This window comes from Coregonus clupeaformis, chromosome 36 (genome assembly GCF_020615455.1).
Source record: "Coregonus clupeaformis isolate EN_2021a chromosome 36, ASM2061545v1, whole genome shotgun sequence".
Classification (NCBI taxonomy): domain Eukaryota; kingdom Metazoa; phylum Chordata; class Actinopteri; order Salmoniformes; family Salmonidae; genus Coregonus; species Coregonus clupeaformis.
This window is the reverse complement of record NC_059227.1, coordinates 26,860,912-26,932,610: the sequence shown is the minus strand read 5'-3', so window position 1 is coordinate 26,932,610 and position 71,699 is coordinate 26,860,912. Positions and strand designations below refer to the sequence as shown.

Sequence of the window (71,699 nt, the reverse complement as noted above, 5' to 3'; positions counted from 1 at the left end):
AAAAAAATGTAAAATGTAGCTAATTGAATGTACTCAAAAGAGAATATCAACTGTCGATTAAATTTTTATTCCTATCCCCACCCTATACTGGAATCTTTTCACCAATTGATTGATATACTCTGACATTTGCAAGTGGAAGTCAACAACCAGCTTCCCTTTCCTGTACATAGTGCCTTTATGTCAAACTCAACCTAAAACTGTAGTAACTACAAGAAGGGCCCACTGCTGAGTAACTTTACACATATGTAGGGTTGACTGCCTGTTGCCGTTCCTATGACTATGACACACAGGCACCGATGACGTGGACGTCGATTAAGGCAGCCCCACGCACCTCTCTGATTCAGAGGGGTTGGCTTAAATGCGGAAGACACATTTTGGTTTAATGCATTCAGCTGTACAACTGACTAGGTATCCCCTTTCCCTTCCCTTCCCACACACCTTATCGCTGTTGTCGGGTCCCTCGATGGAAACCTCCTCGATCTCTTCTCCGATGCTCACCTCGCTCTTGGAGATATCTGATCGATGGCTGGTGGTGGTAAACAAGAAACACACAGAGAAGGGAAACCCTTTAGATTGATATCTCTCAAGTCACAGATAGGGCATGAAACTGAATGAGCACCGAGCAGCATCTAAAAATAGCTAGTGAGATCTAGGGAAGATACAGGACAATGTCCTACATTACCTGTTAAAGTCATCGTCATAGTCGTCATCTGGCAAAACAAAGAGGGGTATATCAGGATGATACTCTATATATACACAAAAGTATGTGGACACACTTTCAAATTAGTGGATTTGGCTATTTCAGCCACACCCGTTGCTGACAGGTGTATAAAATTGAGCACACAGACATGCAATCTCCATAGACAAACATTGGCAGTAGAATGAGCTCAGTGACTTTCAACATGGCACCGTCATAGGATTCCACCTTTCCAACAAGTAAGCTCGTCAAATTTCTGCCCTGCTAGAGCTACCCTGGTCAACTGTAAGTGCTGTTATTGTGAAGTGGAAACGTCTAGGAGAAACAACGGTTCAGCCGCGAAGTGTTAGGCCACACAAGCTCACAGAACGGGACCGCTGAGTGCTGAAGTGCGTAAAAATCGTATCTCCTCAGTTGTAACACTCACTAACAAGTTCCAAACTGCCTCTGGAAGCAACGTCAGCACAACAACTGTTCGTCGGGAGCTTCATGAAATGGGTTTCCATGGCTGAGCAGCTGCACACAAGCCTAAGATCACCATATGCAATGCCAAGCGTCGGCTGGAGTGGTGTAAAGCTCGCCGCCATTGGACTCTGGAGCAGTGGAAACACTTTCTCTGCCAGGACAATGCTACCTGCCCCAAGTTTGGTTGAGGAGGAATAATGGTCTGGGGCTGTTTTTCCATGGTCGGGCTAGGCCCCTTAGTTCCAGTGAAGGGACATAACGCTACAGCGTACAATGATATTCTAGACGATTCTGTGCTTTCAACTTTGTGGCAACAGTTTGGGGAAGGCCCTTTCCTGTTTTAGTATGACAATGCCCCGTGCACAAAGAGAGGTCCATACAGAAATGGTTTGTCGAGATCGGTGTGGAAGAACTTGACTGGCTCCATTGAACACCTTTGGGATGAATTGGAACGCCAACTGCGAACCAGGCCTAATTGCCCAACTTCAGTGCCCGACCTCACTAATGCACTTGTAGCTGAATGGAAGCAAGTCCCCACAGCAATGTTCCAACATCTAGTGGAAAGCCTTCCAAGAATAGTGGAGGCTGTTATAGCAGCAAAGGGGGGACCAACTCCATATTCAAAACAGTATAATCTAAAATAAAGAAATAAAAAACATGGAATTGGGTTAATATCATACCCTGCGCGGAAGATCCGGTTTTATCATTCATCATTTTCAAGTCTTTGAACCCTTTATCTTTGTTAGAAGTACCTAAAAAAAAAGCATTCAAGAGATTATTCAAGAAGTAAAGAAGAAAACATATTTCAAATCCAGCCCTATGAAAAAAAGTTGTATTTAATTTTGTCTCTTTTCTCTCTTGTAACTTTAAAAGAAACAAATTGCCCATCAATGTGGATAATTTATCATCTTGAAGAAAGTCCCCTCCCCTGCCCTTCTTCCACAGAGAGCGCGGCAGAGAGCTGCTGCACTTTTCCTGCATGCACAAGCTACCTTCCGGCACCGGTGAGTTTGAAATGAATACTGCCAATAGTAGGTTACTTTAGAGTTGCTAGCATGTGTTGTCTCACAGTCAGGGACAGGGAAGGGGGCAACTGCAGTTCGACTTTGTCAGTAGCAGAACACATTTAAAATCAAGTAAAGACTAGTTAGCTTGTTTTGACAGCATAGCCTAGCTCACTAGCTGGTTTATCTAGACTACATTTGCGATGATCAGCTGGTATAGCCCATCCCAGTAGTTGTTTTAGCAAAGATACTTTGAACAAACTCCCTTTCATCTGTGGTTCTAACATGCTTAGACTGCATTGTGTGATGAGTGTGTGTGCAGAAAATAAGGCCTATGTTAAAAAAGAATGTTTTGGGCTACAGGAGCAGTAGAAGTCTATGACTGGAATTAAGGTTGATTTATTCATGTAATTAAAACCTCTTGAATCCCACGATCACACCGGCGTGATTTAGTGCTTCTAACCCTTTAAACATAGCACACACCCACACCACTGCTCTCACCGTTTCTGCTGCCTGAGAGGTCTCTGTGATGGGCTTCTCCTGAGTGGAACCCCCCACCTGCAGCACTCCTCTGGGGGGCTGGGTCCGAATCTGCTGCTCTCCTGGGGGATAAACAAGAAAAGTCCTCAGTCTGGAGGCCAAACACATTCAACTCACATTCATTGACTAAGGCAGAGGAGACAGGCATGTCATATAAGATATACTAAGAAGGAGTGTGGCACTACATAAGAGAGAGAGAGAGAGAGAGACAGACACAGAGACAGAGACAGAGAGAGAGAGAGAGAGAGAGAGCAATGAGATGCCTGCCGTGAAAGAGAGGCCTGCAGCTCACCTGTGCTCCAAGCAGCTCAGTTTATTACCATAGTCAGAAAAGAGCTCGTCCCCATCACCCTCTGTGTCACTACCCAGAGCAGACAGGCTGAGCCCAGAGAGAGGAGAGACAGACAGGACAAACACAGGAGCATAATGAAGGAAATACACTCACACAACACACACATGGAAAAAAAACACGCACACACATGCAAAGAAAATGAAAGTGTTAAAGTACAAGACCATGAACACCATATTAGTATAGGTTATTATTTATAGGTCATTGCCAACGTTACAAACGTTAATTGTTGGTTTCGAGGCAGCAAGCAAATGGTCAGATTTGTCATGGCTTATCACTCAGATGAGTGCAACTGACTTAGCTAATTGCGGAGTGATACACCAGCATCATGCACACTCACTCATTGAGGCTAGTGCCCCTCCTCATTGGGTTAAAGGAGCGCCCTGAGAGGCTCTCCTCCCTCAGAGAGCGGACGAAGCTGCTTGGGGACGGAGGGAAGGAGACACACACAGATAAACAGAAAAGAAGAAGGGAAGGGGATAGAGAACAACGCTGGGCAGACAGAGGAGGAGAAACCCCAAGGGAAAAACAAAGACACGTGACAGCAGAGCAGAGACAGACAGCACAGTGCTCCTATGTGGAACCAAACTACCCACCACCCCGCCCACACACGCTGGTCCATGTTTCTAAGGCACTTTAGTCATCTTAACAAACACCTCCTTTGTACTTTCAATATGAGTACACAATACTAAAGCTAACAAGGATATCTATTTGCGATTACCTGCTATAAATAGAACAGGATCGTGTTCATTAGGCACCAACAAACTACGTGGAATTGTTCAATAAGAAACCCGTGTTTTGGTTTTCCATTGCAAAATGTTTTGTTATGGTGTGCCCTAAAATAACACAGCCCTGTATTTCAAAACTATTATGAATCACTGTAATTAGCCTAGCTCATTGAGTTTACAGTGAGGACATACTTACTCTTTCTGACTGTTTCTCTTTTCAGAGAGACTGGCCCCTGAATGACTCTTAGCCGGGGGAAGGCTACTACTTCCATACGCAGCATGACAGAGAGCGAGAGAACATAGTGAGCAGGGCGGCGACTCCTCTTCACACAATACTTCATCATGTTGGGTTCTATCTTGAAATAGATTTACTTCTACTACTATATTAGAGGAATTTTGTGTATGGAAAGTTACTGTGAGAGAAAAGGGGAACAGAATGTACACTACATGACCAAAAGTATGTGGACACCTGCTCGAACATCTCATTCCAAAATTATGGGCATTAATATCGGGTCGGTCCCCCCTTTGGTGCTATAACAGCCTCCACTCTTCTGGGAAGGCTTTCCGCTAGATGTTAGAACATTGCTGTGGGGACTTGCTTCCATTCAGCCACAACAGCATTAGTGAGGTCGGGCACTGATGTTGGGCGATTAGGCCTGGCTCACAGTCAGCGTTCCAATTCATCCCTAAGGGGTTTGATGGGGTTGAGGTCAGGGCTCTGTGGAGGCCAGTTCAATCCTGCCACACCGATCTCGACAAACCATTTCTGTATGGACCTTGCTTTGTGCACGGGGGCATTGTCATGCTGAAACAGGAAAGGGCCTTCCCCAAACTGTTGCTACAAAGTTGGAAGCACAGAATAGTCTAGAATGTCATTGTATGCTGTAGCACAGTGTTGTGTTCGAGACCACCTAAAATGAGACCGATTCAAGACCAAGACCAGAGCAAATAGAGTCAGAGTCAAGACCAAGACCGGGAGGGGGACAAGGGGTCCAAGACCAAAAGAATGCCAGTCCAATTCAAGACCATGATTGTAACTGTCAAATCACAACCATAAGAGTTGAAAATGTACAGTATTTCTGTGTTAATATTTCAGAAAAACATATGGATTCTTTAGACATTCAGAATAGTGAAAAAATGCATACGGAGGGCAAATAGAGCCACTCTACAAATTATTACTAACCCAAACACAGTGGGGAACAATGGGCCTTATACGCCTTCAGAGAAGGGCTAAGGATTTATAAAATAATGATTATTATAATAACGATAATTACATGATTTTCAATGATGTTCCGACTTTAAGTCAGAACATCATTGAAAATCATGTAATTATCGTTGTAATAATAATTATTATTTTATAAATCCTTAGCCCTTCAGTTTTTGTTGGAAAGGAAAGGGTTAACACTGAAGACTTTGCTGGTCTCTGGGGAGATAAATCTAGCTAGCTAAGTCAGCCATTGGCTAGGCCATCAGAAGATAGATAAAGACATCTGCTATTCAACTGAATCAACCAATCACATTTTGGCTTAATGGTTGGGACCAGTTTACAAAAACGTATGGAAACATCTGCCTTCTTGAAGGCCAACAGGTCACTGCGCAATAGCGAGCAGTAGTTTAAACCCTTTACAATGAAGATCTGTGAAGTTATTTGGATTTTTACTAATTATCTTTGAAAGACAGGGTCCTGAAAAAGGGACGTTTCTTTTTTTGCCGAGTTTAGTAACCAAAAAAAAGTGTTAAACAAATCAAAATATATTTTATATTTGAGATTGTTCAAATAGCCACCATTTGCCTTGATGACAGCTTTGCATACTCTTGGCATTCTCTCAACCAGCTTCATGAGGTAGTCACCTGGAATACATTTCAATTAACAGGTCTGCCTTCTTAAAAAGTTAATCTGTGGAATTTCTTTCCTTCTTAATGCATTTGAGCCAATCAGTTGTGTTGTGACAAGGTAGGGAGGGTATTTAAAAGAGCTCTATTTGGTAAAAGACCAAGTCCATATTATGGCAAGAACTGCTCAAATAAGCAAAGAGAAACGACAGTCCATCATTACTTTAAGACATGAAGGTCAGTCAATACGGAACTTTTCAATAACTTTGATGCAGTCACAAAAACCATCAAGCACTATGATGAAACTGGCTCTCATGAGTACCGCCACAGGAATGGAAGATCCAGAGTTACTTCTGCTGCAGAGGATAAGTTCATTAGAGTTACCAGCCTCAGAAATTACAGCCCAAATAAATGCTTCACAGAGTTCAGGTAACAGACACATAATAATAATAATATGCCATTTAGCAGACGCTTTTATCCAAAGCGACTTACAGTCATGCGTGCATACATTTTTGTGTATGGGTGGTCCCGGGGATCGAACCCACTACCTTGGCGTTACAAGTGCCGTGCTCTACCAGCTGAGCTACAGAGGACCACATCTCAACATCAACTGTTCAGAGGAGACTGTGTGAATCAGGCCTTCATGGACAAATTGCTGCAAAGAAACCACTACTAAAGGACACCAATAATAAGAAGAGACTTGCTTGGGCCAAGCAACACAAGCAATGGACATTAGACCGGTGGAAATGTGTCCTTTGGTCTGGAGTCCAAATTGGAGAGTTTTTGGTTCCAACCGCCGTGTCTTTGTGAGACGTGGTGTGGGTGAACAGATGATCTCTGCATGTGTATTTCCCACCGTAAAGCATGGAGGAGGAGGTGTTATGGTGTGGAGGTGCTTTACTGGTGACACTGTCTGTGATTTACTTAGAATTCAAGGCACACTTAACCATCATCAAGGAAAAGGGAGGCTAATCTCTAATATAAAATATATTTTGATCTGTTTAACACTTTTTTGGTTACTACATGATTCCATATGTGTTATTCCATAGTTTTGATGTCTTCACTATTACTCTACAATGTAGAAAATAGTAAAAATAAAGAAAATCCGTTGAATGAGTAGGTGTTCTAAAACGTTTGACCGGTAGTGTATACTAAGGCATTTGTGAAAATTCTATAGTAATATATAGTGGGAAATCGGCAATGCGTTTGTGCAATTAATAGACACTGCAGTAAATAAAACCGAATAAAAACATCTGTCTTGTCCAGGACCAGAGTCTACACAGAACGGTGGGCTATAGCCAATTAGAGCTACAGTATCCCTTTATACAAACAAGCCATTTGCCACACGGGCCTGCCATCATTCACTTTGAACTGGACTGTGTGTTTACAGGCAGTTGCAACAGCGCGACTTTAGATCATTAGAACTCAATCGCCAAAAGCCACAAAATACACCTGAATGGATTTCTGCAAATATGTAAACACCACGGGAGTCCTCTTACATTTGGGAACTTTACAGTCCTATTGATCAAACAACAGTTAAAAGATATGTATGTCATAGAGAGAGCCTTCTCCAACTCTTTTATCAACCCCTGTCCTCACCAGCCATATATTTTCTGTTGTTTAGGCAGAGGGTCATCAAAGAACGAGTCGTCCTCGTCTGCGTCCTCCTCCACCTCCAGGTCCAGCCCCTTCTTCAGGCTCACCGTGGGGCCATTGTCATTGTCCCCGGACGCCTCGCTGTGCATCGACGTCACGTGACCCTGCCCTTTGCCCTGAAGAGAGCCAAAGCGCAGGCTGGTGTCACTGTGGCTGTGACTGACCTCCACGCCCTGTGTGGCACATGTAGGAACAGGACAATAAAAATAACAAAAACACATGTTTAAAGCTGCTTCTGTGTATTTGAGTGGGTTAGCTAGCATTTAGTTGCAAATGGTTAGACGATTAAAGCGACAGGGAGAGTTAGTAGTGGCACTGAAATATTAGCTATAGGAAAGATATTTTGAGAACTATCCGGCACAAGTAAAGGTAAAGGCCATTTTAGAGGTCTGCCCTTGCTAATGGCTTAGCTACGTTAGTCGCACCTACTCTATGAACCATTAAGACAGTGAAGTGAGCAATTAGTAAATGGTACGGACATGCCTTTGAAATGAGAACTTCCCCTGGATGAATTGGTATGAGCCTACCCACTGGGCACAGATGTCAAATTAAAGTCTATTCCACGTTGGTTCCACGTCATTTAATTGAAATGACGTGGAAACAACGTTTATTCAACCAGTGTGTGCCCAGTGGGTACTCTACACCTGGGTTGTGTTCATTACAGCAAACCAAACGAAAATGAGTGTTCCTTATTAGTCCAGCTAGTCCCTCTGTTTCAGTACACTCTCTTCCGTTTGGTGCCTAATGAGCACAACCCTGTTCCCGCCTTGCGGTTTACCTTGGCGTTAGCCTTCTCCGCCTGTGCACTGTGTTTATGTCCTTTAAACCTGGGGATCTGTGCATGAGAACACAGCTATCAGCCTCCTCACACACTCACAGCCTCACTAACATGATGGATACTGGGTAGGCCCTAAAGGAGGCTACATTTAGGGAGAATCAAATACAGTTTAGTCTACTGACCTCTTCATCCTTTCGAAAGAAAGCGTAAAAACAGAGGCTTTGTTTTAACAATCAACATTCTCTCAAATATCCACGTAATTTATACCCAATGCTCACATCCTGCAATTACAAAACTAGGTCTCTTGTTATGTTATTTTAAGGCAAATTCCATAGAAATGTATTGATTCACAAGAAAGCTGTTTTGACATAACAGTTCACACAAACAGGCATTAAAAGGAATGCAATATTAACTTTGAACAAAGTAAGAAAATAGTTATCCTATGAGAAACAACAGCCATTTTATATAGAGCACTAAAACATGCACTGCACCATAGTTTGAGAAGAGCCAATGTACCTTACTAGCCGGTGAAGTGTTTATCTTCTCCTCAATAAATCGACTGGGATTGTAAATGATATCACTGGTGTCATGGGTGACCTGGAAGGGAAGGACACATTTGACATTGTGTTGTTTCACAGAAAGAAATCTATGATTCAATCTAAAAAGGAACTTCAAAAGAGTAAAGGTGTCTTACCACACTTCGACACTGACTGAAGAAGCGCTTGTACAAGCCCAGAAACTCCTGGAAGTCTATAGCTACAGAGACAGAGATATGAGACAAAGCATTAGAGCAGATGACGACATTTTCCTCAGATTTGTGTTGCCATGCTTGTAACTATAGCAACCACACATTTCAGTTCGCTGCAGCTACTGAGTGGAACGAGCTGCAAGAAACAATCAAACTGGACAGTTTAAATCTCCATCTCTTCATTCAAAGACTCAATCATGGACACTCTTACTGACAGTTGTGGCTGCGTCGCATGATGTATTGTTGTCTCTACCTTCTTGCCTTTGTGCTGTTGTCTGTGCCCATTAATGTTTGCACCATGTTGTGCTGTTGCCATGTTGTGTTGCTACCATGTTGTTGTCATGTGGTGTTGCTACCATGTTGTGTTGTCATGTGTTGCTGCCATGCTATGTTGTTATCTTAGGTCTCTCTTTATGTAGTGTTGTGGTGTCTCTTGTCGTGATGTGTGTTTTGTCCTATATTTTTAATCCAAGCCCCCGTCCCCACAGGAGGCCTTTTGGTAGGCCGTCATTGTAAATAAGAATTTGTTATTAACTGACTTGCCTAGTTAAATAAAGGTTAAATAAAATACAATTAAGAATGTCAATTCCTTTCAGTCTACAGAACACTTACATTTACTGGAGGCTTTGTCTCCAGCTCTATGTTCATCAGTGACAAACTTCTCCAGCATGTTCCTGTTATTGGACACACAGACAACAACTTGTTAAGGAAACTTGATGAGCTGTTGATTCACGTCACAAATAGCATTGTCGTATCAGCTCTGCAGTCTGGGCAGGTTTCCCAGACACAGATTAAGTCTATTCCTGAATGACAAAGCACTTTCAATAGAAATGCATGCTTTTTAGTTCAGGAGTGGGCTTTCCGGTGTCCAGGGAACCAGCCCTTAGTGTTTTGTCATTTTGCTTGAATGACATGGCCCAAACATACTTGTTGAAGTTGGGAAAAACATCTCCAAACACAACTTTCAAATCCTCTTTGCGTATCCCACCAGTGCTGGCCTATGAAGCAGAAAAATGAAACACCGTAAAAGGCAGGATCTTGGAAGAATCTTGGACATTGAAACACCTCCACAAGGCAATCAATAGCAATGGAGAATAAGAGCGTCTGCTAAATGACTTAAATGTAAATGAGAACTTATGAGGATGACCAAAATGAGCACATCTACATTTTAAGAGATGGCTTCAAAATATTTGTACTTAAAATGATCACCTTGTCATAACTGTCAAACTTCTTCCGGGCGTCTGCTATTTGCCTGGGGGTTAGTTCCTACAAAGAGAAAAAGGAAGAACATTGATATCAGACCAAGCAATCTCTCTACATTTGAAGTCGCATCCTCTTGGGATCAATACACGCGATAAAAACAAACATGAAATTGTAAGCTTGATGATATTCAAATCAAAATATTTTGTTATACGCTAGTTCTTCATGTGCACCTTTGAGGCCTACAGTTATCAGTATGAATGGGTGAATAGGATAGCTACGCGAGCTCATTCTGCTGATTTGAGCAGAGCATGAAACATGACTGTAAGAAAGTAGGACAAACTTGTTATGTCAGAGTCTCGCTGATCAACAGGAAAACCATTTTCTCTCTCAATCGTCTGGGTACATTTACACTAATGGCAAGGTGCCTTCTTTTGACCCAGATAATATTCGAATTTGGTAGTCATGGCAAAATGACAACTATGAGTAATACAGTTTATTTTCTGGCAGCTCAGGTCCATTGACAAAATACTTAAATGTTGTTGTATGAAGGATTACATCTCAGTGTGGTCATGTTGTAGGCTATGTATAATACCTGATTTTGAAACAGTCATTCATAATATTCTATGTAGATGTAAATGTACCCTAGTGAGTGAGAAGGAAGGCGAATGAAGATCATGAGAATTACTACCTTGGGGATGTTTGTGGCTTTGTGCCCCTTACATCAGAAAACAGCAGGCCAGAGCAGGGAAAGCAGCAGAGCAGGGAAAGCAGTCCATTATAATCACAAGTTGGTCACTCCATTCAGAAGGCCATTCAAGAGCACAATCAAATCAGGTAGGCTTCTGCGCAGGGGTGATGTTGTGGATGTTTGTATGTTGTCATTTGTATGTGTATGTTTTGGATTGTAAAATAAAAACATAGTATTTATTATATATATACACAGTTGAAGTCGGAAGTTTACATACACTTAGGTTGGAGTCATTAAAACTCGTTTTTCAACCACTCCACAAATTTCTTGTTAACAAACTATAGTTTTGGCAAGTAGGTTAGGACATCTACTTTGTGCATGACACAAACAATTTTTCCAACAATTGTTTACAGAGAGATTATTTCACTTATAATTCACTGTATCACAATTCCAGTGGGTCAGAAGTTTACATACACTAAGTTGACTGTGCCTTTAAAAAGCTTGGAAAATTCCAGAAAATGATGTCATGGCTTTAGAAGCTTCTGATAGGCTAATTGACATAATTTGTGTCAATTGGAGGTGTTCCTGTGGATGTATTTCAAGGCCTTCCTTCAAACTCAGTGCCTCTTTGCTTGACATCATGGGAAAATCTAAATAAATCAGCCAAGACCTCAGAAAAAGAATTGTAGACCTCCACAAGTCTGGTTCATCCTTGGGAGCAATTTCCAAACGCCTGAAGGTACCACGTTCATCTGTACAAACAATAGTACGCAAGTATAAACACCATGGGACCACGCAGCTGTCATACCGCTCAGGAAGGAGACGCGTTCTGTCTCCTAGAGATTAACGTACTTTGGTGCGAAAAGTGCAAATCAATCCCAGAACAACAGCAAAGGACCTTGTGAAGATACTGGAGGAAACAGGTACAAAAGTATCTATGTCCACAGTAAAACGAGTCCTATATCGACATAACCTGAAAGGCCGCTCAGCAAGGAAGAAGCCACTGGTCCAAAACCGCCATAAAAAAGCCAGACTACGGTTTGCAACTACACATGGGGACAAAGATCGTACTGTTTGGAGAAATGTCCTCTGGTCTGATGAAACAAAAATAGAACTGTTTGGCCATAATGACCATCGTTATGTTTGGAGGAAAAAGGGGAATGCTTGCAAGCCGAAGAACACCATCCCAACCGTGAAGCACGGGGGTGGCAGCATCATGCTGTGGGGGTGCTTTGCTGCAGGAGGGACTGGTGCACTTCACAAAATAGATGGCATCATGAGGAAGGAACATTATGTGGATATATTGAAGCAACATCTCAAGACATCAGTCAGGAAGTTAAAGCTTGGTCGCAAATGGGTCTTCCAAATGGAAATGACCCCAAGCATTCTTCCAAAGTTGTGGCAAAATGGCTTAAGGACAACAAAGTCAAGATATTGGAGTGGCCATCACAATGCCCTGACCTCAATCCTATAGAACATTTGTGGGCAGAACTGAAAAAGCGTGTGCAAGCAAGGAGGCCTACAAACCTGACTCAGTTACACCAGCTCTGTCAGGAGGAATGGGCCAAAATTCACCCAACTTATTGTGGGAAGCTTGTGGAAGGCTACCCGAAACATTTGACCCAAGTTAAACAATTTAAAGGCAATGCTACCAAATACAAATTGAGTGTATGTAAACTTCTGACCCACTGGGAATGTGATGAAATAAATAAAAGCTGAAATAAATAATTCTCTACTATTATTCTGACATTCCACATTCTTAAAATAAAGTGGTGATCCTAACTGACCTAATACAGGGAATTTCTACTAGGATTAAATGTCAGGAATTGTGAAAAACTGAGTTTAAATGTATTTGGCTAAGGTGTACATATTACCTCAACTACCTCAACTAGCCGGTGCCCCCGCACATTGACTCTGCAACGGTACCCCCCTGTATATATAGCCTCCCTACTGTCACTTTATTTTACTGTATATATAGCCTCCCTACTGTCACTTTATTTTACTTCTGCTCTTTTTTTCCTCAACACTTTTTTGTTGTTGTTTTATTCTTACTTTTTTGTTTAAAATAAATGCACTGTTGGTTAAGGGCTGTAAGTAAGCATTTCACTGTAATGTCTGCACCTGTTGTATTCGGCGCATGTGACCAATAAAATTTGATTTGATTTGATTTGTATGTACACTTCTGACTTCAACTGTATATAGTGAATGACTAAACCTGTATGCAAAATGGCAAGCCCTGTGCAGTGGTGTCTTTCCCTCTGTAGTGAATGACTAAACCTATGTATGTAAAATGGCACGCCCTGTGCAGTGGTCTGTCTTTACCTCTGAGAAGATGGAGTTCTTCTCCCTGTGTCTGCCCCTCTTGACAAGCTCCAGCAGGAGAGGAGTGTTCCTGTTCATATCAGTCTCGGTGATACCCAGCTCACAAGAGACCTGCTCACGGCTGTCCAGGCCATTTAGCTGAGAATAAGACACACACGCAATAAATTGCATGCCATAATGGTGAATGTAGCACTGACAATTCCAAATGATTTGACCAAATGCCAGGCCAGCCCCATCCACTGGGAGTAAAACACTCACTGAGTTTATCTCTGGCTGGAAGACAGCAAGCGTAAAGTCCAGGTGAAAGACCTGCAGAAAGTCTATGATGAGGCTGGCCACCAGGCGTCCTGTAAAAAGGGAAAGACATGATCAGCCTCATCATGGAAAGAATGAGCCGTTGTAATGTATGTTGATTATTATGCGATTAGCAAACTATTGTTCAGACAATCACGGTGGATAACCCTTACCATCCTTTGTATTAAGACATTTCTTCAGGTTTTCATTGACAAGTGGAGTTTTATTCTGTGGGAACGATAATGAGTGGTAGCAGAGGTTATGCAGATGTAAATCATACACTACACTGACATCCCAAAAAATGAAAAGTAATTACTAAGAGAAGCAATAAGTGGGCCTAAAGTAACGTTACACTATCAGGATTAACGTTAATTGAAAATGCACACAAGTCAGCTATCTTATTACCTCCACTTTATCCTGTTCATCCATAGCCAGGAAGACAGCAGCGCGCATTTCTGCCTACAAAATACGAAAATAAGAGCAAAAGAGGGTGTTGGCCAAGCAAGAGGGCCTCAAACAGGTCTGAACTACCTAGCTAGCTATGTAACAGTACTAGCTAAGTACCTAAATATGCACTAATTGTAAAATAGTTAGCTATTTAGCTAGCTGTTGGTTATCCAATGTTAGAAGGTACAGTGGCTAGCTAGCTAGCTAACTTAGCTAGCTAGCTATCTCAAGACACTAGATCTCTTGATGACAGCCGGTGACTTTACCGCGGGCCAGCTAGTTACAGTAGCTAGCTAACGTTAGCTAGCTATTCGAAACGATAACAAGCTGCAACACCAAAATTCTCAGTCTTTGAAGAGTCCATCGACATACGACTTTTCAATATTGGTAGCTACGTGCCTTTAGTTTGTTCAAGACCCCACTGTTTTCTAGGTTTTGGATCAAAAGATCCCGCAACTCAGTATCGTCATCCGTGGCAGACATCTTTCTTTTAGCTAATTGGCAACCAAGACAACCAAAACAAACACTGGCAGCTAGCTATTTGCTAATTCACCAACGCAGATTCCAGGAAAAAGTTAAACAGCAAGCCAGCGCGTGGCACACGGAATCTTGCCCCTCTGTAGTTCCACAAGGAGGGAGTGATGTCAAAATAGGTTGGTGCTGTATCAATTTGTGGATTAGGATCAAATAATGCAGGTTCTGGATCAAAATTTGAGTAATATATAGAGAGATATCAGACATTTTAGACATGTCAGATATTTTGATCAAAGTCACTTTTTTAATTTGCTGGCCTGTCTCATGTGTCATGAGCCATTTTTGACTCATGTCTCTTGTCGTTTGTGATTTTGTATATTTGTATTATATTGTATTTTGTAAAGTGTGTGAATCCCTTGCTTTTTCGTGGGTGGTTTATGATTTGTTGGCCCTGACATTTGTTCCATTGTTTTTTTTTTCTCACAGTAGTTGGACCTTACAATAACATAGTTCCTCTTCTGGCTAGGCTACAGCTGCTTGCTGGCTCTGATGAAGTCAGGTCAGTGACTATGCACCTATGTTCTTGGACTATTTATCTTCTCATATGTTTTCATTCATATTTGAGGCGATCATTTGAGGAAACAATACAAGTTAGTGTTGCAACACAAGTTTTATTCAGAGTAAGAGATGTCAACACCAGTGTGATAAAAATCGTACAAACTTCACAATTTCAAATGAAATATCACAGCAACTTGTGATCTTAAACATACAAAATTATAGATCAACAAAAATCATGCCATGTGGTACCAAAATTAAGTTGGAAAGTTTGCAGGAGCGAGAGAGGGGACAGGGGAAAGGAGAGAAGGAAATCAATGTTGTATAAAATCCTTTCATCAAAGCATTACTCGAAATAAATCGTAATTGTAGCAGTTTAATAAATTGATGAATTCACAAATATTCATATGAAAATTCTTCTGCACTCTAGCATGTGACATGTTAGTGTTCTCTATGTAAATAATCACAGATAACCTTTTACATTTGTTATTATAATATGTACTGACTGTTGGTGAGCAGCAGATTTGTGCTTAAAATTCCCATTTCCTTTGTATCAGTAAGAATAATTGACTAAAGAAAATAGTACAAGCTGTTGATCTATCTATAGCGTTACTTTATTGGCAAAAAGCTGCAGACACAAAGCTTTAGACACAGGCATATGGAGTCATATGGAATGTGGACCTCAAGTCTAGTAGGTCCAAAGAGATGCTTTGAAGTGTGAGATCAGGTCAATGACTAGCTAAGCCTATAGCACCCTCATGTTGACTATCAAGAAGGGATGTCTGAAGTGAACTTGTCTCATTCAGCTCTAAGTCTCGCGGCTGCATTTAGACAGGCAGCCCAATTCTGGTATTTTTTTCACTAATTGGTCGTTTGACCAATCAGATCAGCTCTGAAAAGATCTGACGTGAAAATATCTATGTGATAGGCCTCCTGTAGCTCAATTGATAGAGCATGGCGCTTGCAACGCCAGGGTTGTGGGTTCGATTCCCACGGGGGGCCAGTATGAAAAATGTATGTACTCACTAAAAACTGTAAGTCGCTCTGGATAAGGGCGTCTGCTAAATGACTAAAATGTAAATGTCAAATGTCAAAAGACCAATTACTTGAAAAAAGATCAGAATTGGACTGCCTGTCTAAACGCAGTCCTAGACTCCACACTCTAGGCTACTTCCACATACAATATGTCTTAGATGATACTGTTGCCATATACAGTCGTTTAAATGCAAATAATTATCTCTATTTATTGATATAATTGTGAAATACTCCCATGATGTGCATGCATGATAAACTGTATTAAGAACACACATAATCCATTATTAGAGTCGTCTTCAGCAAGTGTATGTCACATGGTTATGCCAATTTGTATAGGAAATTGAATTATTAATAAGTAAATACTATGTTAGGGTAGATTTGTTGCAGTTGACTGATGTTTAAAAGGTTATGGCATTATAGGGGGCTGACATTGACACTCAAATTGCATTATAATGGTGTTTTTAAGTACTATGAAAACATTTATTGAGGGTGTCTCATAGAAAGTGATAGCAATTTACTCATGGAATTGTCATCAATCATAGAAACGCTAGTTAATCATGGACCACTATTTCCAATATCACTTTCGTTAGTTAGCATTATTTGTTGTTATAATAGATATCAATAAAGTTTTTTTACCAATAGATCCATTTTTAGGACAGAATCAAAAAGCAATCTTTAGCTCATATCATGTGGTGTGGCTCAGACACATACTATGCATGATCGCAAAGACATTTCTACTGAACAAGTGCAATAATATACTATGATAAATGGGGGACATTGACCCTGTAAGTCCAGCACATCAATCAGCCTTTATAAAGATAACTTTTCTACAAAACTTCTGACCATTAATTTGACCTTTCAAGTACCTCTTTAAGTTTAAATAAAAACATAAAAACATCAAAACAAAGGTGTTCCTGTGCAAAATCGAACATGAGAGAACGAAACTCATAAACTCATCCATCTTTCATTTTGGAACTGATCGCCCCATGATGAATCCCTAAAACATGATTGTATTAAAAGATTTATACAAAACTTAATACATTTACATTTAGTAAAAAGATTTATCAGCTCTGCTAATTTTATTTATAAGAAATTGCATATACCCAAACATTTTTTTCTATATAGATTGCATCCAATATCTAAACAAGTGATTTAATCATTGCTATACCAATATTGCTGATAAGTTGTCCTACTAGCTATTCAATAAGATTTACGATTTAAATAAATTAGTAACGCTAGATTGTCTCCTACATTTCCCATAGCCATTGGTCATCCCGCTCTGTGTTTGAAATGGAAATAGTTTTTAACAGCACAGATTACTAATACTTTTTTTATTTCTAACCTAATGAAGTACAGTCCATTCTAGATGATGGGAGTTGCACCTCTTAGTTTCCGTCTCATGATGTTTGAAATTTGTCATATTTATACATAGTTTCTTCTCATATTTTATTTAAACATAGACATTATTATTAGTCTCCACACAGACCACTGAAGACAAAGAGTTTTTCAAACATTGTTACAAAAATCGATACATTTACATCCAGTTAACAATCTTCACACCAAAGGTATTTTTTTGTATTCTATTACATCCAAAAAAAGAAGCGCTTATCTAAAAATGATTGCTCCTCACATTGCCCTCATCTGGCTCCCCACCCATGGGACTCAGTATAGTCCTTTTTATCAATAAGCGTTAAAATAATGAATGAAACAAGCTTACAATTAATAAATACATATACACAAAAATGTGCATACATTAGCAGCTATAAACAGTACATCACTTTATATTAGGTAATATGAAAATGTACAAAACGTGTATGTTCTTTTAAACTTTTGCCATTGGGAACTATTTTTAAAGCAAGGCAAAAAAATCATAACCATGGAGCTCAGAGCATAACAGTGTAATAAAAGAATCATTATGGTAATTTACAGCAGCAAAAAATCCTGATCCATTCTCTCTTTTGACTTTTTTGTTGTCGCTTTAACATCATTTGATTTAGCCTCAGACAGTGCCTTTTTGCAGGTAGATAGGCTATTACACTTGGATGCCTTGCACCGCTTGTTTGATGTTCTCCAATAGGGCCTTGTTCTCTGGACTCTGGTATTGGTCCTGATGGGTGTACATGTCTGTCAAAGTATTCACATAACTATCAAAGTTTTGTTCATTCATTGGCTCCTGTGAGGGAAAAAGACACCAATAAGGACAATGGTACAGATGCAATCAGATTCAGTATGATTTCATATTGATGATCAATTCAGTTTCTTTCAAAGACAAGGGAAAGGAGGGAAATACAAATTGTTCAGGGAAGGACACTGACAGCTGCAAACATTGTAAGGACAGTATGGTCACTGGGGCTGTACTAAGTGTGTATTTACAATACTTCATCGATTTAATAAAATGTAACCATTTACATAGTCCTATGTATAGTACAGTTGATCTACTGCAACTCCAAACCATGCAAAGTCAGTGTAGATTGATTTTAGCAACTCATAGCAGGCATGATTGTTGATGCTTATCTTATGGAGACAAAACGATGACTGACATCACATAAATAAACTAATGTAATGTGTGCAGCTAGTGAGATGTGGGAGTTGTGGGAGCCATTTCTCAGACAGGTACACACACTGTAACAGTAGCATGAACAGACAGACAAACAGAGAGACACTGAATATGCAATAGCAGACTGAACATACTTGCTTCATTGACTGTAATTGTGATATAACTGTGTAAAAATGGCTCGTAGTGTTACTCCATCATAACCACTTCCTTGTCAGCAATATATCATGGGGCTCTTTGAAATTCTTCTAAGAAGCCACAAAACGTCTCTAAATATGACCAAACCATTGAATCGTAGTATAACGCAGCAACATTTATGGACAATTGTGATGCATAAACACCACAGAGAGTGTTCACCAGTATAGGAGGAAGACTTAAGGGAGGAGATGATAGTGCAGAAGAAAAGGATAATAATTAGACTATGAAAAGGAATATCTTACTCTGTGGGGCATCTGTAAACAGCAGCTATGTTTAACTGGGGCCTCTTTCTGTGGCATCGGTTTCTACAGGAAGAGGTGTAAAGAGAATAGAGATAGATAGAATTCTATTAGCCTGCTGTACAAAAGGGAGCAAAATTCTAGCCTGGTCGCAGATATTTTTGTGCTGTCTTGCTAATAGTTATTGTCATGACGTTTGGCATAACATCCCCCTTGGCGTTTTTCCTATTTTGTTGCATTACAACCTGTAATTTAAATGGATTTTCATTTCGATTTCATGTAATGGACATACACAAAATAGTCCAAATTGGTGAAGTGAAATGAAAAAAATAACTTGTTAAAAAAAATTCTACAAAAATAATAACGGAAAAGTGGTGCATATGGAAAAGTGGTGCATATGTATTCAACCACTTTGCTATGAAGCACCTAAATAAGATCTGGTGCAACCAATTACCTTCAGAAGTCACAAAATTAGTTAAATAAAGTCCACCTGTGTGCAATCTAAGTGTCACATGATCTGTCACATGATCTCAGTATATATACACCTGTTCTGAAAGGCCCCAGAATCTGCAACACCACTAAACAAGGGGCACCACCAAGCAAGCGGCACCATGAAGACCAAGGAGCTCTCCAAACAGGTCAGGGACAAAGTTGTGGAGAAGTACAGATCAGGGTTGGGTTCTAAAAAAATATCAGAAACTTTGAACATCCCACAGAGCACCATTAAATCCATTATTTAAAAATGGAAAGAATATGGCACCACAACAAACCTGCCAAGAGAGGGCTGCCCACTAAAACTCATGGACCAGACAAGGAGGGCATTAATCAAAGAGGCAACAAAGAGACCAAAGATAACCCTGAAGGAGCTGCAAAGCTCCACAGCGGAGATTGGAATATCTGTCCATAGGACCACTTTAAGCCGTACACTCCACAGAGCTGGGCTTTACGGAAGAGTGGCCAGATAAAAGCCATTGGCAGGGACTGGGAAACTGGTCAGAATTGAAGGAATGATGGATGGCGCTAAATACAGGGACATTATTGAGGGAAACCTGTTTCAGTCTTCCAGAGATTTGAGACCGGGATGGAAGTTCCCCTTCCAGCAGGACAATGACCCTAAGCATACTGCTAAAGCAACACTCGAGTGGTTTAAGGGGAAACATTTAAATGTCTTGGAATGGCCTAGTCAAAGCCCAGACCTCAATCCAATTGAGAATCTGTGGTATGACTTCAAGATTGCTGTACACCAGCGGAACCCATCCAACTTGAAGGAGCTGGGGCAGTTTTGCCTTGAAGAATTGGCAAAAATCCCAGTGGCCAGATGTGCCAAGCTTATAGAGACATACCCCAAGAGACTTGCAGCTGTAATTGCTGCAAAAGGTGACTCTACAAAGTATTGACTTTCGGGGGGTGAATAGTTATGCACGCTCAAGTTTTCTTATTTCTTGTTTGTTTCACAATAAAATATATTTTGCATCTTCAAAGTGGTAGGCATTTTGTGATGTGTGTGGTAGGCATCAAATGATACAAATCCCCCCAAAATCTAATTTAATTCCAGGTTGTAAGGCAACAAAATAGGAAAAATGCCAAGGGGGGTGAATACTTTCGCAAGCCGCTGTATAGCAGTTGGGTATAGCACAAACAGATATGGTTCCAGGCTAGAAAAATGCTTTATAACCCTCCTAAAATGTGATCCCCTCACATTAATGGGTGGAGAACAGGGAGCCAGATTCAGATTTAATTTATGACTAAGAAACGTTGGTGCCTTTTAGATCAAGCAATATCCTATCAGCCCTGTTTATTTCTCAACTGAAACCAAGCAGGGGGGAGTGTGTGTGTGTGTGTGTGTGTGTGGGGGGGGGGGGGGTTAGATTAGATTATTAGTCTGTAAGGGAAGTGTTGTAGCACAGAAGCATATGAACAGCTGAGAAAACAAGGGACAAACAGAAAGCAGCAGATGAAAAAACCCAATTATGTTATTGCAGTTAGACCTTATGTTGCAATGATTTTTCAAGCACATAACAGGGTAAGAGATGTATTTTATAATACTTTTTTACGTGTTCTGTTTAAATGGCATCAACAAACAATCACTATGGAAATAAACATATCCAATTTGGCAGAATACAGTGGAATAAGCCACTACCATGATATGACCACGTTTTGTTTTCACTCATGTTACATTGACTCATATACTTCAAATGGCCCTGGGTTTCAACACTTGCAATCATGGAACATCAAAGTGGCATGCTTTCAAGTGTGCCATCTAGTATCTTCGACAACATAGCCTTATTACCTAACCCCACGTCCTATTTCCCCATAAACCGTTCTTGATTCCTATGGCATCTTCGTTCGACTTGATACAGTGCTTGTCCGACAGTAACTGTTGGAGGCTAAGTTGTGATGGTACTTACCATATGTGGGAGCTGGATATTAGCTAAACTGTTGATGAGAGAGTGGCTGAGGTTGGCTAGCTCGTGCAGTAGCGAGTCATTCTGCTGCTCAATCACTTTGTTCTCCTCCTCTATGGACTTCAGGTTAGTCTCCATAGTGGTGATCTGGGAAAGGAGAGAAAGACGTGCATTGAAGTTGATGAACCAGAGTGACTGAAAAATGTACTGCGCTAGTCATATCACAGTTTCTTGGGGAATGAAACATCAAAATCAAGTTATATGCATTTGATGTAAGCTTTAATCCAGCAACCTGTTTCAATATTTGCCCAAACTCAGCAAGACTAACTGCCCTATAATAATTAATTAATTAATCTTGAATAAGTAATGAATGAATCTTACTTGTGTCCTAAGTTTAATCATGTCTGATTCCACTTGATTGTTCGATTCGTTTAGATCTTTGATTTCTGTATCCAGCTGTTTGATGTCCTCATCATTTTCTATTCCTAGAGAAGGGGAAACATAAAATGCACTTTTGATTCAGCTTGAATATGTTTTGATAAAACCAGCAAGTGGTTAGTCAAGGGGCATTCTGACTGGTATTTGTGCCTGGCAATTACCTTTGCTTGCCCGTTGCTTGATTGTCAACATTTCTACCCCAGTCATTCTGGCTTTCTTCATGGCTGAGGTGGCACGGGGGCAACCGGAGAGACTGAGGAAGAAAGGCTCTGGTGAATAAAATCATATGACTCCAACCCTGCTGCATAATTTACATTCTTGATCTGGTACTTAGTTACATTTGTACACAGTTGCTCGTTTACACCAGAACCGTGCAGAGCCCCACCCACCTCCGATGGGTCAGGAAGCTCCCGCTGACATGTCCTGATCCATCACAACCCGGGGTCGGGCACGACATGCCGTCTGTCTTCCCGGACTTCCATGCAAACTGGGAGCCGTTGACGTAGCCATCCTTCTGCCGCTTGGCCGCCAGGGGGCAGCCCGACGCGCTGCGGTGAGATGCGTACTTCCCCGTCACGTGACCCTGTCCATCACAGCCTGGGACTGGACACCTGAGGAGAGAAGGGGTCACAAAGGTCAGTCAGGTCACGACATCGCTCTCCTCACCTGCAGCACAGCTGTCCCTGGTAAATGTCATCCACACACTAAAAAGACTACTAGAAAAAGATTAGCTACTGTAATGAAAACCATCTCCGGTTTATAGACATTTACCCATGGTTCTACATTGTCCTTCAGAGTGACATTTGGGCTGATTAGAATTAGCACAGCGTGTCTGCGGGCTGCTCCACCCCGGGAGTGGGGAGGTCAGTGTTAATTATGATTACAATGTTAATGATGATGGTAGATCCAGTGAACCTCGCAGGGATAGAGGTGGCAGCAACAGCTGTGCAGCGATTGGGAGGTGATTGGTGAAAGGACACACAGTGAACTTTAGATGATTCACGGCAAGGTCATATGTGCTTAACATTATGGCATTACTTAAGTGGTGGAAAGGTAACCTTTACTGTAGTGTACCCACTAGGTGTACTACACTGGCTGTAGAGAATATGAGGTGAAATGCATGACTGACTTCAAGAGAATACAGATGTAGGATCTTAATTTGATAACTCTTTTGTTGCTGAGAATCTTCCTGCACAGCAGGAAAGGCAAACTTGTAGTGTATTCAACGTTTAAAAAGGCTTATAAAGTTTGTACTTTTCACTTTGAAATGTCAGACTTGATTTGCCCTTGTGAAAAATGTATTTACCCCCACAAAGAAATTCCATTAATTATAATCTACATAATAATTCACATTTCCTATTGCTGCAGGATTATTTTCCTGCTGTAGCAAACTGGCTCCAATTAAGATCCTACATCTGTATGTTGACAAATTTACCAAGATAATATACTACTATCCGTTCCAACCCTCACCTAATTGGCTCCTGGTCGTCCTTGTCCTCCTTGCTGTGCAGTATCTTGATCCCGCTCTTCTTCGCCCGTGGACAGCCTGACAGACTAGAGGGGAAAGGTCTTGTGCAGTTCACTACCATCTTAAGAGTATGAGTACAACATCAGTGCATTTGCAGTTCATCAAAAGACAAATCACTTCTCAGAATGATAGCTCTGTAAAGTTAGTATCAGATGGTTTCAAGACAAACCTAATAGCCTATTCAAATACATGTATATACGGTAACAAATTACTTCATCAGAGCTCAGTGGACTGAAAACAGAGAAGGTATACACTACAAAATATGTAATAAACTGTATACAGTGCCTTCGGAAAGTATCCATTTTTCAAATTTTGTTAGGTTAAAGCCTTATTCTAAAATTGATTAAATTGTTTTTTTTCCGCTCATCAATCTACACACAATACCCCATAATGACAAAGCAAAAACAGGTTTAAAAATACAAAACGGAAATATCATATTTACATAAGTATTCAGACCCTTGACTCAGTACTTTGTTGAAGTACCTTTGGCAGCGATTACAGACTCGAGTCTTCTTGGGTATGACGCTACAAGCTTGGTACACCTGTATTTGGGGAGTTTCTCCCATTATTCTCTGCTGATCCTCTCAAGCTCTGTTAGGTTGGATGGGGAGCGTTGCTGCACAGCTATTTTCAGGTCTCTCCAGAGATGTTCGATCGAGTTCAAGTCCGGGCTCTGGCTGGGCCACTCAAGGACATTCAGAGACTTGTCCCGAAGCCACTCCTGCGTTGTCTTGGCTGTGCTTAGGGTCGTTGTCCTGTTGGAAGGGGAACCTTTGCCCCAGTCTGAGGTCCTGATTGCTTTGGAGCAGGTTTTCAAATGTCAGACTTGATTTGCCCTTGTGAAAAATGTATTTACCCCCACAAAGAAATTCCATTAATTATAATCTACATAATAATTCACATTTCCTATTGCTGCAGGATTATTTTCCTGCTGTAGCAAGTACCGCTCTGTACTTTGCGCCATTCATCTTTGCCTCGATCCTGACTAGTCTCCCAGTCTACAGCATGATGCTGCCACCACCATGCTTCACCGTAGGGATGGTGCCAGGTTTCCTCCAGACGTGACGCTTGGCATTCAGGCCAAAAAGTTCAATCTTGGTTTCATCAGACCAGATAATCTTGTTTCTCATGGTCTGAGAGTCTTTTGGTGCCTTTTGGCAAACTCCAAGCGGAATGTCATGTGCCTTTTACTGAGGAGTGGCTTCCGTCTGGCCACTCTACCTTAAAGGCCTGATTGATGGAGTGCTGCAGAGATGGTTGTCCTTCTGGAAGGTTCTCCCATCTCCACAGAGGAACTCTAGAGCTCTGTCAGAGTGACCATTGGGTTCTTAGTCACCTCCCTGACCAAGGCCCTTCTCCCCCGATTGCTCAGTTTGGCCGGGCAGCCAGCTCTAGTAAGAGTCTTGGTGGTTCCAAACTTCTTCCATTTAAGAATGATGGAGGCCACTGTGTTCTTGGGGACCTTCATTGCTGCAGACATTTTTTGGTACCTTTCCCCAGATCTGTGCCAATCTTGTCTCGGAGCTCTACGGACAATTCCTTCGACCTCATGGCTTGGTTTTTGCTCTGACTTGCACTGTCAACTGTGGGACATTATAGAGACGGGTGTGTGCCTTTCCAAATCATGTCCAATTAATTGAATTTACGACAGGTGGACTCCAATCAAGTTGTAGAAAGATCTCAAGGATGATCAATGAAAACAGGATGCACCTGACCTCAATTTCGTGTCTCATAGCAAAGGGTCTGAATACTTATAAGGTATTTTTTCATTTTTTTATTTGCACAAATTTATAGAAACCTGTTTTCGCTTTTTCATTATGGGGTATTGTGTGGAGATTGCTGAGGATAAAAAAAAAAATCCATTTTAGAATAAAGCTGTAATGTAACAAAATGTGGAAAAAGTCAACAGGTCTGAATACTTTCCGAAGGCACTGTATGTATCTATGCATCACCGTCTTCTACAATCTGACATTTTAGGGGCTGCTAAATATACTGTATGGCTTTTGTCTTTATGATGGGGTGCAAGCTACCTCCTGTGCGAGGCGTAGTTCCCAGTGATGTGTCCAGACCCGTCACATCCCGTAGTGGGACACCTGGGACATAGGGACAAGGAGAGTGTCTACAGGGGACAGGGTAATACCAAAGCTGACAGCATCAACACTTATCCGGCTATTGGTCTGCTAGGAAACGTAAAGACTAAAATATTGAAATCACAATCGTCTCTATCAGAGACATTGGAGAAATGCGGTTATGCTTACTTGAGGTCTTGCGCATTGGTCGTCATCATACTGCGGATGCTTTTGTCAGCTAACTGGCAGCTTGAGAGACTAGAGAATACACAGACATACAATGATAACATCAGATGTGGAAAATGGTCAATAGGTAAAGAGAGTATAATGACTGTCAAGTAGTAAAAAGGTGATAAGCTTGTTTTGGTCTTACGTGATGAGTTCCTTCTTGCCCTCCTTGCAGGGAGAGTACTTCTGTTTGGGGCTGGGCATGGTCACATCCCCTCCATAGTGCTGCTCATCCAGAAGGTCCTGGAATGGGTCCAGGTCATCGACCTGGTGGAGGGATGACAGAAAGGAAGACTACATCATGTTATCATGTAGCCTGTGACCATAGCATAGATTCATATTCACACATCCTACATTTTTCAATTAGTACATGATTACAATTCATACTCATATTCACATCCCACACATCCCAATTTTTTTCTATTACTCAGCAGATCCTATATCTTGGTATGAAACAATTCTCCCAAATAAACCCTCTCCCTTCGATCTCAATGCTTACGCCCCACTGAAAATGTTTCATCCATGCTTGATTAGCAAGCCCAATTACTCTTATGTCTACACCCCCTCAACTTCAAGCTTTTTCATTTGATACTGCAAATGTATCAATTTATTGCATGGGTTTCTTTGTGTAATATCAGCGATTCAAAGTACAACTTGTAAAGATGATCTATCAGACACTAATAATATAATGCTGCTGAGCCTTAATGTATCTCACGGACAATGAATCCACAGTAGTGTGCGTCACTGAGTCATTGGGTGAATCTCAATTATATTTCCTTGATTCCTCGTCTCCTCTTTCCATTTCTCTTTCTCGGGGGGAGGAACCTCAGATCTTCTGCCCCAATGTGCTTTGAGAAGGAGATGATGAGGGAGGATGTGAGGTATCAATTGAAAATTGAGATTCTCACATTGAGTTAATGCAGTACCAGTAGCATCCACTAGATGTCACTGAAAGACTATCAGTGTATACAGGATACCCCCCTCCCAATCAAATCATCATTACCTGTGTGCTGCCGGTATATGGCTCATTAAGGAATATTGAACACTCGCAGGGAGTAAAATATGTTCTGGATAAGCCACCTTTGAATTGTGCCTCCACTGCAAGAGACCATTGGAATAAAATAGAGGACTATTCTGTTCAATAGATTTTAATTTTGAACACAAAAAAACCCACATTACACCATAACTACATTACCCATAATGCTGCGGTCCTTCCCCATACCTCTTTGTGATCGTCGTCGGTGATGCGCTTGATCTTGGTGTAGTCCACGGGCAGGTCCCAGCAGTCGGCCTCGCTCATCTGGTAGCAGCGGCTGCTGTTGAGCAGGGCCTGCCGCTGGGGGGACATGGGCTGCAGGGGCGTCAGCACCGTGCCACTCCCCTCCGGACCCCCCGGCTGCCCCCGGCTCACACTCAGGTCCAGGGTACTGTTGTCATCCACGTCCCCATCAGGACTCTGTCAGAGAGAGATGGAGGGAGGGAGGGAGGGAGGGAGGGAGGAAGAGAGAAGGGGGAAAGGGAGGTAAATAGGATAAAAGAAAGATGGGAAGGAGAAGAGAGCAAGGGAGCACGATAAATAGATTGCAGGAGGTAAAGAGGAGAGAGTGAATGGAGAGGAGAGGGTTGATAGAGGGAGAGAAAGCGAGGGAGAGACTAATTACTCCTCCCCCTTGGCCAACTCTGCAGCCCATACTGTGGCGGAGAGGAGATTAATGTACAACACAGGGAATATCCCCGCGGCGCTCTGATGATGATGATGACGATGGTGATGGTGTACACAGAGACAGACTGCGCCAGAGCAAGACCATGTCCTCACAGAGAGGTCACTCTCTCTCGCCTCTGCACAGGGGCATGATTACTAGAGAGAGAGAGAGAGAGAGAGAGAGAGAGAGAGAGAGAGAGAGAGAGAGAGAGAGAGAGAGAGAGAGAGAGAGAGAGAGAGAGAGAGAGAGAGAGAGAGAGAGAGAGAGAGAGAGAGAGAGAGAGAGAGAGAGAGAGAGAGAGAGAGAGAGAGAGAGAGAGAGAGAGAGAGAGAGAGAGAGAGAGGCAACTGAAATGCTCATCGATCCATTCCAGGTTGTCTTAAAAAGCCAAGGGCTCTAGTCCACCGCGCCCAATGTATCTCTTTGTCTCACAGCGTTAGATTATATACTGCTCTCATGGCTATGCTTGCCCTGCACCAGGGCTCTAAATTAAAAAAAATTATTGGTAGCACCGGTGCACCATTGGTAGAAAAACTTTTTTTTTAATCTACAGAGATATAGCCTATATGAATTCTAGCTACTTCTGAAGCACATGTTTTTTTTTTTTTTAATTTTGTAATTTATTTATTTAGCAAACGCTCTTATCCAGAGCGACATACAGGAGCAATTTGGGTTGTGCCTTGCTCAAGGGCACATCGACAGATTTTTTACCTAGTCGGTTCAGGGATTAGAACCAGCGACCTTTCGGTTACTGGCACAACGCTCTTAACCACTAAGCTATCTGCCGCCCTTGTTGCCCATGTTGTGCCCTAGAAACTAAAATGTAACCATGTAAATACATTTGTTTATATATAGAAAGCTAAAATGTTGATACAAATACCTGTTATTGAAATTAAAAAGTCATTTGTGGACTATTAGGTTTCTACATTATGTAAAAGCACAATTTTCCTATTGAGATGCATTGCATTGAAAATTGTGCACTGTCTCTTTAAGAATGTAAAGTTTATGATGATGACATGCAAGATATTTGTCATTCATTTATTTCTATGATCATTGATCTCCTGAAGAAGCTATCCTGTTTCCTTTCTTTCTGTGCCCCCAAATGTTTGGATATACTGATAAAGTTACCAGGTTATTAGCTAGCTAGCTAATGAGGTAACAAACATGACTGAACAAGGTGTAAAACAAATGTGGCCCGCGAGTAGTTTTAGAATGGCCCACGACATGGTTTGTGAATGTAAAATGCCCCCCCCCCCCAAGCCGTGACAGGAAATAAAAAACGTTGCGTTGGTAATGTGGGTCAGATCTTTTGAACTTTTTGGGTTAGAAACAAGCAGTTTTCGCTGTATTAATGGTGCAAGCATGTCGCTAACAAATCTGTGCTCGGGAAAAAATGGTACAGCGAAGCCTTATCATTACAACAACTTATTTTATATATATATATACTGTATATATATATTTAGGATTTTTGTTTTCGTAGGGTGATCCCAAGTTAAAACTCCAGGTCGAACAGCAAAATATTTTGTGAAATTGGACGCACTTTAGAACAAGCTACACCCCACAATGTAGTGAATGTGCCACATACAGAGTCACAGGATGCCAGGCCAGACTGCATTATTCTGTAATAAGCAAAGCCAAAATAATATGGAATAGAAAAGCATCTGACACCTAACCCTGTGGAGGAGGCCTCTGACTCATTGTTGCCTGTATCAGACAAGGGCCCACTTTTCACTAGAACTGACTCAGGGTGGCAGTAAGGAAGAGATAATATCCATATTTTATCAGAGATATAATGCAAATGTAGTCTGATAGATTGAAAGAGCAATAAAGAAAGCAGGAAAGATAGGGGAAATAAATAGACAAAGGGAGAAAGATAGGGGTGGAAAAAGAGAGAGAGAGCAGAGAGTGGGAGACAGAGGGACAGAAAAGGAGGCACAGAGAGAAAGAGAGAGAGAGATAGAGAGAGAGAGATTAGAGATGTCGGACAGAGAGTGAGAATGTGAGAGAGAGAGAGAGAGAGAGAGAGAGAGAGAGAGAGAGAGAGAGAGAGAGAGAGAGAGAGAGAGAGAGAGAGAGAGAGAGAGAGAGAGAGAGAGAGAGAGAGAGAGAGAGAGAGAGAGAGAGAGAGAGAGAGAGAGAGAGAGAGAGAGAGAGAGAGAGAGAGAGAGAGAGAGAGAGAGAGAGAGAGAGAGAGAGAGAGCGCTACGCAACGCCCCAGAGGCGGAGCTGGAGCCTGCTGGGTGAGTGTGAGCATGAGTCTGGGCCGTAGCCCTCCCTACCTGGGAGAGGAGGTCCTGGGGCTTGCTTCCCAGGCCGTGGGGCATCTCCCTGCAGCGTGTGGACAGGTTGAGGATGGCTGTGGCGGCCATGTGGGCAGCCTCCATGTCGTGTGTGTAGTCGAAGCTGCTTTTGCTGCAGGTGCTGCTGGCGCTGCTGCCGCCCCCTCCCCCTCCGCAGCTCAGACTGCTGCTGCTGGGAGCGTAGCTGCTCGTCGTGCTGCTGGCTGGGCTCTTACAGTAGCGCTTGGCTGCAGGGAGGGAGCACAGCATAGAGATCATACACAGACATACAGACACACATACTGTATACACATAGAGTGCAGACATCATCCATGCACACACACACACACACCCACACACATACCTACACACACACATACAGTACATAGATAAAGTCACACACAACGATGCCGAAGGCCAGATTTTGGCCCCGCCAAAAAAGATCTGAAATATAAAATAATTGAAATAGAGCTGTATAGAAAGATGAAATTTAGAAAAATCTAAAGGATACATACTGTATATATAGATGTAGATAGATAGATAGATAGATAGATAGATAGATAGATAGATAGATAGATAGATAGATAGATAGATAGATAGATAGATAGATAGATAGATAGATAGATAGATAGATAGATAGATAGATAGATAGATAGATAGATAGATAGATAGATAGATAGATAGATAGATAGATAGATAGATAAATAGATAGAGTGGAGAAAGAGGTGCGGGAGACAGGGATGGAGAGCGCGAGGAGTGTGCTAGAGGGAGAGAGAGTGCGAGCAAGAGGGATGGGAGCGGTGTGACAGTAAATATGGGCTTCACAGTAAGGGTTTGCAGGCAGCAGAGTGTGTGAGTGAGCGGGGAATACAGAAACCTGCCCTAAAAGCATCTCTCCACGCTACAGGAAGCTGAGGCAAAAAGCATAAGAGAAAACCTTCCAACCAGCAGCTCAAAAATGCATCAGGGCCAAGTAAATGGGCTGTGTTCTATATTTATCTCCAATCCGGATTGGGGTTGTTCCATCTAATATGAACTATGCCATGCAGTATCACATTTATGGAAATTAAATATAGCCTCAAAAATTGGTTTTGGGAATACACATTTCAATAGTTTATTTGCATTGTATATGTGTTGCATAGAGTTATTCAACACATTTACCTCATTGTCTTAGCAGTGATCTAGAATCTGGGAATAATGTTTGTGTTCCTGCCTGCGTCTGTGTGTGTGTGTGTGTGTGTGTTTGTGTGTGAGACACAGGAAGTCATTCCCTACCATCATATCCCTTAGGCGAGGAGTCCCGTCCTTGGGGCTTGGGGGCCAGGCCTCTCTTCCCCCCACCGTAGACGTGGTGCTGGCTGTCGTAGCCTTGGCCGTAGTCAAAGCTGGTCTTGGAGTACTTCTCCAGCTCCTTGGCCAGGTTGGAGCGCGGCGTGCTGGTGGAGACGTTATTTTTGTAACCGTACTGTGGGATCTCCAGCTGTTTCACAAAGCACATTGGCCTGGAAGATAACCATGGACAGGGGGGCCGTGTTTGTGTACACGCGGTGAGAGCGGTCTGACTGACTGGATGGTGTAAGTCCTCACTGAACCACTAGGGGGACTTCATTTGTAAGAGCAAAATCATGAGAGCTAATACGGTAGGCTATGTCCTGTCTATTGTATGTAGAATGTACATGATGTTACCATATGTTCTTTCTTTCTACGTCTATATGAGGTATGAGAGATTGATGCAGGTCAGAGGTTACGTTCACGGCTACAAGGAATGCACTGGGATGAGCGGGGAGGCTGGGGGAGTGGTGGTCATGTGATGAGGGTGTGAGTGAGTACCTCAGCACACGGTCTGAAGCCTGGTTGGACTTGGGGCCCCCGTCACATGGGATGTGCTTCTCCTGGACTTTAACCATCTTCTCTGCAGCAGCGATGGGGCACCCCGAGAGACTGCAACAGCATTCACACAACAGAGTGAGGCCTAATTGGCCAGAAGACACACACGCATGCATGTACGCACGTACGCAAGCACACACACACGTGCGTGCTGGCACACACCCAGACACACACACACACACACACAGACACCACTTGCACAGACATGTACCCCCTCACACACACACCTACAGAGTCCGCATCACCGATAACAGACACATCCAGTCAATCAACAAAATTTGGCTTGGATTTAAACAGCATTGCAAATGTTTTGCTATACGATGGGACCCCACGTATGAATTATGTATTTTCTATGGCCTAGTTCTTAATTGCAATGCCGGAGCTTTGCAGATACATGTTATTGGCTGCCTGAGCAAGAGGGGCTGCTGAGCTTCAGAGAGATCCTCTCAGCTAGATACCTCAGTCCTTTCAGAGGCATTCTGGGTAGGCACAGTGGGGAGAACTGATTCACCACAATGCCAGCTACTGTACGGCCTCATCTCTTCCTCATCACCTCTCCCCTCTCGCTTTCTCATCCTCTTTTCCCTTGTTTTATTCCCCTTTCTCCCTCAGATTTGCACCTCTTACAGTATATGAGAGTATTTTTTCAAACCAACCTGGACTCAGGGGTAGACGAAACATAATAAATGTAAATCCGGGACACTCCAATTAGTATGATATGTTACGTTTTGTATGGTATGTATTAATTAGTGGATGTCCATCATCCATTTTGCATGATATGTTACGAATTCCAATTTGTTGTGGCTAATAGCTCCTGAGTGGCGCAGTGGTCTAAGGCACTGCATCGCAGTGCTAACTGTGCTACTAGAGATCCTGGTTCGAATCCAGGCTCTGTCGCAGCCGGCCGCGACCGGGAGACTCATGGGCGGCGCACAATTGGTCCAGGGTAGGGGAGGGAATGGCCGGCAGGGATGTAGCTCAGTTGATAGAGCATGGCGTTTGCAACGCCAGGGTTGTGGGTTCGTTTCCCATGGGGGGCCAGTATAAAAAAAAAAAAAATGTATTCACTAACTGTAAGTCGCTCTGGATAAGAGCGTCTGCTAAATGACTAAAATGTAAATGTAACGTTAGCTAGGTGGCTAATGATAACGTTAGATAGGTGGCTAATGTTAGCTAGGCTAGGGGTTAGGGGTTGAGGTTAGGGTTAAGGTTAGGGTTAAGGTGCCTGGAGCATTTCAATTTTGGAGAATCTCTTATAAAATGGGTTAAAATCATGTATAGTAACCCTATGTGTAAAATAGTAAATAATGGCTATTTCTCCGAAAGTTTTTTCTTTTAAATCCACAACTTGAATCCCTCCACAGCCTCATAGAGGATCTAGATACATTTTCTAACCTCTCTGGATTACAACCAAATTATGATAAATGTACTATATTACGTATTGGATCACTAAAAAATAAAAAATTTACATTACCATGTAGTTGACCAATAAAATGGTCTGATGGTGATGTGGATATACTCGGAATACATATCCCAAATGAAATAAGTGATCTCACTCCAATAAATCTTAATAGAAAGTTAGCAAAAATAGATAAGATCTTGCTTCCATGGAAAGGTAAATACCTGCCTATTTGTGGAAAAATCACCCTGATTAACTCTTTAGTATTATCCCAGTTTACCTATTTGCTTATGGTCTTGCCTACGCTTAGCGAACAATTTTTTTAATTATATGAGAAAAAAATATTCAATTTTATTTGGAACGGCAAGCCAGACAAAATTAAACGGGCCTATTTATATAATGAATATGAATTCGGAGGACAGAAATGATTAAATATTAAAGCATTAGACCTATCACTAAAAGCTTCAGTCATACAAAAGTTATACCTAAATCCGAACTGGTTCTCTAGCAAATTAGTAAGATTAGTAAGATTGTCTCACCCAATGTTCAAGAATGGCCTTTTTCCCTTTATACAACCTCACACTTTCAGTTATTATATCTCCCAAATATCAATATTTCTAAAACAAGCCATAGAAAGTTGGTTGCAATTTCAATTTAATCCTCCAGAAACGACAGAACAAATAATGCAACAAATATTGTGGTTAAACTCAAATATACTAATTGATAAAAAAACATTAAAAACATTTAAAAAAGGTATAATCTTCGTAAATGATATCATGGTAGGACTGGTGGAGTTATGTCGCACATGCAGCTAACAAAAACATATGGAAATGTCTGCTCTACCCAAAATTACAACCAAATAATTGCAGCATTACCGCAAAAATGGAAGAGGAAAGTGGAAGGGGGAAAATGTAAGGAACTTGTCTGTCGGCCTTGCATTAAAGAATATAATTGGTTAAAGAAAACTGTGATAAATAACAAAGTATACCAGTTTCATTTAAGGACCAAAGGATTGACAGCCGTCCCATATAGATTGCAAAATAGTTGGGAAGAGATTTTTGATGTACCGATCCCATGGCATAGTGTTTATGAACTGATACGCAAAACGACGCCGGATTCAAAACTTTGAATTTTTCAGTTTAAATTATTATAGAAAATCCTTGCTACCAATATAATGTTATTTGTATGGGGGATACAATCTTCCCAGCTCTGCAGATTTGGCTGTGAAGAGACAGAATCATTAGATCATTTGTTTTGGTACTGTCCATTTGTAGCTTGTTTCTGGACACAGGTCCAGGAATGGCTGAAGGATTGCAATATTTGCATGGAGCTGACCCTGCAGATAGCACTACTGGGTGATCTGAAAAGTCATAGTCAATCGATCAATAATATAATAATACTTTTAGCAAAAATGTTTATTTTCAATTTACAAACTGTAGAAACAATGAGAATAGAAAGGTTCAGAACTTTTGTAAAACATCACAGTACAGTTGAAAAATATATGGCAAATAGAAATCCAATATGGATGGTGTTAAGAGATAGATGGGAGGTGTTGAATGGAGCTGAAGGATGGGACTAATAACAACAACTAATAACAACAAGATAACTAGTGTAAGACATGCTGTGTCCATAATAAGTATATAGGTTATATATTGTGAGTTTTTGTGAAAGAGTACAGTTAGAAAGATATGGCATATAGAAGCATACCAGATGGACATCATGAAAATGATCGGAGGAAGTTCAGGAGTAAAAACAAACAAAATATAATTATTGACTGTGTCCATAAAATGTATATAGTATGTATAAGCATGAAGTAGAGGCCTAAGCATTGTTGTTCACTAGTTTACTCCAATTAGGGAAGTGATGGTGGGGTTGGAAAGTAATAAAGGGAAATATATATATTTTTAAAGGATATGTATGTATATATGTATGTATATGTGTATATGTATGTATGTGATATATATATATATATATATATATATATATATATATATATATATATATATATATATATATATATATATATATATATATATATATATATATAATGTAAACAATATACAATGTAAATGTAAAAAAAAAAAACATATGGGGGATTGGAAGTGATGCAGACAATTACATTGATGGAAGTTACAATCTATCTGCAATATTAAAGCTTATCTACCCCCTAAAAAATAAATAAAATAAAAATAAATAAAGCGGATCTACCCCCTAAAAAAAAAAGAAGAACAAAAAAAAAGGTTAGGGTTAAGGTTAGGGTTAGGAGTTAGGGTTAGGAGTTAAGTTAATGGGTAAAGGTTAGGGTTAGGGAAAGGGTTAGCTAACATGTTAAGTAGTTGCAAACTAGCTAAAAGGTAGTAAGTAGCTGCAAAGCCTACCCATCCGCCCCAACCAACCACTCTACTATAGTTTTTGCCTTAAGTAACCTTCTGTCTTATGTAACCATACTATACGTAACATATCATACTAATTTGATTTGATTTATGTTTACTATGTTATGTCTAGTCTATGAGACCAGGCTGTTCATTCACACACAAATCAGTCATTCTCACAAACAAACCGGCGCTGCTTTTGTGTGTGAGACGAATGTGGTGCCGAGGGCCTCTCCTAATCGTTTCTTATCCACGTGAGAAAAAAAAATGTTATATGGCCAGCTCCGTAACACACACACACACACACACACTCGCATACAGACACACATTTCAAAGCGTCAGAGAAAAACTGTGAGGACCATGTGACAACCTGACAGAAGGACTGCTGTCTGTATCGTAGAGTTTCCATGACAACAGCGAGGAGAGAAACGAGAGACACAAAAGCTATACATCTCAATCTTTTTTTCATTTTGTTAGGCAGTGCTCCCCAATACTGCCAGTCCCACAGGATGTGTTCTATATAACATGTCCTACAGCAACTGCGGGTGGAGAGGGAGGTGTGTGTGTGTGTGTGTGTGTGTGTGTGTGTGTGTGTGTGTGTGTGTGTGCATTGTGTATTTATAGTGTATGCATTGTGTGTGATATTGTCTGTGTACCTACAGTATATACATTGCCTTTAGAAAGTATTCACACCCCTTTACTTTTTCCACATTTTGTTGTGTTACAGCCTGAATTTAAAACGGATTAAATTGAGATTTTTTGTCACTTGCATATACACAATACCCCATAATATCAAAGTGGAATTATGTTTTTCAACATTTTTACAAATTAATAACAAATGAAAAGCTGAAATGTCTTAAGTCAATAAGTATTCAACCCCTTTGTTATGGCAAGCCTAAATAAATTCAGGAGTAAAAATATGCTTAACAAATCACATAATAAGTTGCACGGACTCTGTGTGCAATAGTAGTGTTTAACATACAGTACCAGTCAAAAGTTTGGACACACCTACTCATTCTGTCACGACTTCCGCCGAGGCTGCCTCCCCTCCTTGTTCGGGCAGGCTTCGGCGTTCGTCGTCACCGGAGTACTAACCACTGCCGTCCCAATCATCATATCAATTGTCTTGTCAATCACATATATAAGTGTAAGTGTTCCCTCTGCCCCCTTGTCCTTGTGGGTGATTGTTTGTTGTGGAGGTTAGTAGCTCGGTGGAGCGCTTGTAATTGGTATCGACAGGAGTATTTTTCCCGTGTGCCTTGTATTTTCCAGTGCACCTGTTTTGTGCCCTGGACTGTGTTGACGCATTTCTGCGTAAACCTGTATTTTTCGGATTAAAGCCTGTTTCTGTAATTTACCCTCCTGCGCCTGACTCCTTCAACACCACCTTATCACACATTCAAGGGTTTTTCTTTATTTTTGCTATTTTCTACATTGTAGAATAATAGTGAAGACATCAAAACTATTAAATAACACATATGCAATCATGTAGTAACCAAAAAATGTGTTAAAAAATCAAAATATATTTTATATTTGTGATTCTTCAAATAGCCACCCTTTGCCTTGATGACAGCTTTGCACGCTATTGGCATTCTCTCAACCAGCTTCACCTGGAGCAGTTCCCACATGTGCTGAGCACTTATTGGCTGCTTTTCCTTCACTCTGCCGTCCGACTCATCCCAAACCATCTCAAATGGGTTGAGGTTGGGGGATTGTGGAGGCCAGGTCATCTGATGCAGCACTCCATCAATCTCCTTCTTGGTAAAATAGCCCTTACACAGCCTGGAGGTGTGTTGGGTCATTGTCCTGTTGAAAAACAAATGATAGTCCCACTAAGCCCAAACCAGATGGGATGGCGTATTGTTGCAGAATACTGTGGTAGCCATGTTGGTTAAGTGTCCCTTGAATTCTAAATAAAGCACAGACAGTGTCACCAGCAAAGCACCCCCACACCATAACACCTCCTCCTCCATACTTTACGGTGGGAACTACACATGCGGATATCATCCGTTCACCCACACCGCGTATCACAAAGACATGGCGGTTGGAACCAAAAATCTCAAATTTGGACTCCAGACCCACCGGTCTAATGTCCATTGCTTGTGTTTCTTGGCCCAAGCAGGTCTCTTCTTATTATTGGTGTCCTTTAGTAGTGGTTTCTTTACAGCAATTCGACCATGAAGGCCTGATTCACACAGTCCCCTCTGAACAGTTGATGTTGAGATGTGTCTGTGACTTGATCTCTGTGAAGCATTTATTTGGGCTGCAATTTCTGAGGCTGGTAACTAATGAACTTATCCTCTGCAGCAGAGGTAACTCTGGGTCTTCCATTCCTGTGGCGGTCCTCATGAGAGCCAGTTTCATCATAGCACTTGATGTGTTTTGCGACTGCACTTGAAAAAACGTTCAAAGTTCTTGACATTTTCCATATTGACTGACCTTCATGTCTTAAAGTAATGATGGACTGTCATTTCTCTTTGCTTATTTGAGCTGTTCTTGCCATAATATGGACTTGGTCTTTTACCAAATAGGGCTATCTTCTGTATACCCCCCTACCTTGTCACAACACAATTGATTGGCTCAAACGTATTAAGAAGGAAAGAAATTCCACAAATTCACTTTTAAGAAGGCACACCTGTTAATTGAAATACATTCCAGGTGACTGCCTCATGAAGCTGGTTGAGAGAATGCCAAGAGTGTGCAAAGCTGTCATCAAGGCAAAGGGTGGCTATTTGAAGAATCTCAAATATCAAATATAATTTGATTTGTTTAACACTTTTTTGGTTACTACATGATTCCATATGTGTTATTTCATAGTTTTGATGTCTTCACTATTATTCTACAATTAAAAAAATAGTACAAATAAAGAAAAACCCTTGAATGAGTAAGTGTGTATGACTACCTCATCTCTGTACAACACACATACACGTATCTTTAAGGTCCCTCAGTCGAGCAGTGAATTTCAAACACAGATTCAACCACAACGACCAGGGAGGTTTTCCAATGCCTTGCAAAGAAAGGCACCTATTGGTAGATGAGTAACAATAAAAATAGCAGACATTGAATATCCCTTTGAGCATGGTGAAGTTATTAATTACACTTTGGATCAATACACCCAGTCACTACAAAGATACAGGCGTCCTTCCTAACTCAGTTGCCAATGGTCACTTTAAAACGGTTATAGTTAGTTTAATGGCTGTGATAGGAGAAAACTGAGGATGGATCAACAACATTGTAGTTACGCCACAATACTAACCTAATTGATAGAGTGAAAAGAAGGAAGCCTGTACAGAATAAAAATATTCCGAAACATGCATCCTGTTTGCAACAAGGCACTAATGTAATACTGCAATAAATGTGGCAAAGTAATTAACTTTTTGTCCTGAATACAGTGTTATGTTTGGGGCAAATCAATACAACACATTACTGACTAACACTCAGTAATGATTGGGTGTTTTGATTGACCATCCAAAAGGTAATTGATAACTCAAAGTGATATTCAGTGCCTTCTTTTTCTATTTTCACCCTTCTACCAATAAGTGCCATTCTTTGTGAGGCATTGGAAAACCTCCCTGGTCTTTGTGGTTTAATCTGTGCTTGAAATTCACTTCTCGACTGAGGGACCTTACAGAACATTTTATGTGTGTGGTACAGAGATGGGGTAGTCATTCAAAAATCATGTTAACCACTATTATCGCACACAGAGTGATTCAATGCAACTTATTATGTGACATATTATGTGAAAATGTTTACTCCTGTACTTATTTAGGCTTTTAATTTCTAATTGATTAGTAAAGAATTCGAAAAACTAAATTCCACTTTGACATTATGGGGTATTGTGTCTAGATCAGTGACACAAAGTCTCAATTTAACCCATTTTAAATTCAGGCTCCAACACAACAAAATGTGTAAAAAGTCAAGGGGTGTGAATACTTTCTGAATGCACTGTAACTGCTGACAATAGATTCCTGAACCTGAGATACACCGTTACCAAGTGGCAGACTCCTATGGCACCCCCACATATACCTGTTTTGAACCCTTTTTTTCTCTTTCTTAGATCCTGGATAGAGATTTTTTTTATTATGTTCTATCAGACTATACATTTATTCCACTGTTTTTTCTTATTTCTCTCCCAGTGCATGCCCTGCCTGGTTGCCAGCCACTCACCTGCGGTGGGAGTTCCTGTTGCTATTGACATGGCCACGCCCCGAGCAGCCAGGAGTAGGGCACTTTAGAACATTTTCATACATTGCAAGAACTTAGGACAGACAGGGAGAGGTGAGAGAGACAGCAAGGGGTTAGGAGCACCCAGAGTCAGTGGTTATTGTTCAACTATTATTAGGTAGTGAGCAGAGAAAGTGGCATGCACTGTTAAAATGTAATGTTGATGCTCATGCAGGCAGCAGAAAAATAATGGATTGAATCAAGCAGCATTCAGAGGTAGTCAGCATGTTGTTAGTCTTTCTGCAAAATCTTGATAGACCAATCAGGTGGGAAATTAGCTGGACTAACTAATGTTACATATTACATTATGTCCTTTACTGAAGCAGAAATAGAGGTATGTCTGGTCAATATAAGTAGTCTCACAAAGCGATGTGCATGCCATTAGGTATCTGATCTATGGATGAGACATTACTTTGCATGCAGGCATGGACAGTGATCAAGCAGGGTGAAAGCAAAGAAAGAACACGGCACCATGCTGATCGGAAGACGACCTCATGTGTCAACCCAACACAAGCACCATTGAAGGGCAATTGCTGGAAAAGAGTTACCCAGAAACTCAAAAGAAAATTAGATCCAACTGAAAAATGCTGTTCCACATTGCAGGCGATGGGAGGGCAATGCTCAATCCAATGTTCCCAAGCAGGACGTTAGACATTTTCAATGGGACTTACTCTCTGGTGGCACCCTGTCCTTGTGGGGGCAGCCTGACAGGCTCCTGTGGTGGGGGTAGAGACCCGTGACGTGGCCGGTCCCGTCGCAGCCCGGGGTCGGACATTTACTCTCCTTCTTGTCCCCCCTTGCGGAATCTACCAAGAAGAAAAAAATTGGTTGTTTGAAAAGTCATCTCACTATCTAGGTGAGCATTGCATCCAGGGTACTACAGTATGTCACCCCTATTCATGGAATGTCCCATTGCACTGTTGTTTAATTTACTCCATTTAGAGGGTCATACATTTCTATAGGTTTTTAACAGTATTATTCCCCCCCCAAATTTGCCCTAGTAGTTAGAATGAGGTGGTAAGAAGCAAACACTCTTAGAAAAAAAGGTGCTATCTAGAACCTAAAAGGGTTCTTCGGCTGTCCCCATAGGACAACCCTTTAAAGAACCCTTTTTGGTTCCAGGTAGAACCCTTTTGGTTCCAGGTAGAACCCCTTTAGATTCCATGTAGAACCTTGCCAGAGGGTTCTACATGGAACCCAAAAGGGTTCTACCAGGAACCAAAAAAGGTTCTACCTGGAAGACAGCTGAAGAACCCTTTTTTCTAAGAGTGCAGACTACTCTTACCTGTTTAACATGGCATTGCATGTTCCCCCCACGCTCACACAGGAAAATCTGTGAAACTGTTCAATCCCAACACCCCAGAAATGCAATTTCATAACAAATTTACACTCGCTGTGGCGATAACACAGAATGACTAAGCCTGTATGAAACTGGCTTATCAGCAGTTCTCCCATATGTATATCTGGAGCTCGCTATCGCCCCCATCTCCACCAATCGTCAATGGTGCCCCCAAGGACAAGGCCCAAACCCAACCACATTGAGCACAGACAGTGTGTATGAGCATTGTCTCTAAATTTTTTTATTCTGAAATAGTAATCAGTTGTCCCGACCCCATGGCAACATTAGAAAAAAGGCCATGGTCCCTTCCTTTGATGATGAAGACTTTGAATTTTAAATGATTAATTGAGGATAGATTATATAATGGTATTATGGCCTTTGAAAAAAACAAATAGTATTTCGACAGATCTGTAGGGTCTTACCAGAGCCTTATACGTATAGTATAGCCAGCTACATGTTCTCGAGACTGAAATTATGCATACTAATCCTATTCCATGAGACGTCCCTCCCCCTAGCTTCCTGTGCTAATGGGAGTTAATTACATACCATTACAGTACATATCTGTGATAACCGACGATGGGTGGTCCTTATTAATAGTCATTTGATTGTGTTGGCATGATTTGAATCGTGCCATTCAACGGTCTGTGGCTACTGATGGCAAGACGTGTTGTTGAAGGCAGAATTATCTAGAGAAATGACTTCAAATAGCTTTGGATTTTAACTACTAAAATGTCATCTTTGGTTCAACCAGAGCAGACCGGTAGCTGCAGTATTTCACTTTTAGATCAACATCCATTGTGTCCATTGGAATGTCACTCAAAATATAGCATCACAATCCAACAATCATGAACGCCATGTGCCACTGCCACCCCCCTGATGCTAACGTAATGACCCTGTCTGAAACGCTCCCCACTGATCTGCTTTGAAGCTTTCTTACGGGTTAATAAATGTACACAGAGATGGGACGACTCACTCCCACAGGCGGTGGGGGTGTGTATCAGAGTGGATTTAAAAGAAATAGGCCGTGGATGGAATCCCGCAGATGTGATTTGCTGTCCTAACGGGCCTTGCAGATTGCCATTACTCATGCCTGACAAGCCAAGGCTCTGATGTTAGCATGCCGGCCTATTTAACAACATAAGTTTGCAGTCGATGCTGCTGCTGCCACTGCAATATGCAGCGTTGAGACCAGCCAGGGGAAATGTGTCCATCTACTCCCAGGGAGGAGCTGAACTACTGGGCAGGGGTCAAGCAAACGTCCAATGTTATTAGATTAATGAGTGAAATAAGACATCAGTTATACTGCTTGATGTTACGTAAGTCTGTTACTGTGGGGCCTATTGGCGCCTGTTGAAACACTGTCAGTAGGCAAGGGCCTGTTAGCCTTTGAGAGTTAATTTAATATAGACGCTGTCCAGATTGACTGAAATGCAGTTAGCACTGTGTGGATCATCAATACTGTACACAACAGGGTGAGGATACTAGCTGACATGTCGTGAATGGGGTGTGTTGAGATTTTCAGGGAGTGGTTACCTTTAGGGTAGTATGCTCTCTTTGACCCATCGTGGTGCATTCTGGACTTGCGCTCCTCCGCCCCGCTGCTCTGTCTGGGGCTGTGCTCGCCATGGCCGTGGTGGTGGTGATGATGATTGTCCCTTCGGGCCACCATATGATGTCCCTCCGAGGCCATGCGGTCCCTCATGACCTTGGCTCGCTCTGATTCCATGGCGATGGCCTTCTCCAGCAAGGACAGGTTGCCTTTGGTCATGTCGAAGGCCTCGTCCGAGCGGTCCGAGGCCACCGACGTGGTGTCCTCGTCACCGTCCTGCTGGCAGCTGGCCGAGTAGCCCCCCCTGGAGGCCGGGCTCAGCTGCTCCTCCAGCTTCATCAGGTTGACCATGTCCGAGTAGCTGCGCTCCAGGGACCCACGCTCATCTGGCTGCTGGCCCTGCTGCTGGCCCTCCTGGCAGCTCTCAGAGTACCTGGGCAGGTGGTGGGTCTGAGCCGGAGGCTGGTGCTGAGCCTGGTGGTGGTGGTGGCCGGTTTGATGCTGCAGGTGGTGGTGGGACTGGTTAGGGTGGTGGTTCTGATGTGCCTGGTGGTGTTGCAGGCCGGGGTGTCCAGGGCGGTCGGAAGGCGACGTCTCGCTCAGCTTGCGGGCCAGGTCGAAGCACTGGTTCCTCAGACACTCCAGACTGCTGAGACACACCTCCTCCTCGCTCTCCTCAGCCTGACCCCTGACGCCATGGTGGTGGGGTCGCCCATTGGGATGCCCACCATCTTCCACCCCGGTGCCTTCTGGGTATCCGTCGTCGGGGAGCACGGCGCCGTGGCCCTGCGCCAAGAGCTTGAGCGAATCCACCGTCTCCCTGACCACATCGCTGTCCAGATCCACGCTCAGCTTGCCCTTCCTGCCCCCGCGGCGCTCGCTACCCTCTTCATCATCATCATCATCGTCCTCGCCGGCGCTGTTGGAGGAGTTGCTGTTCATCTCTGACTCGGTCATGGCCTGGTAGGCGGCATCCTCTGCGATCTTCCCCAGGTTGAGAAGGGACTTGGCCACCAGCTCGTCATAGTTTTCATACTCTTCACCATTAGGGCCGACGTTAGGGCCAGGGCCACTGTTGTTGTTGTTGTTATCCTTCTGTCCCATAGGATGATGCTTTGATTGTCCGCCATTTTTGTACCGGTTCTCTATGGTCAGGAAAGGAAGGATAGACCTTTCAGCCCTTACTATAGTTGGATAGATGAAGAACAAGCCCATCATAGTTTAATTATTTTGAATATTAATATGAAATTCAACATTTTTCAAAAACTTCCCTTTACTTTGATCTCCCTCTACTTTGATCTGCCAGTTATGTGATTTTTACTGACTACCGTTAAATGGCCTCAATGTATTACTGTATATTAGTTTGGATATTAATGATCACATTAAATTGATTATGTTAGAGCGCTTTAAGGGACAATCTGCAGTTGCTACATCCGTTTTTGGATTTATAACTTAATATAACTTATAAATGCCTCATTAGCTTAGTTCAACTGTCATACACCATCAGAACCCAAAATATAAGCTTGTTTTACTCCAATGTTTGTAAACAAAGTAAATGTAAACAAAGACTTTGTAGCCTTAAAACATGGTGTAAACTATCATTTTAATATCATGGATGGTCAGTCCTTGTGTACTCAGCTCTTTCTATGAATTTGAGAGTGGTTACATTTCACCAGCCCCATCCCTTAGCTTTTTACTGAAACAGTGGCAGGGAACCCATTTGTTATTGTTTCAACTGCTGATTGCCCCTTTAATAGTTTGATGTTGTAGACAGGGCTCTAAATAAAATAAAAAATAATTGGTAGCACTTGGTTGCACATGAAATGTAGGAGCACCAGAAAAAAATATATTTTAAATCGATTGAGATATAGCCTTTATGAATTCTAGCTACTTCTGAAGCACATGTTGCGACCTAGAAACGACAATGTAACCCTGAAAAGGCTAAAAATGTTGATACAAATACCTGATCTTGAAATGAAAAAGTCATTTGTGGAATATTAGTTTTCCAGATGAAGTAAAGGCACTATTTCCTATCGAGTTCTGTCATTCATTATTTCTATGACCATTGATCTCCTGAAGAAGCTATCCTGTTTCCTTTCTTTCTGTGTCCCCAGATGTTTGGATATACTGATAAAGTTACCAGGTTATTAGCTAGCTAATGAGTTAACAAAAATGACTGAACAAGGTGTAAAACAAATGGTTAACAACCGGGGAATAGTTTTTGAACCGACATGGTTTATGAGTGTAAAATGTGGGCCCCCAATCCTTGACAGAAAGAAAAAACATTGCGCCGGTAATATGGGCCAGCTCTTTTGAACTGTCTGGACTAGAAACAAGCAGTTTTCGCTGTAGAAATGGCGCAAGCATGACACTAACGAATCTGAGCCTGGGAAACAATAGTACAGCGAAGCCTTATCATTAAAAAAAATATATATATAGAGAGAGAGAATTTGGGACTGTTGCAAATTGGTCGCACTTTAGAGCCCTGGTTGTAGATCATATATTTGGCCAGTCACTGCCTGTATAAAATCCCTCTAATAAATCCAAATTATATAGTATGACTAATGAACCAAATGCTTTCTAATTCTTCCATTCTTCACAAAACATATAACCCAGAGCTTCTGAGAACCATGTAACTCCCTCACCTAATAAGTTTCACTGTTGATTTTAGGGACAGCTGCAATTGAGACACCGGAAGGGAATGAGAGAGATATATGAGTTGTTCCGATTCGGGAGTTCGAAATGTCCTAGGGAGAAGCCATTTCCATGGGAGGGGAGGGGGCCGGGGGAGACTGAGCACATGTGACACGTCCGCTGAGACGGGGGTGTGTAGGAGGGGGGAGGGGAAGGGGAGTTAATAACTCAGAGAGCTCCTCTCTCGATTGCTCTTGAAGGCACTGTCAGAAACGATTGAGGACACGGAGAGAGAGCGAGAGCGAGGGCGAGGGAGAGGGCTGATGGAGGGAGAGCAGGCAGTTCATCTGGTGCACTGGAGGTAGAGGACCTCTTATTACACCCCCCTCTCCTCCTGAGGACCCTATTGGCCACATGTTCCCAGATTGACCATCATGCCTCTCTCCCTCCACCCAGACATACCCATTTCCCCAACTCAATTCTCTCTGGGATATTATGCCTCCATCTCTTCATGATTAGGTATGGCTCTCACTGGCCACATCAAAGGTGCATCGCTTTGATGAGAAGTATATCTTTGACTCAGGGATGTAATTTCTAGTGGCAGCTTATTAGTGTAGCAAATAACTCCCAGCTTCACCCAACACTATTACCCCCTCTTATTTCCCCAGAAAACAGAACATTGGAAATGTGGACTCACCTGGCTCATGGTGACTCTGGACCTCTTCTTCCTCCTCCTCTTCCTCCTCATGTTCATCTTCGTCACCCTCATCCTCCTGTTCCTCTTCCTCATCCTCTTCCTCTTGCTCTTCATCATCCCCATCATCTGCTTCCTCATCTTCCTCTATCCCTTCCTCCACCTGCTCCACCTCCACTGGCCCTACTACCTCCATTTCCACCTCCTCCTCCTCCTCCTCATCTGCCTCTTCTCCTTCCTCCTCTTCCTCACCTAGCTCCCCATTATCCTCAGAAAATCCTTCCTCCTCTATCTCTTCTCCCTCTTCCCCCTCCTCCCCTTCCTCCTCTTCCCCTTCCTCCTGGATCTCCCCGTCTACCTCCCCCTGCTCCTCCTCCTCTCCCTCGTCCATGGGTTCAGGTTCATAGGAGGGGAAGATGGCAGCAGGGTTCTCCTCTGGGTTGGGAGGGGTTAAGAAGGGCCTCCTCTTGGGGGCAGGCTCCAAAGGCTGTTTCTCCTGGGTCTTCCTCTTCTTGGCCAGGGGGCAGCCATAGACACTATACACAAAACAGGAGAGGAATAGAGATTTGTTCAATGGTCTTAGTAAGGTACACTACCGATCAAAAGTTTTAGAACACCTACTCATTCAAGGATTTGTCTTTATTTTTACTATTTTCTACATTGCAGTATAATAGTGAATACAACAAAACTATGAAATAACACATATGGAATCATGTAGTAACCAAAAATGTTTTAACTAATCAAAATATATTTTATATATTTCAGATTCTTCAAATAGCCACCCTTTGCCTTGATGACAGCTTTGCACACTCTTGGCATTCTCTCAACCAGCTTCATGAGGTATGCGTTTCAATTAACAGGTGTGCCTTCTTAAAAGTTAATTAATGGAATTTATTTCCTTCTTAATGCGTTTGAGCCAATCAGTTGTGTTATGACAAGGTAGGGGGGTATACAGAAGATAGCCCTATTTGGTAAAATACCAAGTCCATATTATGGCAAGAACAGCTCAAATAAGCAAAGAGAAACAACAGTCCATCATTACTTTAAGACACGGTCAGTCAATCCAAGCGCTATGATGAAACTGGCTCTCATGAGGACCGCCACAGGAAGACCCAGAGTTACCTTTGCTGCAGAGAATAAGTTCACTAGAGTTACCAGCCTCAGAAATTGCAGCCCAAATAAATGCTTCACAGAGTTCAAGTAACAGACACATCTCAACATCAACTGTTCAGAGGAGACTGTGTGAATCAGGCCTTCATTGTCGAATTGCTGCAAAGAAACCACTACTAAAGAAGAAGAGACTTGCTTGGGCCAAGAAACATGAGCAATGGACATTAGACTGGTGGAAATTTGTCCTTTGGTCTGGAGTCCAAATTGGCGATTTTTGGTTCCAACCGCCGTGTCTTTGTGAGACGCGGTGTGGATGAACGGATGATCTCTGCATGTGTATTTCCCACCATAAAGCATGGAGGAGGAGATGTTTTGGTGTGGGGGTGCTTTGCTGGTGAAACTGTCTGTGATTTATTAAGGCACACTTAACCAGCATAACTACCACAGCATTCTGCAGCGATACGCCATCCCATCTGGTTTGGGCTTAGTGGGACTATCATTTGTTTTTCAACAGGACAATGACCCAACACATCTCCAGGCTGTGTAAGGGCTATTTTACCAAGATGGAGAGTGATGGAGTGCTGCATCAGATGACCTGGTGTCCACAATCCCCCGACCTCAACCACATTGAGATGGTTTGGGATGAGTCGGACGGCAGAGTGAAGGAAAAGCAGCCAACAAGTGCTCAGCATATGTAGGAACTCCTTCAAGACTGTTGGAAAAGCATTCCAGGTGAAGTTGGTTGAGAGAATGCCAAGAGTCTGCAAAGCTGTCATCAAGGCAAAGGGTGTCTATTTGAAGAATCTCAAATCTCAAATATATTTTGATTTGTTTAACACTTTTTTGGTTACCACATGATTCCATATGTGTTATTTCATAGTTTTGATGTCTTCACTATTATTCTACAATGTAGAACATAGTAAAAATAAAGAAAAACCCTTGAATGAGTAGGTGTTCTAAAACTTTTGACCAGTAGTGTAAGTGTTCTATATCTAGAGATATATAGAGATACAGAGATGCAGTATATCGGCAATCTGGCACAATGTAAATTACATGATTTCTATTTCATATTACTGTCTAACAGCATAGTGATGAAGTCAATCATTGCATAATGTCAACTAAACAAGAACTGAAATACATATTTCCAAACCAATTTTACATACCGTACATATGGGAACATGCATGCTCTACTTCAATTAAATTCCCAAAAGCCACTGCATTTCGGAAACCCAGAAGACTTAATTTAGAAGACTCATCCTCCAAACCAAAAGCTTATTCAACCAGCCCTCAATTACACAAATCCCGTAATAATCATTAGCTATTGAGAAATTCCACTTTAATTGCTCCAAAACAGCGAGTGCAATTATGCATGGTTTTAATGTGGATTTTAGGAAATCAATTACTCTATTTCCATATGAAAGGGCTTATTTGTAGTGTGGAAGGGAGAGTAGAAGGTTGGTGTTCTTTATCAATGAGACTAGAATAGACAGTGATGATATGCCACAATTCTTTGTGTGGATGTAGACTAGAAGTAGTAGCCTGGAATCCACACTCAATATCATCTGTTTCATTATTCTTGAAGTGAAACAATAGTAAAACAGAGCGATGTTCAGTGTGGATTCCAGGCTAGAAAAGTAGGACCACACCTGAAACTCCGGTGCGGACAATGCAGCTATAACAATTACAATTGGTCAGACATAGTGAGATTTCAAATGTATTGTCATTGTCTCTATATAGAGAATTTCCAGTCAAACAATCATACATTGTCCAATGCCTTTCTTCTGTATGTGTATCAAAACATAAAAACTTGACTATGAACGCCGGTTATACTGTGTAGATGCCATCCGTCCTGTATATTTTCCTCACAGTCGTGCATGCAGCTCACATGCTTGGTTAGGAGTCATCGGGCTGTGAAATGGCCCACATTTGTACTCTCTTTACCGCCGTTTATCCCCCCTCCCACGCAGCCAAAAGATCCGGCCTAGCCTGCCTTAATGTGTGCAAATCATCAGTCTCGGTCGGACTGAAGGACCACCGGCAATCGGCACAACAACAACACATTCCCTGCTATTGGGCCTCTCCATCTCTGCTCCATTTTGAATTAAACACAACAATTAGGGTACACACAGAGAACCGCCCCACACACAACGTATCACATGCGCAACTGGGAGATCCATTTCCTATTGTCGATTCAGCTATACAGACTAGAGAGTAACAACAAAAAGAAGATGCCAAAGATGTGCAGGGAAAGCACAGGCTGTGATCAGAGAGGGATCCATTTTCATTTGCGTTCATTAGCCATTTATTTTGCCCTGGTGTCTTCTCCTCGTATGATCCCTCTCTTCCTCTCTTCCTTTTATCCTATCATCTCTTGTGGACAGACCACGTAAACATAAATGGTACTGTAGATCTGTCATGATACAACGGGATGCGTGAGATAACGAGCAGCATTAATTCCGGTGCTTTGGACAAATCAAGATTTCGCAGGTGTTAGCATCTTTCGAATTTCAGAAGGGGAGGGGACATTTGGCCCATAGACTTGTCTGTAACTTGCAAAGAGAAAGGGTTGAGCTCTTTGTTCTGGTTCCAATCTCTTCTCTTAACATGTATGGACCCAGAACTTAATCGAGCATCTGACAAATTACGCAAGACTTTAGTTCTGGGTTAACCGATATTATTTATCCTATAGCTGTCAGGCAAACAGCTTGTGGGTGCAGACTGTCGTCTGTCTCAGTGTGTGTGTGTGTGTTTGTGTGTGTGTGTGTGCACGCGTGCCTGTGTGTGTGTGTGCGTGTGTGTTTGCGTGCTAGCGTACTTGTGCTTGCTTGCTTGCTTGCGTGTGTGTGTGTGTGTGTGTGTGTGTGTGTGTGTGTGTGTGTGTGTGTGTGTGTGTGTGTGTGTGTGTGTGTATGCTCGGCTCAGTATGACCTTGGACACCTCAACGTCTCCCACAGGCAGGCCACACCAATTAAAATTCCACAGGTAATTAAGCCACATTTGAATAAGGGAACACTGCAGACATGTTGGAGAGGGATTGTGCTGTAATTATGTGGAGGGAGAGAGAGAGAGAGAGAGAGAGAGAGAGAGAGAGAGAGAGAGAGAGAGAGAGAGAGAGAGAGAGAGAGAGAGAGAGAGAGAGAGAGAGAGAGAGAGAGAGAGAGAGAGAGAGGGAGGGATGGAGGGGTATAAGAGATGTCTATGAGGCTTTCAGTGCTGTGGAGATAATAATGACTTCCCTCAGAGAAATCTCCTGTAGAACAAATCCTCTGGTTAACTCCTCAAATGCCTACAGGAAATCATCAAAGCTAGAGCCTTTTAGAACCTTAACATTTTATGGAGCTACTGCTATCAGTAGCCTCTATCGAGGCATATCAAATCTAGCTCTGTCAAAGCAGAAAATACATAAATCTCTTTCTAGCTAACAATTTCAAAATGTTCAATGGGACTGGTGCTGTATAAATTGCTAATCTCATTTAGCTGAATTTCTGAATTGTTGCAACATTACCTCCTTTAATTGGTTGGGCTACCAAAGGCATGTTCCGGCTGTTTCCATCCCATCATTAACACTGTTCACTAGCTGCACATTGCCATAACGGCTCATGGCACCACAGGATCGTGTGGGCGACAGCGGCGCGCGGCGCTCCTTGTATATGAGTTGCCATAGGAGCGCCCTGCTCTATGTGCCCTATAGTGCAGCAGCATCCACAGGCATGTGTGGCACAGCGCTGTCACCATGGTGATCTCCCCCTCAGGAGTGGGATTTGCCATCCGAGCAGACTGACAGCGCGCGCGAGAGAGAGAGAAGGAGAGAGAGAGGGAGAGGGAGAGAAAGCAGTGATTCTGAGTCTGACAGACATCTCCCTCTCTCCTCTTCTCCCCTCCCTCGTTCCCTTTCTCCCTCCCCAAAAGCCTAACAAAAGCAGAGCTGGTGTTCTGCATTCTGGAGGGCTCTGGATGTCATACTGCAGCGCAGACATCCTCTGTTCCTCCCTACTGCATAGGCAACACACAATATGTGCCTGTAGAACACTGTGATTGAGATTCTCTGGCTATCTAACACGAACAGACAACAACCAACAGGCTGCAGTAATTTACTACAATTCCTGAAGACAAATAATGAATGCTGTGGAATTTCATGCTTGATTGGTCTGAGTATTTGATTTGAATATGTGTTTAATATTAGCCGTTTATTTACTATTTTGAATATATGGACAGATAAAAAGCAGATCCATGCGTTGAATACATTTCCAGTCAGCCTTGACTACATTTCCCATGCTGCAATGGTGCGGCTGAGAATAATGGCTCCAGGAAGTACTAGTGAAATCATGAGTCAGGACTGAGAGGAAGAGGCGAAGCAAGAGGGTTTACTCCGCCCAAAATCTGTCCACGAAAATAAGACCACAAAGTAAGGAATTTTTGTATGTAGGTCAATGATAGAGTGTCGAATTTGGTCACAAAAAAATGTAATTGTTAATTTGCTATGTGAGGCTTATTTGATCGAATAGAAGTTTCGTAATGATTAGGTTGTTAAGAATGCACTGATATAAGTGGATGCACTTGGCATTTTGGCAACTTTGAAAAATTTGATTTTATATCAGAGTTGTGCCTGTTGTTCACACGCATACCTGCCCTCTCATTGGTTAGAATGGTCCCACCTGATCTCGCCTCCTCCCGCCTGCCTTCGATCTTTGACGACATGTATTTCCATTGTTAGAGCGGTCACTCAAATATCTTGTCAATATAATAGAACATCTTTGGTCAGGATGAGTCCTCCTCAGCTCAGGTCCTCAGATGTGTCTGAACAAGAACATCCATCAGACCAATGTCATCAGCCAACCTATAACATCACAGATGCAAAAAAGTCCTCATACACACATAGACACACACACACACACACACATACACACACACACACACACACACACACACACACACACACACACACACACACACACACACACACATTCACACACACACACACACATATATAAACACAGACACACACAGGCGACCAGTGTAAATGTCATCTTTGTCATCGTAGCAGCAGAGGAGATTGAGGAGGATGGAAGAACCTCATGTCATAGTGTTGTGTGAAGAGGTAGTATAGTGCCTCATAGAAAAAAGCATAAATCATAAAAAGACATCTGGATGAGATTCACAGTTGAAAACAGTTATGGATATATCCGTAAACAGAAATAGACTACAAACAAACCCCTCATACCCTTAGATTAACATCATGTATAGCAAAAATCATTGCTAAATAGTGCACAATTTAAAGACTTGCCCCCCAATCCCCACTTCTCCAAAACATGTGTAGATATTGGACTATAAATTGTGCCTTTCTGTATTATACTTATGCTACAATGTTTATTCTATTCTACTGAGCCATTTACTTTATGTTAGTATTCTTATCTTTTATTATTTCTTATTGTTTTGCATTGTTGAGAAGGAACCTGCAAGTAGGCATTTGCTTGGGCTGTGTATACCATGAGTATCCTCTACATACGACTAATACAACCTGAAACTTGAGAGTAGAGGACAAAATGACATGAGCCTCCCACACAGTTCAAGGCCCATCTGTTGGTTAGCTAAACAAGAATACGATTCTTCAAGGCCCATCTGTTGGTTAACTAAACAAGGATACGATTCTTCAAGGCCCATCTGTTGGTTAACTAAACAAGAATATGATTCTTCAAGGCCCATCTGTTGGTTAACTAAACAAGAATACGATTCTTCAAGATCCATTTGTTGGTTAACTAAACAAGAATACGATTCTTCAAGGCCCATCTGTTGGTTAACTTAACAAGAATACGATTCTTCAAGGTCCATATGTTGGTTAACTGAACAAGAATACGATTCTTCAAGGTCCATCTGTTGGTTAGCTAAACAAGAATATGATTCTTCAAGGGCCATCTGTTGGTTAGCTAAACAAGAATATTATTATTCGAGGCCCATCTGTTGGTTAACTAAACAAGAACAGGATTCTTCAAGGCCCATCTATTGGTTAGATAAACAAGAATATGATTCTTCAAGGCCCATCTACTTACTATAGAATGTTTTAGTATACTGTAGAATACTACAGTAAATACTACAGTAAATACTACAGTATACTACAGTTCACAGAAATAATACAGTAAATACTGCAGTAATGTCCGCAAAAATACGACCGTTTTTTAACTATCATAATACTAGTATTCCCCTCCCCCATATCCCAATTTGTGCAACCCATAAGTAAGAAACCTAGATGCCAAGTATACACCATATATCGCTAATAAATGAAAAGACGTGATCATCACTAAGAATTAAAAATGATTGGTGTCAGGATCGGATGCATGTTCCCATGGTGTTAAATACTATAATACAAAAATTTATTACACACAATTTATTGTATCGGAGTAAAACAACCCAACGTACACCCGACCACAATCTCTAAGTGAGAAAAGACAACAGCTTGGATGGAATAAAAGCCTGCTGTAAGCAGCTCTCACAAAGGCAACGCAAATACTAGGTGTGTGTGGAGTGGCTCTGTCTCAATGCCTAGGCAGGCTGTCCTCACTTTCCACATTGAGAGGCCATTCTGCAGCACTATGTCCCCCACCTCGCCGCCTGCCTGCCACCAGCTCTTGGCTCCATTCCCAGCCTTTTAGTGATTGCTACCTGTCAGGACCTGAATTATACCACTCGCAGGCTCAGTCCATATGAGTCATACATCAACTGGGGGGAGGGAGGTGGAGAGAGAGAGAGGAGAGAGAGAGAGAGAGAGAGAGAGAGAGAGAGAGAGAGAGAGAGAGAGAGAGAGATATTTTATTTATCCAGGTGAGTCAATTAAGAACAAATTCTTATTTACAATGACGGCCTGACAAAAAAAAATGAACAGATAGAGAGAGAGAGTGGGAGAGAAATAGAGACACAGAGACAGACATAGAGAGTGTGGGAGTGAGGTGGGTTGTGAGTGAGAGAGAGCGAGCGAGCGAGCGAGAGAGAGAGAGAGAGAGTCAGTGTGAGAGAAAGGGAGAGGGATGGAGGGAGAGGGAGTGAGAGATTGCACTCAACCTCATCTGCACAAAGCCTAGGCAATTACTGAGCACCAGCTCTAGACATGGCAGTCACACCCGCACAAAAGCTGCTCACCATAGACCCCCATCAGCTCACTACCAACCAGTGGATTTACCAAGTAAGTATTTCACTTTTAGACCAAATATTTCGACTTTATATTTGTGTATAATTTATGTTCTCAGAATGATGGGCGATGGAATAGACATGTAATAAAAACGATATCTCGCCAAATCAGAAAGATTGAACAAAGAGAGAATGTTGTATGTACCGATGTCAACAAATAACACAAAAACTGGCTTTAATTTACACCTTGATTCGATGTGTAGCCTGTGATTATTCCTAGATTTATGTATGCACAGATTTGTTTATTACATTTTTACATTTTACATTATAGTAATTTAGCAGAATCTCTTTTCCAGAGCGATTTACAGTAGTGAGTGCATACATTTTCATAATTCTTTCTTAATAATTAATATAAATGTTACACATCAACTACTGTAGAACGTCAACTGCACATCTGATATTATAAGTGGAAATGTAGGCGTTTGACACCTCAGCCGCCCTATTTCTCTCCACTGTCTTTGTTGCTTTCTCTCTCTCTCTCTCTCTCTCTCTCTCTCTCTCTCTCTCTCTCTCTCTCTCTCTCTCTCTCTCTCTCTCTCTCTCTCTCTTCTCTCTCTCTCTCTCTCTCTCTCTCTCTCTCTCTCTCTCTCTCTCTCTCCCCCCACCCCCCTCTCTCTCTCTCGCTCTCGAACTTGTCCTATTGTGTGCTGTGACGCAGCAAGGCTGTAGGGAGGAGAGCCAACCAGAGCTAAGGTGAAGGATTAATCCTGCTCTGCATATTTAACAGGCAGAAGCCATCTCATCCCCTCATGTCCCTTGGTTGGTTCCACACCTATTTTCCCTGCTTCCCCATTTTGGGAATCGAATCAGAACACATGTGACTAGTCATTGGAATGACTTGCTGCAGTGAACCAGAAATGACACTCAGTCCTGTGATGCAGAACTGGATCCAAACCCTCTGAGACCAGGGCCGTTACCCTGCATACCAATTGCTTGTCTGACATCTGAGCCACACACTGTCACATAGGAGAAAGTACTTTAGAATGTCAACTGCACACATCTGATATGATCAGTGGAAAAATAGGCGTGTGTGACGCCTCATCCGGCCTACTTCTCTAATTCTCTCCCACTGTTTTTGTTGCTCTCTTTCGCTCTCTCTCTCTCTGTCTCTCTCAATATCTTTCCTTCCTTATTCCACCCTCCTCTCTATCTCTCTCCTTCCCTCCCTCCATTCATCCATCCTCCAACCCCTCTCTCTCTCTTTCTGTCTCATGTCTTACTTCACAGAGCAGGGCTGTAGCAGACAAACAGTGGACCCTGTTTGAGGTTGCTCTAATGGCGCCTGACTCTTAAATAGCTAGTATCGTCTTCCCAGTGTGTGTGTGTGTGTGTGTGTGTGTGTGTGTGTGTGTGTGTGTGTGTGTGTGCATGTGAGTGAGTGCAAACATGCATGCGCGTATGTGTGTGGTGTGGGTGACAGTGATTCTCATTACTACACCCAAACACAGCCGTCTCCCTCCACGGCTTTACCTCTTCCTCCTCCTTAGCTTTCACACTATAGGCTGCCGGGTTTGAAATGAATCACATTATGTCACTACCTCTGGGTGACTTTGGTTAACTTCCTAACAGACATGGGAGAAAGGGGGAGAGGAGAGATTGAATAAGACAGCAGAGCTCAGCCTAGTAGCACAGTGTAGTAAAGGCAAAATATCTGTGCATCTCTTGTGCACGTGTCATCTTGGTTGAACAAGAAGATACAGCATAACCACATTAGTCAGGTTTTCTATCAGTGTAAAGTCACTGTACAGTTGTAGGCTACTGTAAACGTATCATCATCGCTAGCGCTCCAACCAACCGCCCAATCAACCAATCAACTGTTATTATTTTAAACAGGGCCGCCCCAGGATCGAACACCTTCCTCCCTGAGTCGTAACAACACGCACGCATGCACGCATACACCCACCCACCCCCCCCACACACACTCAGAGCTCTCCTGCTCAGCCTCCCTCCCAGCATGCCCCTCTATTTGTGGGTAATTTATCACCCAGCGTCTTTGGGAGAGGGAGAGGTCTGATGCAGGTGTCATTTGTCTGCGGCACCAAATGCAATTCCAGCCCACTGGTTCAGGGGGATGCCTTGATGGGGTGACACCGGAGACACAGGCATCAATCTCTCTAGCCTACGTCTGGGGAGTAAATAGAGGCTTTTGTTTAAACATGCCCAGAGTGGAGGAGGAAGAGCTGGTGACAGGTCAGCTGTCAAGGCAGTTAGATTTGCTATCGGCACCTTTCTCTTTCTTGAGTAATTTCTTGAGTGGTCCTCAGTAGCTCGGCTGGTAGAGCATGGTGCTTGCAACACCAGGATATTGGTTTTGATTCCCGGGACCATCCGTACGCAAAATGTTTGAACGCATGACTAAGTCGCTTTGGATAAAAGCGGCTGCTAAATAGCAGATATTATATTATTTAACATCAATTTGTAATTTAATCATTGACATAAAATGTGGAAGAATTAGGGTGACCTTGAAGAGATAAAATACTATAAACTGGTAAACAAAGCCTCGATAACATCCACGATTACAACAAAAAGGTTAGGTCCACAGCTCTTGAAGTGCAAAACTAGCTTATTTTTCAATCTATCTAACTACAAAAGATAGCTCCAGTCTCTCTCTATATACAGTGGGGAAAAAAAGTATTTAGTCAGCCACCAATTGTGCAAGTTCTCCCACTTAAAAAGATGAGAGAGGCCTGTAATTTTCATCATATGTACACGTCAACTATAATAGACAAAATGAGAAAAAGAAATCCAGAAAATCACATTGTAGGATTTTTTATGAATTTATTTGCAAATTATGGTGGAAAATAAGTATTTGGTCAATAACAAAAGTTTCTCAATACTTTGTTATATACCCTTTGTTGGCAATGACACAGGTCAAACGTTTTCTGTAAGTCTTCACAAGGTTTTCACACACTGTTGCTGGTATTTTGGCCCATTCCTCCATGCAGATCTCCTCTAGAGCAGTGATGTTTTGGGGCTGTTGCTGGGCAACACGGACTTTCAACTCCCTCCAAAGATTTTCTATGGGGTTGAGATCTGGCTAGGCCACTCCAGGACCTTGAAAGGCTTCTTACGAAGCCACTCCTTCGTTGCCCGGGCGGTGTGTTTGGGATCATTGTCATGCTGAAAGACCCAGCCACGTTTCATCTTCAATGCCCTTGCTGATGGAAGGAGGTTTTCACTCAAAATCTCACGATACATGGCCCCATTCATTCTTTCCTTTACACGGATCAGTCGTCCTGGTCCCTTTGCAGAAAAACAGCCCCAAAGCATGATGTTTCCACCCCCATGCTTCACAGTAGGTATGGTGTTCTTTGGATGCAACTCAGCATTCTTTGTCCTCCAAACACGACGAGTTGAGTTTTTACCAAAAAGTTATATTTTGGTTTCATCTGACCATATGACATTCTCCCAATCCTCTTCTGGATCATCCAAATGCACTCTAGCAAACTTCAGACGGGCCTGGACACGTACTGGCTTAAGCAGGGGACACGTCTTGCACTGCAGGATTTGAGTCCCTGGCGGCGTAGTGTGTTACTGATGGTAGGCTTTGTTACTTTGGTCCCAGCTCTCTGCAGGTCATTCACTAGGTCCCCCCGTGTGGTTCTGGGATTTTTGCTCACCGTTCTTGTGATCATTTTGACCCCACGGGGTGAGATCTTGCGTGGAGCCCCAGATCGAGGGAGATTATCAGTGGTCTTGTATGTCTTCCATTTCCTAATAATTGCTCCCACAGTTGATTTCTTCAAACCAAGCTGCATACCTATTGCAGATTCAGTCTTCCCAGCCTGGTGCAGGTCTACAATTTTGTTTCTGGTGTCCTTTGACAGCTCGTTGGTCTTGGCCATAGTGGAGTTTGGAGTGTGACTGTTTGAGGTTGTGGACAGGTGTCTTTTATACTGATAACAAGTTCAAACAGGTGCCATTAATACAGGTAACGAGTGGAGGACAGAGGAGCCTCTTAAATTAGAAGTTACAGGTCTGTGAGAGCCAGAAATCTAGCTTGTTTGTAGGTGACCAAATACTTATTTTCCACCATAATTTGCAAATAAATTCATTAAAAATCCTACAATGTGATAATCTGGAGAAATAAAATCTCAATTTGTCTGTCATAGTTGACGTGTACCTATGATGAAAATTACAGGCCTCTCTCATCTTTTTAAGTGGGAGAACTTGCACAATTGGTGGCTGACTATATACTTTTTTTCCCCACTGTATAACATTGTCTGAATGAACAGATATATTTCCCGGGAAATCGCTGGCTGAGGCTGAATCACCACAGCAATCAAAGAAAGAATAGCTGTTGCACAACCATAATCAACCAGCATCAATCCAACACAGACCTCAGATATTCTGACACATTTTGCAATCAACTTTTCACAACCAGTGATTGCAATTGAAGGTTTGTTTTTGGTGCAGAAGCAATGACCTGGAACTGAAGAGCTTGATTGGTCCATGATAGCTCAATGAGGGCTGAGTGAATGAATCGGGAGGAAAAGTGCAGCTGATTTGGGGAGTGAAGAAGGATATTTTACCTTCGGTGTCTGGCGTATTTGCCGCTGACATGTCCGCTTCCATCACATCCTGGAGTAGGGCAGCTATAGACACAGAAGGAAGAGACATTGGAGTCAACACACTGCGTGGCACGACAGGCATGAACAAACACCCCCCCACACCCCTCCCCCCCACACACCCCTCCCCCCCACACACCCCTCCCCCCACAACATCCCATTCCCTCACACACAGAAAGGACTCAACACATGTGTGCATGACATAACACATAATCCAGAGTAATGCACTGGACCAGAGCAGCTCTATATTATTCATGTAGTGAGAACACACAGCCAGCAGCCTTCAGGCCAGGCGGTGACTCACTTCACTGCATATTTCATAGCAGCCCATCCGCCTTGGGCTTCTTTTAGACAGCTGTGGCTGCCAAAGGTAAAGTGCCCCTCTGAAGAAACATTGGGTTCAATGTCCTTTGGAACACCTATAGGAACTAGAAGTTCAACTCTGTTGTAGCTTTCCATTGGCCCATTCAGCCGCGGCCCACTCTCACTACCATCCCATCAGCTAGATTACAGCCATCTGTGGTGTACATTATCCATATTAGGAGTTTTGCCTGACAACTGACGACTTCTGAATATGGACGCCGTAGTAGGGGATGTCCGTCATGCATCATCCACAGTGAAAAGAGCATGACTGTGCAAGGTAGAACAGAATAGCGGCTTTCTCTCCCCAAGGTGAGCAGACTCATAGATTAGTCTGTGAACGGCAGGAGTGTGCATCGACCACTGCTATTGGCATTATTGATGTCTGCAGCCCTAGCCCTGGACATGGATCAATCGGCTGATGAAACACCTATGTGTCCTTAGAGAGAAGGTGTGTGTGTGCGTTCATGCATTTGTCTGTGGATGTGCGTGCGTGTGAGTGTATATGTTTGTGTGTGTGTGTGTGCATGTGCGTGTGCGCTCTCTCCCTTCAGCCAGGGAACTGGCGGGGTGAGATTAGGGATTAGGGGGTCTACACTGAGAAATGCCATCAAGAGGGAGAAGGCTTTTTAGCGATATAGACCGTCCAGGCCTCTGGCCAGACAGAAAACACTATTACGATTACAGAGTGTAATATAATGCTTGTTTTTCCCAATATAACATTGGTTTATTCTACAGCGGCAATTAAACTTTCTAGGCAAATAATCAATCATTTTGAATCTGTTCAATGACAGCATGAAAGTAATTATTAACTAAACACTTGATCCTTGTCCAAATCTTACAGCTGAAGAAATGATTTGAGCGAGACTGTAAAGGCACCGTCAGCAGTGGCTGTTTATAATGCATCAATAGACCTTATATCAATGTGGTTATGATGTGAATACGGTATCCATATTAGGACATATAACCATTGACCACTCAGAGTGTCAGTAAAGCCTGGTCCCAGATCTGTTTGTGCTCTTGCTAACTCCATTGCTGTCATTGTCAAGCCAAACACATGGCATGACAATTCAATAAGTAATTGGCAAGAGAGCAGAAACAGACTGACACTCAGGCTAAGTAAAGCCCACAGGAATGAAAGATGCACCAACCTGAATAACTCCTGTGCTGCTGTCTCCACCGGAACTAGAGAAAGAGATTGACAAATCAGATACAGTTAGATGTACTGTCTAGCCCATGTACAACATACATAACAATAGCAGTAAATAATGGCAAATTAGGACAAATCAAACTACAGGATCCATCATGTATTTCTCCTAATTTGAATATGGCATTGAGCCCTTTCTGTACAGTCGACAGCATATCAGATTAATTTACACTGAGTATCAACAGTCACTTTTACTTTGACTTGATGTCCCCAATATGAGCCCAGGTGGCTGACAGAGAGGGAGGGGGCAGAGTGGGGGGTTTGGGGAGAGGGGGGACAATAGCTAATGTCCCATGCCGTTTAGAGAGACAGACACACTGTACTGTTACTGTAGCGTACCTCGGACCCCTTTAGAACGCGTCCGATGGCGCTTCTCAACCGCATCCGCCTCCATCTGGTTTAGAGAAAGGGTTGGGAAGCGGTCATTAGTTTTGATTCTCTTTCTCTCATGAGATGATACAGTATGGGCTATATATAGCATCACATACACCATAATCCAGATGGTACTTATAGGAACATAATTTATTTCATAGAGCTGCATACAGTTTCTCTGCACAGTTGAGAATAACATACAAAATCAATCTTCTAAGTATTTCCCAATGACAAGGAGCAAATACAACAGAATAAAGCATAGCCTACATTAGGTAGAGCTATGTAAGTCTACAGTACATCCTCTATGTTACCTGGTATCAGCTGGGCTGGGTGTGGCAACACCTTGGTTCCAAACCACGCCTCCTCCTCCTCTGAGTGTAGTAGTTGGGCTTTCTCAACAGAAACACTTCAAAACTCCCCCTCCAAAGTCATGATCTGCAAAGAAAAGAAAAAAAACAAGAATATTACACACTCATGGTAGAGTAATGATCACATTAGTGGTGGTAAGCATAAAGATGGTCAAGATTAGCGGTTGGCATTGTTCTGTTGTCTTGGTTGGTTGTAATCACTCGTGGAGACTTTGTGACGAAGCACAATTCTACAAGTTATTGTATCCTTATACCAAGACCATGATGATACGAGAGGAAGTGATGCAGTGAAGTAGCCACTGTTACTGTACCGAACTAACCTGGTTGATTCTAATCTGTGAACAAGACTTATGAACTGCAGCATCCTCATTTTAACCTCTTTGGTTCCATTCCATTGTTTTGCACAGCAGGAGGAAAATATGTTCCAAAACAAAGATAAACAACTTATTGCATCCACCAAGCAACCAGAGAGTTATTACAGTATCTATCACTTTCTCTGTTTCTTTCTTTCTGTTTGTTACTGAGCTGAGAAAGTTTGAATATTGTGCCCACAAATATCCTTGACTGATATTACTTTTTCTCATCAAAACGATTCTGTTTTCACCACGGTGTGGACTTGCCTGTAAGCTTGATTCTGAATGGCTGAATGCAGAAACCCAGCAGCAAATGGAGTCTCTCTCTCTCTCTGTCTCTCTCTCTCTCTCTCTCTCTCCCATATCGAGCATTCAGCTCTCTCACCTTTGCTCATCTGTCTGCAACCTCACATGAAGATCTCACACTCAACCTGAAATACTGTTAGCACGTGGGCTGTGAATGTGTGTGTGTTTGTGTGTATTTGTGTGTGTGTTTGTGTGTATGTGTGTGAGTTTGTGCACTTGCGTGTGTCTCTATGTCTGTGTGTATGTATCAGCGTCACCAAGGCCAACAGCACAGGAGTTTGAGCGTGATACACTGCCTGTGTGTATGGAACACTGACTATTGCACCTCCAACTCAGAACGGCACAAATTCCCTTCAGCTCATTCCTCTTCAGAATGTAATGCTTTATATCACTTTTCCACTGAGACATCCCTAGCTCTGAGCTCTCACCTCAACCTCACTTTGGAGAATGAAAGCATACAGGCTCCAACTGTCCTATAGGAATCAACTCTGGTAGTACTGGCTGAGAGAGGAGAAAAAACTCTGCTTAGTATTCATCCCGACCCTCTGTCTCTCTCATATCACATGATGCAGTGCTCCCTGCATTAGTGGGACCAAGGGGCCCGGGTTCCGGTCTGGAAGCACGCTTTCGACAACACCTACAGTCTTGCTTCGGTACTGCAGTTTAACTAACGTCCGGCCCGGAAAGACACCTCCAATAGAAAGCCTCATAGAGAAGTCAGATGTGAAAATTCCTAATACGACTCTTTAGTCATCACCTTTGTGCACAAAACTTCCATTGAATGATTCAAATAATTGTCGCTGAGGCCGTTTTTTTTTTCATCACTCACAGCCGGAGATATTAACATTTTATATTTATCCAATGTCTTCTATGTTTTTGGATGACATAATGACGTCGTTGCTACACGTGCTGCTCCCTGTGCGCAATTAGTGCACGTGTGCATGTGAAGTTGGGCCGTGTACACCGGATGCAACCTGGAATAGACGGACCATGAATCGGCGTATGCGAAAGTGAGTTGATCACCTTGAAAACAATGGTCGGACATCTTGGACACAGTCTTTAGTTCTTTTATACCTCAATGAGTGGGACATACACATCTCTAGTCCAGACTAGCACTTGCATACACATACATGAGCAGAAGTACACACACACAGACGCACATGCATTTAAGAACATGAGCGCACACACACGCATGACAGCACTCACACACACACACACACACACACACAGACACAAAGATGCGCACGCATGCTCATACACACGCACAAACACACACACACACAAACACACACACATTCTGGGCTGTAGGTATTGCACAGTGCAGTCTGCTTTGAAGAGAAGGCAGGCTACAGTTTGAGAGAGGCCATGTTTGCCGTCTGAAAATAGTTCCCCAACGCAAACGCTGGCAGACAGAAGTAAACAACACTGTTTATACCAGATAGGCTTTCACATTTCAATAAAGAGAGGAGATTCTCTGGATGTTTCTCAAAACCACAAGTCTTTTTCAAGCAAATATAACAGAACTCTTCCTTGAACAAATTCTATTGCGGAGAGCGTATCTCTCCCGGCTTCTATCCTTTTCTCCTATCCCTTTCCTCTGTCTTTAGTTTTTTTCTCCACTCGACTCTCTCTCTTCTTTCCCTCTTCCAATATGTCTTGTGCTCTTCATTTTATTTTGCTCTCTGTTCCATCTCCTCTCTTTCCGTCTCTCTTTCCGTCGCTCTTTCCATCGCTCTCTCTCTCGCTCTCTCTCTCGCTCTCTCTCTCTCTCTCTCTCTCTCTCTCTCTCTCTCTCTCTCTCTCTCTCTCTCTCTCTCTCTCTCTCTCTCTCTCTCTCTCTCTCTCTCTCTCTCTCTCTCTCTCTCTCTCTCTCTCTCTCTCTGTCTCTCTCTCTTTCTCTCTCTCCCTGGCCAGAGTCCACTCCAGGTGATCAATGACCCGTCCCAGACAGCTGTGATGTCAGAATCCATTCATCTAAGTGCCACCATAGCTGCATGATTTTGGGATGAGCCTCCCCTTCTCCTCTCCCTTCTCCTCTCCCTTCCCCTCTCCCTTCTCCTCTCCCTTCTCCTCTGCCTTCCCCTCTCCCTTCCCCTCTCCCTTCCCCTCTCCCTTCTCCTCTGCCTTCCCCTCTCCCTTCCCCTCTCCCTTCCCCTCTCCCTTCTCCTCTCCCTTCCTCTCTCCCTTCCCCTCTCCCTTCTCCTCTGCCTTCCCCTCTCCCTTCCCCTCTCCCTTCCCCTCTCCCTTCCCCTCTCCCTTCCCCTCTCCCTTCCCCTCTCCCTTCTCCTCTGCCTTGCCCTCTCCCTTCCCCTCTCCCTTCTCCTCTGCCTTCCCCTCTCCCTTCCCCTCTCCCTTCTCCTCTCCCTTCCCCTCTCCCTTCCCCTCTCCCTTCTCCTCTGCCTTCCCCTCTCCCTTCCCCTCTCCCTTCTCCTCTCCCTTCCCCTCTCCCTTCCCCTCTCCCTACCCCTCTCCCTTCTCCTCTCCCTTCCCCTCTCCCTTCCCCTCTCCCTTCTCCTCTCCCTTCTACTCTCCCTGTCAGTCCTGGGGGCTGGGTGTGTGGGTGTTTGATTGGAGTGGGTTTGGAAATTGGACCCAAAAGCAGTGGATCCGTTCTGCTTCCATCCAGAAGCTATGCTGTATGACTATGCCGCCCCAGGTCATGTGGTACTGTAGATTGAAGGAATCTTCCTGTGTGACTTATTGGGGTTTGATATTGTAGCTTCAAATCTTAGCTGTCATGCTCAGGTTATTACTATATTCTACTAGGATACTTAATTAACTAATGATTTGGCTATGGAAATGGCGTTGCCCAAAGGCATCTGGAGCATCCTGTTTAAAAAACTACCCAACAGTTTTATAATGTAAAAATTCACCCGTTTGTTGTGGTGTCAATGGAATGAGTCACTCTCTCTCCTTGGGCAGTCCTTTGGTGTCACCACTTCAGAAAGTCTACCGGAGCCCTGGACTATCTGATGTCATGAGACAATCATCTCACAATACTAAGTTACTCATGTATTGTACAGACTCATCTCTTCTCTGCTTGTACACAATACCCTTTGTGATGCTCAACACAGTATATGTTCTTACAGTCAGCATAAAAGATTGAGGTTTGGTCATTAATATTCCGCCGGGGTAGTCTCCAGAGGGGACCAGGGTGGGGACAGGTGTCCGCCCTTATGGGCTCCTTTAGGCTTTGGTTGGTTCCTCCCTTCAATCATGAAGAGGAAGGAGAGTACTCTAATTGCCTCTGTATGTGTGTGTATCGTGGGTGTCTGGGTGTGTGTGTCTGCTGTGTTCCGGTTAGCCATGGAGAGATGCATATGAATGCCTCCTAATGATCCTTGACAACTGTGTAGTATACACCAGAGAAGGCTTCATGATTCACTGTGTCCCAAAGGAGGAGTGGTGTGAGTGTGTGTGTGCGTGTGTAGGAGGGTGTTTGCTGGGAAATAGCTGTTGGCCAGGCAGTAGCCATTGGGTTGAATCGAACCCACTATTCTGGCGTTGCAAGCGCCATGCTCTACCAAGAGCTATAGAGGACCACTCTTTGCACCAAATATACATTCATCAGGGTGCCTGTCATCAGCCAATACTAATCAGCCCAGATAGAGTGAGACTGTGGAATGTATCACTTTAATCACAGCCAGGTCACTCCAGATCCATTGCAGTATTAGATGTTTGTCCAGGTCCCCAGGATTTTTGGAGATGCCTTGGGCACAGGGGTTGGAACCGGTTCAGAGAACAGCATCAAAACGTTATTTTAAAAGCATGGGAACCAGTTAATACTGTTATTTTCCATTCCAGGCATTATTTCTAGTCCCACAAAAAAAGGCAGCAAAGAGGCACCAAAGATACACTGTACCAAATCAAGGCACTTCTGTGATACGTTCATTCACCATGAACATAAATGTAATGAATTACAGTGACATTGATAGCTGCTTGTTTTAGTAACACATTAAGCCTAATGACCAGGCTGAGAGAGGCTGTTTTGCTGACTCATAGAGCCTGAAGCCTACACTTAAATACTTAAATAGAGGAGCTGCCTTCCATCTCCTTCTCCTTCCATCTGCTTCTCCTTCTATCTGCTTCTCCTTCCATCTGCTTCTCCTTCCATCTGCTTCTCCTTCCATCTGCTTCTCCTTCCATCTGCTTCTCCTTCCATCTGCTTCTCCTTCTATCTGCTTCTCCCAGTATGGCCCGTTTAGTCTGTTTAGTCCACTGTGAAATAATCCCAGTGCTGTGTGTCTGAGGTGTGTGTATGTTTGTACGTGCATGTGGGTATGTGTGTATGTGCGTGTGTGATTATGTGTGTGTGCGTGTGCGCACGTGTGTGTGTTATAAATAATACCTCTCTCCCACACTATGACTCACTCTTTGAGTCGGCTTTGTGGAGGCTCCAAAGTAGTGTCTGGAAATAAACCCTGGGGCCAACTAATAATTATCTTTCTGCTCCTGACCGGCGGTGTGTGTCTGTGTGTGTGTGTGACTATTTTGTAATTCCATATACACCATTGATCGCAATGAGATAATCGGATTGATAGATCTCTTGGCAAAGCCTCAGGGGCAGGCTTGTCTTTGATCTGATTTAAGTGAGAGAGAGAAACATGTTACTCTGCCAAGGTGACAGTGTAACACAGGCCAAGTATAAAGAGAGGTAAGGACAAAGCAACCCAAATGAAAGGTCATTGACCCTAGATGACCCTAGATGACCATTGTGACCATGGAGTAAGAACCAAAACATGTGTGTATATTAGGGAATGGTCTTATTGTAGTCTAATTATAATGTCATTTGGTTGTGGGCGCAGTTTCCTTTGAATTCTGTGAATGGTTATACAAAAATAACTATCAATAACTACAATCGCTAAATGAGAAAAAACAATCACACACGCTCACACGCACACACACACACACACACTGCCTCGCCGTCCACTGCGACCACTACTTAGTACTCTGGCTATTGCATCCAAAGGAGGGAGGTTATCTCATTTGGGGTCTCTAATGTGTTTAATAGCCTCTGAAGTAATGGTTCACTACAGTTTACTGCAGGCCTTTCTCGCAGCCACTACAAAGAGCACAAATGAAAGGAGACATTTTCTTTCTCAGCTGAATTCACATAATCACCAAGGATTTGATAGGCGAAATGCCCAGCCGCTGCCGAAATGAAAAGACAAATCTTCTTTGTGTGTGTGGGGGGGAATCTATTGTGCATACTACTTTTCACCAAGGCCTTATGCTTTAGAAGAACCCCTATCATATTTGGGCTGAGTCCGAAATGGTACCCTATTCTCTTTGTAGTGAACTGGTCAAAAGTAGTGCACTACATTTGGATTTGGGAGCCATTTCGGGCGCAGCCTAATATGATAGTGGTTTTATTTTACAGTATTTTCTCCTGTCTATGTGACAGTGTGTTGCTCAGATGTCAGACAAGCCATTGGTATGAAGGGTAACGGCCCTGGTCTCCGAGGGTTTGGATCCAGTTCTGCATCACAGGACTGAGTGTCATTTCTGGTTCACTGCAGCAAGTCATTCCACTGACTAGTCACATGTTTTCTGATTCGATTCCCAAAATGGGGAAGCAGGGAAAATAGGTGTGGAACCAACCAAGGGACATGAGGGGATGAGATGGCTTCTGCCTGTTAAATATGCAGAGCAGGATTAATCCTTCACCTTAGCTCTGGTTGGCTCTCCTCCCTACAGCACACAATAGGACAAGTTCGAGAGCGAGAGAGAGAGGGGGTGTGGGGGGAGAGAGAGAGAGAGAGAGAGAGAGAGAGAGAGAGAGAGAGAGAGAGAGAGAGAGAGAGAGAGAGAGAGAGAGAGAGAGAGAGAGAGAGAGAGAGAGAGAGAGAGAGAGAGAGAGAGAGAGAGAGAGAGAGAGAGAGAGAGAGAGAGAGAGCGAGAGAAAGCTAAACTATGTCACAGTAGCAGGCACATGGGTCACTGGTTTTGGGTTATATGAGAACATTTATCAGTCATGAGTTCAAACAGGACATTTATCTCAAGCTAAAATGTTTCATGATTTACTTAAATTGCTAAGCACCTAGCTACTTCATAGGAAAGTTACTTTGTCTGAGAATAAAAGCAACAGTCTGGAGAAATTGACTTCATCTTCTTTCTTCACTCTATCTGCTATTCTATTAATATCATGTGTCATTTGATATAATCTGTCATGTCATTTAGTTAAAATAAAAAAATCGGAAAGATAGCCTTCAATGCTTGAAACTTCTTCTGTGGCAACTAACAGATGGAAGTAGAGTGTAGCTCTCTCTCTCATGTGCTCTCTCTCTCTCTCTGTCTGTTTGTCTCACTCTCCATATCCCCCTTTCTCTGTATATATAGAAAAGATCAGTAAAGTTACTCACAGATTCCTGATGGCATGGTCAGGACATGAATAACCTTACTGAGCTGTGATATCACAAACTGATTGGATGTACACAGTATGGTTGCCATGTGCAGGATAAGACCGTGTTCCTTTCAGGGATGTCCTCCACTGTTAGAGCACACAGCCCTGTTACGTCTGTCTACCCTCTGTGTTTATCAATGCCAGCTGATCTACAATCAACACTCCTATTAGTATTAGATATTATTAGATAGTGCTGTGTTTGTTCAATGGAAGGACATACCATTTTCAACCACAATGACCCTTGTAGCAGAAGAGAGTCAAGGAGAGGCCAAGAGTGTCTACTCATACAGTCTTCAAGGACTGCCTAGTTTGTAAAGTTTTGTTTGTTTTGTGTGGCTGTGTCTCTCAATATGTTTTATTGTTGTATCAATCAATTTCTAGAAATCATCATCATCATTATCGTCAACAACAGCAACAGCAGTAGCAGCAGCAGAAGTAGCAGCAGGAGATTATAAAGTCTAATTCACAAGTATATTTAAATGTATCGTCGCTACGCTGTGTGCACTAAAGTGTGTGTGTGATCAGGCCTCGTTAATTAGTCTGTCTGTCTGTGTATGTGTGTGCGTCTGTCTGTGTGTGTGTGTGTGTACGTCTGTGTGTGTGTGCGTCTGTGTGTGTGTGTGCCTACGTGCATGCATGTGTGTGTGTGAGCAGACAGGCCCAACAGAACTCTGCCTTCCAGGCTTGGAGAATGGCTAATAGCATGACATGATCAGAAATCAGAGTGTCTGTCTACATGTTTACTGGGCTCAAGCTATGGTTCTCCTCAAAGCCCCATACAACCCCACCAGATCCTATAGCTAGATTCACAAACAATGAAGGAAGAGTTAAGCCACTATCCACATCTGTCCAGACAGACAGGGCAGACAGACAGATCCTCATAAAACCAACTACAATAGCCATGTTAATACTGTTAATACAGTTATTTAATACAATTAATACAGTTTTTGATTTCATAGCGAGAATACATTCCATAAAGATATTGCATCTTTGACTACATTTTCTATAACGTTGACTAACTCATCCTCAACCATCATCTCCAACTTTCCCTCTTTCAACCACCCATTTGGAAACACTATTATTTCCCATTGTTGGGAATTGTTTTTAAAGCAGGCATATAGTACACAGCATTGCAATTCAGTGAGGGTCTGAATACCAAGGGAATTGATCCTGTATTAAACATAGTCTTTCATTACCCCAGATAGCGGTTGCCTCTGAGTATTCTGACTCCCTGCAGTACAAGGATATTTTTTTCCTTTTTAATGCAAGTACATTGTGGAGGTTCATTGAGCACGGCTCGGCTAACTGAAACGGGGACAATCCATGTGTCAATGGATCTCAGAAGCCATCCCATAAGTTATTCTCATAAATTCATAAATGGCTCCTTCACATGCTACATTCCAAATGTACGGGATACCATAGCAACTAACAAACCATGAAAGTCAAAGCTATTGCTGTATGATTGACAGTTAAGTGAACATGCTAGAGATTTACATGTATGTGTCTTCCTGTCTGCTCAAAACTGCAATTGAAGTATGCATAACTTTGACCATGCTCAACAAAGAGTTGCCTGCTATGTGCATCACTACTTCCAGTTTGTGCTCCTCTCCTGGAATAGTATGATGAGCATTCAGATCAAATTTAGATTTGTTTCAGATTGTATAATAAATTGTGATAACATATTACATTCTGTAAATAGCTTTTTAACACTCCCTTTTATGTAAGGTGTCTATAAAACAGAGGCATCTCTCTTACAAAAGAGTGTATGTCCGTTTTGCAGCTTTTTAAAATATTTTAATTTGACAATAAATGTATTTGTGGTCACTGATGGATAGACATTGTAGTTGTTTATTACAATATGTAACAGTTACAGTAAGTGTTATTGCATCTCATACTAGTAGTGTCCATTGTTGAAGTAACTATCAAAGCATCATGAAGATAAACTTTACTGGTAGCATCCTACCTCAAGCCCTCACAGGACTTTGTCGAAACAAAGACAAAAGAAGAAACAGCAACCGACACACTCATACAGGCACAATGTTTGTATCGCAACTGCTTCCTATACATGCCAAATACATATAAGCCTTATGGACCACATCCATCTCCCCTAACTCACAGTGAGTGGTATTTTTCTCATTACAGAAAAGTAGCTCCACACCATAATCCCTTCAGAGATGCAGCATGTTGTCAACATTGTGTGCTGGAATGTTTACCACAGCCCTTGTCTCACTATTCACAGTTTACTAGCCTCTCTCTACTTTCATAACAGACAAAACTGAGATGACACAACCACAATATAGAACAGGAGCAAGCAAAGTGTAGAAAGAAACCTACTGAAATGGCGACGGTAAGGCTCTCTCTTTGCTTCTTCTCCCAGTTGTCTGAAAGTCAGTCTGCAACCAGTCTCCCTCTCGACCTTTCTCTTTCTCACACACACTTCGTTTTCGCACTCTGCCAATTTCTCTCTCTCCCTTCCTTTCTTCACTCTCTTTCTCTCTTTCTCTCTCTCCCTTTCTCTCTTTCTCTCTTTCTCTCACCTCCCTCTCTCTTCATCTACTTCCCTCCCTTTCTTTCACTCTTTCTTTGTCACTGTCGTCAGAGTCAGGGTGTTCTGCTCATTCCTGTAGCACTTGAGAAATGGAGGGAGAGAAGTGAAGAAAAGGGGAGCTGCAGCCACTTTAGAGAAAAAGAAGGGTGGGAGGGAGAGGAGAGGAGAGAGCGGAGCGAGCGATGGAGACACAGACAGGGAGGAGAGAAGGAGGGAGGGAGGAAGGAGGGGGAAACAGGCAGGGTCTGTATGTAGAATGCGTGAGGCGAGCAGGCGCGAGAGAGAGAGAGAGAGAGAGAGAGAGAGAGAGAGAGAGAGAGAGAGAGAGAGAGAGAGAGAGAGAGAGAGAGAGAGAGAGAGAGAGAGAGAGAGAGAGAGAGAGAGAGAGAGAGAGAGAGAGAGAGAGAGAGAGAGAGAGAGAGAGAGAGAGAGAGAGAGAGAGAGAGAGACCCTGTTCGAACAAGGCACTGCAGCAGAACACAACCCAGAGAGGAAGGAGTCTGACTTACCCTCCCACCGCTCCCCAACCACCGTCGGCTCTCCAGACAACCACGGCAAACCCAAGAGGAACCAATGACGATGACTGCTGCCCACACAGAGAGGGGGAAAGAAATACAGAGATGAACCAAAGCCAAGCCCACTGCCAAGTCCAGATTCTCTGTCTCTCCTAGCCAGCCAACAGAGCGCTAGGCTGGAATCACATTCCCCACCTCACTCTGTCTCTGTCTCTACCTCCCTGTCTCTCACTCTGTCTCTCTCACTCTCTCTTGTTCTATCGTTCCCTCCCTCCCTCTCTTTCCTGTATTAATTCAGAGCGGTAGACATTGTGCGGCTCAGACAGCGGTAGCTTGGCTCTCTCTCTCCCCACAGAGCGGTTGTGTAGTCTCTGGAGCGGAGCGTGTGCAGCTGTGCGTGCAGTAGAGGGAGATGCGCCAGGATATCTAGCGCCTGTGTTTGATGTTGTATTTGGGAATCACTAGCTAATTCACATGGGCACATGATGGAAAATATAAACCAACACCCAGGTTGTGTGTGTGAGGACTGTCCTTATGGGTGTTCATGCGTCATATTTTAATTCCCTCTGTTAGCAGTGTGGAAATATAGATTGCTCATTAGTAGTACAGGATCATTGTTTATTTATTTTTTAAGTGGGATATCAGTGATCTGTTTTCTTAGGGTTAGGGTTAGATGTAAATGCTGCTTAAGGAATTATAGCCTAAGCCAGAAATGATCAGCTAAATCCATCAGTCACTCTTCATGGATCCCCATTGGACACAGTTTAGGCTACAGCAGTTAGCAGTGAACTCTGGACAGCTCCTGGTGCTGAAACTAGTGGACAGCTCCCAGCTCCACTGTTCTACTCTATGGGA

At 42.7% G+C, this 71,699-nt stretch overlaps 2 protein-coding genes across 24 annotated transcripts in view; both read right to left on the bottom strand.

The window, feature by feature from the left end:
* Nucleotides 1-14,351, bottom strand: part of LOC121552362 (centrosomal protein 43) — a 14,868-nt gene extending 517 nt beyond the window's left edge. Inside the window, exons 1-21 of one of the 14 annotated variants that reach the window (XM_041865227.2) lie at nucleotides 14,152-14,346; nucleotides 13,711-13,764; nucleotides 13,479-13,533; nucleotides 13,270-13,358; nucleotides 13,012-13,149; nucleotides 10,690-10,716; nucleotides 10,008-10,064; nucleotides 9,726-9,796; nucleotides 9,411-9,472; nucleotides 8,745-8,806; nucleotides 8,567-8,647; nucleotides 8,233-8,241; nucleotides 8,051-8,107; nucleotides 7,216-7,445; nucleotides 3,980-4,048; nucleotides 3,396-3,473; nucleotides 2,999-3,085; nucleotides 2,668-2,768; nucleotides 1,843-1,914; nucleotides 683-710; nucleotides 439-526 (exon numbers count right to left, since the gene is read on the bottom strand). In XM_041865227.2, the coding sequence (XP_041721161.1) occupies nucleotides 439-526; nucleotides 683-710; nucleotides 1,843-1,914; nucleotides 2,668-2,768; nucleotides 2,999-3,085; nucleotides 3,396-3,473; nucleotides 3,980-4,048; nucleotides 7,216-7,445; nucleotides 8,051-8,107; nucleotides 8,233-8,241; nucleotides 8,567-8,647; nucleotides 8,745-8,806; nucleotides 9,411-9,472; nucleotides 9,726-9,796; nucleotides 10,008-10,064; nucleotides 10,690-10,716; nucleotides 13,012-13,149; nucleotides 13,270-13,358; nucleotides 13,479-13,533; nucleotides 13,711-13,764; nucleotides 14,152-14,235 (1,599 nt within the window). In that variant the 5' untranslated portion in view covers nucleotides 14,236-14,346. Of the gene's footprint in view, nucleotides 1-438; nucleotides 527-682; nucleotides 711-1,842; nucleotides 1,915-2,667; nucleotides 2,769-2,998; nucleotides 3,086-3,395; nucleotides 3,474-3,979; nucleotides 4,049-7,215; nucleotides 7,446-8,050; nucleotides 8,108-8,232; nucleotides 8,242-8,566; nucleotides 8,648-8,744; nucleotides 8,807-9,410; nucleotides 9,473-9,725; nucleotides 9,797-10,007; nucleotides 10,065-10,689; nucleotides 10,717-13,011; nucleotides 13,150-13,269; nucleotides 13,359-13,478; nucleotides 13,534-13,710; nucleotides 13,765-14,151 lie in introns of all 14 variants that reach the window. The other 13 variants (XM_041865228.2, XM_041865235.2, XM_041865229.2 and 10 more) reach the window with 13 other exon arrangements.
* A 1,500-nt stretch (nucleotides 14,352-15,851) lies between these two features.
* Nucleotides 15,852-71,242, bottom strand: myt1la (myelin transcription factor 1-like, a). 10 transcript variants are annotated; one of them, XM_045211342.1, is made up of 23 exons: nucleotides 70,839-71,242; nucleotides 60,663-60,786; nucleotides 60,319-60,373; nucleotides 59,924-59,957; nucleotides 58,377-58,439; nucleotides 45,559-46,091; nucleotides 42,212-43,411; nucleotides 40,011-40,145; nucleotides 39,283-39,373; nucleotides 31,288-31,398; nucleotides 30,733-30,959; nucleotides 29,458-29,705; nucleotides 26,698-26,931; nucleotides 25,621-25,769; nucleotides 25,437-25,505; nucleotides 25,209-25,271; nucleotides 23,121-23,219; nucleotides 22,040-22,261; nucleotides 21,812-21,903; nucleotides 21,594-21,697; nucleotides 21,216-21,359; nucleotides 18,811-18,873; nucleotides 15,852-17,989 (listed from the first exon to the last, which is right to left on the bottom strand). In XM_045211342.1, the coding sequence occupies exons 3-23, from the start codon at nucleotides 60,371-60,373 to the stop codon at nucleotides 17,849-17,851; spliced, it is 4,077 nt and encodes a 1,358-aa protein (XP_045067277.1). In that variant the 5' UTR covers nucleotides 60,663-60,786; nucleotides 70,839-71,242; the 3' UTR covers nucleotides 15,852-17,848. The 10 variants fall into 10 exon arrangements, with proteins under 10 accessions (XP_045067277.1, XP_045067276.1, XP_045067278.1 ...); XM_045211341.1 differs by lacking the exon at nucleotides 70,839-71,242 and adding an exon at nucleotides 70,116-70,274; XM_045211343.1 differs by lacking the exon at nucleotides 70,839-71,242 and adding an exon at nucleotides 70,116-70,274 and having other exon boundaries at nucleotides 23,121-23,204.
* Nucleotides 71,243-71,699: the final 457 nt, after the last annotated feature.

Coding starts and splice junctions, on each gene's coding strand:
- myt1la (XM_045211342.1), bottom strand. CDS start 60,373: ATGGAGGCGGATGCGGTTGAGAAGCGCCATCGGACGCGTTCTAAAGGG. Junction 58,440..59,923: donor GCAGCACAGGAGTTATTCAG/GTTGGTGCATCT, acceptor CTGTGTCTATAG/CTGCCCTACTCCAGGATGTG. Junction 23,220..25,208: donor AACTACGCCTCGCACAGGAG/GTAGCTTGCACC, acceptor GAACTGCACAAG/ACCTTTCCCCTCTAGTCTGT.